Here is a 72,089-nt window from a genome sequence, read left to right on the forward strand (position 1 = left end):
AGAAAAGCATCTCTATAATAAAAAGGAAAAAGAGGAATCCCCTTTGTAGGTTTCATAGTTTATACTGATATTTCTGATGTCGTCTCAGAGAATTAGTCACAATTATAGGAACTCAGAAGGCATTCCGTGGAGATGAAATAGAGACTAAACTAGCAGAGATTACTTAGTGAAATATTGTGATACCATTTATTTCAATTAGAAAATAGTTATAATTCATTTTAGAAGATATTATGGCTTACACTTAGTAGATGTGATGACTGAATAACAGGATTGTTGAACGATGGCACCTTGGTAGCCATTAGCCATTGCCACCATGATTCTGCATTAAAAAATCTATGCAAAACGCCCGGGCATGGTGGCTCACGCCTGTAATCCCAGCACTTTGGGAGGCCGAGGCGGGCGGATCACGAGGTTGGGAGATTGAGACCATCCTGGCTAACACGGTGAGACCCCGTAACTACTAAAAATACAAAAAATTAGCTGGGCATGCTGGCACGCGCCTGTAGTCCCAGCTACTCGGGAGGCTGAGGCAGGAGAATCGCTTGAACCTGGCAGGCGGAGGTTGCAGTAAGCTGAGATCGCGCCACTGCACTCCGGCCTGGGAGACAGAGTGAGACTCCGTCTCAAAAAAAAAAAAAGAAAAACTTTGGAGTATATTAATAAACATTGTGTTTTTTTAAAAAAAAATTTAAATCTTTAATTTCCGTTTTCACGATTTTTCTTCTTGCTTCCAAAAGGAAAGGAGTGCGTAGCTCTGTTGCCTTTACATCGTCCACGGCCCCTGGGTTGGGGCGGGGTCCCCCGGGCCGCCCGGGGGTCCACATGCAGTCCCTGGGGGGGCCGGCGCGGGGTGAGGTCCGGGGGCTGCCTTATTGCTGAGGTCCGGCCGGTTGGGGCCCTGGCGGCCGCTAGGCGCTCTGGCTGCGCAGCTCCTGGGAGATGAAGCGGGCAGGCGCTCCAGGTACTGGCTGTAGAGCTGGATGTCTTTGTGCCCGGCGCCCTCCACCCACAGCGGCTCCACGGCGTTGGGGCAGCGCTGGGAGAGCGCCAGCCCGTGCGAGAAGTCCATCACCTCGTCTTTCGTGTCCTGGATGATGAGCACGGGCGGCGTGATCTTGGACACCTTCTGGATTCTGCGGGAGGGGCGTGGGGCGGGTGAGACCTCGCCCGGCCCGGGCCCCGCCCCGCTCCGCCCCCGCCCCCGTCCCCGCCCCAGCCTGCTCACTTGGGGAAGGCATCGAAGCAGTAGGTCTTGGTGTCCGGAAGGCGACGCTCAGGTCCAAGGTGAGCGGCGAGTGCAGCACCACCGTGGCGGACTCGTAGCGCGAGGCCAGGTCCACGGTGGGCACCGTGCCGATGCTCTGCCGGTACAGGATGATGCCGTCCGGGCTGATGCGGTACCTGGCGGCACCTGAGCAGGGTCAGCCTAGGCCTCCAACGCGCGCGCACCCCTCCTGCCAGCGGGCGTCCCCGGGCCCAGCTCCGGATGCGACTCTCCAGTCTCCCCGCTCAGCCAAGTCAGTTGGTCAGGCCCAGGCTCCACACCAGTCTCAAGGGCCACCCCCAAGCCCCCCAACACCGCAGCGGTGGGCGAAGCCGGCGGCCTGGTCCTGTTCCCTGCCACTATGGTTCACTGGCGTTTCCTAGCCAGGATCTGCTGGATCCTGGCTAGGGAGTCCCCCTCAGGCTAGGGTAGGGGAAGCCCTGGCACCTCTCCTCCTCTTGGTCACCCCTAGGCGCACACTGGGAACTGTGTGGCCTCCCACATCCTGAATGCTTCACGCCTTCCTGCCCAGGTTAGAAAGCTCTTCCTGGTGCACTGGCCGGGACAGGGTACACTCTTCCTCCCTGCAGCCCTTGCCTACCCCCTTGGCCATGAGGAATTCAGGCAGCTGTGTCCCCAGATGTCTCCACCCAATTTTGGACTCTCAGAGTCCCATGCCCAATGAGCTGCCAGCCCAACCCAGGTCAACATCGAGGGTGGTGGCTGCGGGGGCAGCATCTCCTCCCACCAGTGCCTTCCCTTGGGAGTGGACAAGTCCTCCGCCACCTCAGCACCACCAGCTCCCACCCAGGGCCACCCCCACTCCCAGGTCACTGGTGTGCGGCCCCTGGCCCAGCTGACCCAGCACCAGTCCCAAGGCCTCCTCATGCCCAGTCCCAACCACGCGGGACCCACCTGCCACCCTGTCGATGCCGAGACCCCAGAACTCTCCTCCCACAAGCTCCAGGCTCTGATGCCAGGCAGATGCCCTCCTGCAAGGCAGGAGCATGGGCAGGTGTGCGTCCCGTCTGGCTGGCATTCGGACTCCACCAGCAGGGCTGTCTCCCTCCCTGGCCTGGAATCCCAGCCTCCTGGCAGCACTCCACAGCTCACTGCTCACCCATGCCCCAAAGGATGCTGCCTGGCTTGTGCCTGTGGCTGCAGCTCTGCCTCAGCCTCCCTGGCCTGCTCCCTGGCAGCCAAGGCCAGTAGTGTGCTGAGCCAGCCCAGCCCTGTCACCTGCTCCAGGCAGGAGCCCCCAGCTGCCACCTAGATGTCACCACTCAGACAATCAAACAAGACACATCCTCCATAGAGGCCCTGAGCGCTATCTGGCCTCCCCCTCACGGCTCTGGGCTGAGGATCCTGCAGGACAAAGCGACAGCAGGACAGACGGCAGAGTAGACAGAGCTCAGAGCTGGCCATGGGGGGTGTGACTCTGCCAGTGCCCCGGGCAGTAGAGACAGGAGGGGGTCCAGGAAGCTGCATGAAGTGGTGCTTGGTTTCGGCGCCCCACACTGCCGGGAGGCCCCCAGAGCCAGGGTGGTGCCAGGGGACCCAGCTCCCACGCCCACAGCAGGGACTGCCTGGGATATCTCCAAGGCAACGAGGACCCCACCTCCCAGGGCCTCTGACTTCTCAGAGCTGCGCCTGGCCCCTGCAGGAGCGGGTCAGACCACTGGGCTGGGCAGGGCAGGGCCAGGACGAGACAGCCCCAGCGGGTGGTGAGCAGGAAAGGCCCCCAGAGGCCCACGCGGGTCTTCTAGTCCAGAGCAGCACTGGCCCGGGTGGTGCTCAAACACCAGTGAAGGGCCCAGGCAAGCGCAGGGCTGGGGACCTGGATGATTAGGAGGGCTGGATCTGGAATCGAAGCTGGCCGAGACCTCAGGTGTGTGCTGGGGGTCTGCACCTGACCCTGCAGGCCCTGCCCCGGGATGGCTGAGCTCCACAGCCACGGGGCCTCATGGGCCAGGCCTTGGGACCTCGATGCAGCAGCCTCGCCTCACCTGGCCCCAAGTGCGGCCTCAGCCCGTGGGCTCCCAGCCACACATGCACAGACCCCCTGACACCACCCACCCCCTCCCGCCAGGTGGTGTCCACGCCCCTGTGACAAGCTCAGCCCCTTCCTGTCCTCAGGCCAGGGGATCCCAGGGAGCCTGGCTCCACAGGCCAGGGTGTGGGGGGACCTCCTGGCCACACCTCAGCCATGTGGAGGCAGCACCCGCATGCCTGAGCTCACCTGTCCGGCTCTCTGGCAGCATGCGTCCACTGTGGCTCCTCTCCTGCAGGGCCGCCCACCTTCCTCCCAGGGAAGCCCGCCCCTCCCCCCGGCCCCTGGCCCCCGGCCTGGTCCCCTCTCGGGTGTGCCCAGGCTGAGCTGCGCCCGGGGTCGCCCTCACCTGGTGCGCAGGGCCTGCCAGGCGGCGTTGATGTCGGCGTAGAGGTTCGTCTCGGAGGGCCTGCCCGAGCTGGCACCGTAGCCAGAGTAGTGGTAGGAGAAAATGTTGCAGTGGAGGCGGGAACACAGGCCAATGTAGAAGCTGCTCATCTGGCCCAGGTCCACCGCGTTGCCTTCCTTGTTCATGCACCTCTGGTCAGACGCAGTTCAGCTGATCTAGGCTGGGCTTGGCTAGCATTGGCTTGAAGCTGCAGCTGGTGTCCAGATCTGTTCTACGTATTTGTGATTCTCCTCAGCCCTCCCGGGTACTTGAAGCATGTTATTGTTATGGCAAAAGTCAGGAGTGCAACCTGCCTGTGCAAAAACATGCCAGGCTTCTGTTGCCTGAAATCCTCTAAGATACCCCTTTGGCTTAAGCAAAATCACACAGCAAGGATCAAAGTCAAGGAGTGGGGAATTATATCTGTCCCTTAGAGATGGAGATAGGAGAGAGTGTGAACAAATGCAGGAAAATGATCTCATCTACCAGAGTGTCCTTAAATATTTTAACATAATAAATTCAGTATTGTTTTTGTTTGATTGAATGAAGCTTTGCATGGACACAGTACAGTACAAAAGTACTATTTGAACTCTTTCTCCACATTCATAAAATTGCTAGTTTCTACCATGATTATATTTTTATGATCCATTTTTGTGTACAGATCTGAAAACTTTATACTAGAATTTATTAGCTGAGGAAAGGAACATCCACTGACATCATCATATACAAATATTTCTCAACATTTTAATGCTTGTGGTATTGTTAATGTTTCTGTGGAAAAAAAATCACAGAAGTGATTTCTAAGTCAGTTATTGATTTATTCTAATGAATTATAAAAATCAGACTAAATTACTAATAGAGAAATTACATTTGAAATACTAGTCTGAGCTACAGATGAGATGGATTTTTGTGCTCATCATTTGTACTCTAGCTATGTTTGTTGAGATTGGGTTATTAAAACATAATTATAACATTATCAGCAGAAAAGCCTGTTGTGCTATAATTAAATCATCTAAACAATCATTTTTGTGGTCTTAATATCCTGGATTTCTCAATTCATTGTAGTAGATAAGATTTCTCTTTAAATACTACTTACTATCAGTAGCTTGCTTTTCTGTGAATGCTAGAAAATTTAGAATTCTGCATTAACATTTAACAAAATATATGCTATCCTAATATTGATGCATTATATTTATCTATACAACATGCAACAAGAGAGAAATACTGGATGAATCAGAATATTTGCAGCCTATGGCAATTATCTGTAGCAACATTTTTTTTGTCTTCAGAAAAATATAGATGATTTTGGAAATGGATTAGTTCTAGTTTCAATCTAGGAAGAACTACTTATGGAAGTTTTGTGTACAGGATACTGATGTTTTCAAATATAATGCATTATTATTTTAGTTTAGTTTCTTTTACCACATACTTAGAAATTGTTCAAGTGAACAGGCTATTAAAACTAATGGTATAGATAAATGGTATAGATAGGCCTTGTAAACATCCCACTTTTCCCAAGCCATGAATTTTAACACCTGATTAAGGAGATGAAAATGGAGCCATTGGGAATGTGAATTCTTTGCTAATAATTATTTTTCTTCCTTTAAAAAGATTCTTCAAAAGGCAAGAATATGGAAGTATTTCAGGAGATACTCTTGAGGTATCTAAAATACATACTCTTCCTATCAAAATCAGTAAATAGATTGATGTAAGTAAGATAAAGTCAGGGCAACTGGTTTTGCATGTGAGTGTACACACAGACACATATCCATGTATTCTCCATCTGTTCTCAGTTACTGAATTATTAGACCCAACTGACCACTTGACTGTGTTTAACCTGATAAACAGACTCTTAACAAGAACAATATTTTAAAAGCTGGATTGTTCCTCCTACTTCTCAGCATGCATCAGCCACTCTCTTTCCCCATCCTATCTCCTGCCAAATGGTCTCTAAATATCTGTTCCACTTGGAGACACTATTGGATGTTGTTGTAAATGACTTTAATGAATATTCACTCTACCTGCTTTCATATTAATTCAGTTTTCCTAGGATGGTCTCTATGGGATCAAGCAAAAGGACTTAGTGGAATATCTCTATCTGACTCCATAAAGTAAAGAATGTGGTGAGTTTAACAGAGTGCCCCTTCCTTTACTAAATGTGAATGATGTTTCAGTATAGGAGGCCAGAGTGAAAAGTCCTAACGTATGTTTGTTTGGGCAGCCAACAATTGGTCACATTGTACATTTCATGTTACAAAGGAGCCTCATGGTAGTATAAATGAGGGTCGGGAAAAGACACTTAACTGCTCAGGGCTTTAAAATGGAGCCAGAGCAAGAATTGTAGAAGTTGACAATATCAGGAAGGAAACCTCTGTAAGCAGGCACGCAGGGGAACTCCAGAAATCTCTTCTTTGCCCCTACAACTCTGGACTTTCAGAAATACACACCCCATCCTCCTGTATTAATACAAAATTCATGTTCACAACAACATCAAAAATCAATTTTAAAATAGTAAACCTAAGGTAGACGGAAAGACATTATAGCCTCAGCATGCCTGAGATGTGAGGAGCAAATCAGAAAGATGTTGAGTGTGAAGAGAAAGGGACATCGTGATAACCAATCATTTAAAATTTTTACTCCAGAGAAATGGCAATATTTCACAGATTGTTTCTCATCACCAATCTCACAAGTATAAGTATTTTCTGAAAATTTTCCTCTCAATTTTTTTCCTTGACAGTGAAGTCCAGAATAGGTTGGTTTAGATCTTGCTCTTTTCAGCCTCAATACTCCATAATCACCTTGGCTTTTTTGATTATGACTGGATGGCATGTACTATTATTTTAATATTAAAGATTTAGTAAATAATTTTAAATGTTATCCTTAAATAACTGTGGGCTTTATTCATTTACTGTACATATTTTGAAAACATTCATAAGAACTTAAGGATTTTAATTCAAATGGTCTCTAAAGTAGAAAATGCACTCACAGATTATGCGTATGTCTTTTAAGAAACAGAAACGTGCCATTTGTTTTTAAATTGAGTAGACTTTGTATCCTTTAGAATTTGGGCAGAGTTTTCTTGCTATATTGTAGAGAACCTATCAACCATATCTTAATTTTCTTCTTCTTGAGGTTTTCAAAATTAACATTGGCATTGGTCCACTAATTCCTTGTTTTCTATTTTTGGATGAGTGTGCATAATTACCTCCATCTTAATTTTCAACATAAATGTTTAGCAGAATCTTTCATGTTTCATTGCCATGTAAGCAGATGTGGTTTTTATTCTTTTTCCTTTTCATTGAACAGTTACTTCATTTGAAATTTTTCACTTGATTTAACTTTTTTTTTTTGGTGGTAGATACATCTGTTGCCACCTGTGTCTGGTTGGCATTTTAATGTGTTGCCTCAAAGCTGTAACCACAATAGTGGCACATTTTCCTGCTGTTCCTTTATTCTTTGTTTCATGTGTATCTGTTTTCAAGAAATTGCATTGGTATACTATCATAGCTTTTTTTGTCTCTCAGATTTTCTATTGTAATTGTTTATATTTATGCATTTGGAAATATTTCATGATTGTTACATAAAACAGCAGAGCTCTTTTAGAAAGTTTTCATGGTTTCCCAAATGTACAATCATATAGATTATTTAGTAGTTATTACATAATGATCTTTGGAGCAATAAATGCTGTTATATAAGAACAATTCCCAAATGTAATTTGAAAGTTATAAGCTAGGCTTTGACGGCCTAGAATTAATGTACCTTTATAATTCTAATCTGCATGCAAATTTAAGAAGACCACGGATTGAGGACTGGGTGCATAATTTTCAGGGCCCAGTAAAAAGTGAAAATGTAGAACCCTTTGATAAAAAATTACAAAGAATTTCAAGATGACCATAATAGGCCATGCACAAGGCCTTTCTAAATGGGTAGAGTGATCATGAAGCCATGGGCATTGTTTTGTTTTGTTTAATCTTACTGTTTGGTTGTAAAGCAGATCTTTAAATCAAGAGAAAAAAGAATGCCAAAGAACATCTCAATCAAAATGTTTTAAACATTATAGAAGATTAGATCCATATAAATGAAAGGGATAAAGAAAAAGCACATATCCAACCTCAAATATAAAGCATGGAATTCTTATGTGAACTCCATTATAGCACTTGATATTTCAGCTCTATTTTCATTTTTGAACAACTCTAGATATATCTATATATTTTAGTCTAAAATTTAATTTTTATAAGTTCTAAGTTCTTCCCCAAATTCTACCTTAGATAAACAATTCAGAGATACCTGTGTTTCCTATTCTATTAGGTGGAACCATATGAAATTGTCAGTATTCAGCCTTTTCTGTCCTACAAAAAAATGACAGCTTTGTGTTTCCACCTAACACATGGCAGCCCAATAAATATGTGACAGTCAGGACCATAGAGCTACCACACTAAACAATACTAAATGCATACACATACCCTTTCCAAAACCCTGGCAGGTCTTCTTTTCCCCAAAAGAATCATTCTTTGACTCTTCACCCATTATTCATGTGAGAAATTTTCCAGGCCCGTCAACATGTCAGTTGAGTGACTGTAACAATTAGATCTATCGATTCTCCTCTCACAATTTGACATTCTTTATTGAAAAGCATGATCTAAATGTTGACTAATAGTCTGCAGAGTGAAACATGTTTACTAGTTCCCATGACCTAAAACAGTGTAAAACCATGATTCAAAAATTTCTTTTCTTAAAAACTTCTAAACAATATGTCTGCCGGGATAAACTGGTGCAATTTCTATGTGGAACCTAAAGAATTTCAATGACACATTTTCATCCTTATTGCTGTTAAATAATCCCTTCAATAGTGCCCCATCTTCTGTACTCCTTCATACGATTTTCTATCTTATTATTTTCCATCATTCTTTCTGTTACAACTATAATAGTTTCTTTGGAGAAACTATAGATTTTCCCACTTCAGAGGCATTTCTGCATTGAGCTCTCATAAACCTCTCTAACATGGTGGGAAATAGACTCAATAACATTTGTGTATGAATTCAGTTGTGAATTACTTAAGGCTCATCTATAACATCAAAAAGCAACTTGGTAAAAACAATTCTATTGAAGATTATATGATCTAAGTATATATAACTTTAGGATGGCTTCGACTGAGACAAAAATAGTATCGATACAGTGTGGAGCAATGAATTTCTAAAATTTTTATCTGCTTAACATTTTTCAACAGCACAATTTATACAGAAGCCCAACATGAGACATTCTTGTTCACATGGAATTTCTCTGCCCGCTTGAGCCCTGTAGAAATACCACAGTGTTGGTAAACAGCAACAGCAACAAGAAGATACTAAGCTTGAATTCTCAGTGGCTCAACCACACCAAAGTTTGTGGGTTGCTCCCATAAAGTTCAATGTCAGTCAGAATAAACTCCTCTATCATTAACCTATGACACACATTGCACGTAACCTTCAAAGTACTGGAAGTGGAAAAGGAGAGAACCTGGGAAGGAGGCAGGGGCTTTTTACTGCCTCAGCCCCAGAGTGATTCATGGCACTTCACCTCAGAGTCTCTTAGATCTTTCCACGTGATCCCAACATAACTGGATGTCTCTGAAATATCTGGGAGGGCATGAAGATTCATTACATGTCTTAGTATTCATTACATGTCTGTTTACAGACTCCATTTTGCTTTCTAAGATGCTCCCTGACTCTTCTCAGAAGCTTTACATAACATGCTATATAAAACACTGATCTAATCAAAATATCACCCTATACCCTATAAATATGTACAATGATGTGTCAATTTAAAAATTAAAGCAAAAAATCCACTGATCTAAAGGGATGATTTCCTCATGCTTCAGGTAATTCTTCATGGAATATTAGTCTCCAATACCAAACTTTTCTTAAGAATTTGGCTGCAAAGAATCCAATAATGTATTTTCAGAAAGAGATTGGAATGCCACAATCTTGTGCATCAACAAAAGAGTGTGTCCCTTTTTGACATTTGGGTCTCTGCGTGACTTCTGACAGAAAGGACAGGCTCAGAGGACACATGGGCATGTCCAAAATTTAATTTCTAAAAGGCTTCTCGATCTGCCCTAATGAAGACATGAGTCTAGAAAGTTTCTGACCTCCAGAGCACAGACAGTGCTTCTTCGGAGAAATTATAGATTTTCCCACTTCAGAGGCATTTCTGCATTGAGCTCTCATAAACCTAACATGGTGGGCAAGTTGGTATTTCAGTCCTTCACATTTAGCTCTGAGTTTAGTACTTGATGGATTTTAAATTAAGTTTCTTTGACATGAAATGAAATCTTCAGCTGCCTGTTAGTTCCAAAGCAGGCCCTCAAGCTCAACACATTAAAAAATTAGTCGTTTCCTCAGAATCTTGTTCTTCCTTCAGAGTTTCCAATTTTTGTTACAGATACCACCTGTCAGACAGTCATTTGGGCTTAACATTTTAAAGTCTGTTCTGGGTCTTCCACATTCATTATTCTCTACAGTCAATCACATTCCAAGGATTGTTGCCTCCAATGCATGCCTTTTTCTCAGTTTTATTTTCTCCCATCAGAGTCATGCACAGATTAGCTCTCAAGTGAGCTATTATAATGGCCTCCTAGCATCTAAACTCTCTTTTTCCAATTGATAGTTCTGCCAGAGTTGTCTTCTTAAAGCAGAGGTTAGACCGCATTTCTCTAAGTAAATTCCAACGACACCAAAATAGTGATTCTTAATAAGTATTACAAGTAGGGAAATACAGATGGGAGAGTTTCCTTGGTAAATAAGTTCATAAAATCTAGGTTAAACAATGTTAAATGGGGTTTGCTTTTTGCTGTTGCTTTGTTAATGTGCATTTGAAATTTCTAAAGTGGCATTACATATCCATAATTTCCCTTATCTGTTTGACAAAGGAATCTGGTTTGTTTAGAAGCATTTTTTCAGAACTTCTATAGGTCAACCTTTCAGAAATTCCTCATTATCAACAGTCAAATACAGATGTATTTTCTTTGGCTCTCGCAACAGGCTTAGAGGAATTTCTAGTCTGTTCTTGTGACGTTTCATTATATGCATCTTTTGCTCAGGCCTGTTAAACCTACTCAACGTGTGTATCTTCTACTCCATGTCTTTATTCTTACTGTTGTCTTAACATGAAATCCTTGCAACCCAATTCATAGTTTTTGTACTTTGGAAAAATCCAGATTATGTATCATCAATACATATTTTTTCTCTATTGAGATTTTCCTGTTTTTATGTATCACAGCCAGAAGTAATCACTGCATAGAGTATTTCTGCAGAAAGATGGAAGAGTTCTATTTTAACACAATATTTACTATACACCCAGCAAAGGTCTAGGTATTTATAGATACTATTTTATATATTCATCCCATCAATGCTATGAAGAAATATTAATAAACCCATTATATATGCTAAAAGGTAGCGACACATATATGCCACATGTGCAGGTTTTCTCAGGTATTATTAGCTAGGGAAGCTGTGTTGTAACAGTCTTCAAAAACTTCCTTCTATTGTTTACATGCTATTCCACATCATTTTGTTTTCATTTCTTTTGTAGTATCTAATGTATTCTACTAAAAAAAAAAGTACAGAAGTTGGAAAACTCTTGTGAAAAAACATATATTACATATATACTATTCTTCATGATGCTCAAAATTTTCATCATTATTAACATTTTGTATATATGTGTGTGTGTGTGTGTGTATGTATGCGTGTTAGATATATAATTTAAAAGAAAACAATAAGTTGGTGGCTTATGGCATATTGTTCCTTAAGTCCTGCATTTGAAACACACTGAGTGAATCAGCACATTTGATCATCTTTTAACTACAGTAGATGATTATACATTAAAAATGCATTAACCATCCAAATACATCTTTTTTATTTATTTATTTATTTATTTATTTATTTTTATTTATTTTGAGACGGAGTCTTGTTCTGTTTGTTGCCCAGGCTGGAGTGCAGTGGCGTGATCTTGGCTCATTGCAAGCTCCGCCGTGACCTTGGACATATCCCTAATATTTTCAAGCCTCAGTTTCTCGTCTTTAAAATTAGAATAAAGATACCAAACTCCTGGGGTTTTGTGAGAGTAAAATGAGACGATGTTTGTAAGAGACTCAGCGCAGTGTCAGTATCTACCATGTGCTATGTACTCTGCGTTTTCTTTTTTTCTTTTTTTTTTTTGAGACGAAGTCTCGCTCTGTCACCCAGGCTGGAGTGCAGTGGCGCTATCTCCGCTCACTGTAAGCTCCGCTTCCCGGGTTCAAGCCATTCTCCTGCTTCAGCCTCCTGAGTAGCTGGGACTACAGGCACCGTCCACCACGCCCGGCTAATTTTTTTTTTTTTTTTTTTTTTTTTTTTGTATTTTTAGTAGGGACGGGGTTTCGCCGCGTTAGCCAGGATGGTCTCGATCTCCTGACCTCATGATCCGCCCGTCTCGGCCTCCCAAAGTGCTAGGATTACAGGCGTGTGCCACCGCGCCCGGCCCTGCGTTTTCTACTGTGGATGCTACTGAATGTTTTTAGTATTTGCTGTATGTCAAGAGCTCTTCTAATTAAACTCTATGCGTAATGACTCACTTAAAGGTTACTATTATTATCCCTATTGTAAGAAATGGACATTGGGGCACAAAGAGGCTTAGAAACTTGCTCAAGATCACATACCTGGCTGAGCGCGGTGGCTCACACCTGTAATCCCAGGACTTTGGGAGGCCGAGGCAGGCGGATCATGAGGTCAGGAGATCGACACCATCCTGGCTAACACGGTGAAACCCCGTCTCTGTCTGTCTGTCTTTCTCTCATCTCACTCTGTCACCCAGGCTGGAATGCAGTGGCACAATCTCAGCTCACTGTAATGTCTGCCTCCTGGGTTCAAGCGATTCTTCTGCCTCAGCCTCCGGAGTAGCTGGGAGTAGAGGCATGTGCCACCATGCCTGGCTAATTTTTGTATTTTTAGTAGAGATGGGGTTTCACCATGTTGGCCCAGCTGGTCTCAATCCCCTGACCTCTGGTGATCTGCCAGCGTTGGCCTCCCAAATTGCTAGGATTGCCGGTGTGAGCCACCACACCTGGCCTTTATTTCTTTATTTTCTATTGTTTGTTTGCAGTGATAGGATCCCCAATTCAGAAATCAAGTAAAGGAAGTATGCCTCCAAGAGGTATTGGAGTAGATAAACTAGATATTACAAAGCCTACAGATTCAGTCTATTAATTTTTAAAAATAAATTATTAATTTATTTATAAACAGTGTGTGTGTGTGTGTGTGTATGTGTGTGTGTGTGTGTGTGTGTGATGGAGTCTCGCTCTGTCGCCCAGGCTTGAGGGCAGTGGTGCAGTGGCCCGATCTTGGTTCACTGCAACCTCCCCCTACCGGGTTCAAGTGATTCCCCTGCCTCAGCTTCCTAAGTAGCTGGGATTACAGGCACCCGACACCAGGCCCGGTTAATTTTGTATGTTTAGTGGAGAGGGTTTCACCATATTAGCCAGGATGGTCTCGATCGCCTGACCTCATGATTCGTCCACCTCAGCCTCCCAAAGTGCTGGGATTATAGGTGTGAGCCACCGTGCCCGGCCTATTTAAACAAGTTTTTAAAATAAATTATTTTATTTTAACTTATCATATTCCTTTATTCAGGGAGATAAGTTACTGAGATAACTGGTAGTAGGCAAAGAGAAGAAACAGGGTGAAGTCAGGTTTGTTGGTGGAGGAAAAATGATACTAAAGACTGCCCAACAAATATTCAGAATCCAGAAATGTTCATATTTCTCCATGGTTCAATTTCTCATGGGTCACTTTTCATTACAAGGATTCTGGAGAGCAAATAAGACAGGATTCTCTCAGGTATCAACCCAGTCTTTTTTTTTTTTTTTTTTTTTGAGACAGAGTCTCGCTCTGTGGCCCAGGCTGGAGTGCAGTGGCGCCATCTTGGCTTACTGCAACCTCTGCCTCCCGGGTTCAAGAGATTGTCCTGCTTCAGCCTCCCGAGTAGCTGGGATTACAGGCCCACGCCACCATGCCTGGCTAATTTTTGTATTTTTGGTAAAGACAGCGTTTCACCATATTGGTCAGGCTGGTCTCGAACTCCTGACCTCAGGTGATCCACCCGCCTCGGCCTCCCAGAGTGCTGGGATTACAGACGTGAGCTACCGTGCCCGGGCCAACCCATAGTCTTTCAGTCTTCTCTCAGCCAAGGCATCCAGTGAAAATACAATTTATTTTTCAGATTCCTCTGGAGAATTAAAAAGTCTCTTTTGCGGCTGGACACGGTGGCTCACACCTGTAATCTCAGCACTTTGGGAGGCTGAGGTGGGCAGATCACAAGGTCAGGAGATCGAGACCATCCTGGCCATAGCCAACACGGTGAAATCCTGTCTCTACTAAAAATACAAAAATTAGCTGGGTATGGTGGCACACACCTGTAGTCCCAGCTATGTGGGAGGCTGAGGCAGAAGAATTGCTTGAACCCAGGAGGCGGAGGTTGCAATAAGCCAAGATTGAGCCACTGCACTTGCTCTGGTGACAGAGCAAGACTCCGTCTCAAAAAAAAAAAAAAAAAAGTCTCTTGCATCAAATTGCCATAGTCTCTGCTCTTGGTCCTCTTTTCCATGTACTCATTCTTCAAGGATTTATTTTCTCATTGCCTGATCAAGATCATTGCAATGACCAAAAAATTTTCGGATGCTGTGATTTTTGTAATATTCCTTTAAAAAGTTAATCATGATGTTGCGTTCTTCAGTGTGCAAGTGTGGAGATGTCAGGATGCCTCTTTAAGACAAGATGATGGGTCACAGCAGTGCCATACCACTCACAGCCACACCAGGAGAGCTGAAGGGGCAGTCACCAACGAAGATGCCCGACCCAGAAGTTGGCTGCCAGGGAGCCAAAAGCCAGGTCACTCCACAGGTGGCCAATGCCTGGGGGAGCCCTCCACCGCCCAAGCTTATTATTATTATTATTATTTTGAGACGGAGTCTGGCTCTGTCTCCCAGGCTGGAGTGCAGTAGCACGATCTTGGTTCACTGCAACCTCCACCTCGTGGGTTCAAGCAATTCTCCTGCCTCAGCTTCCCGAGTAGCTGGGACCACAGGCACGTGCCACCTCACCTGGCTAATTTTATTTTTTGAACAGACAGGGTATTGTTATGTTGTCCAGGCTGGTCTTGAACTCCTAGGCTCAAACGATCCTCCCACTTCAGCCTCCCAAAGTGCTGGGACTACAGGTGTGAGCCACACCTGGCCAGGTTCTACTTTTTAATATTTAAAATATCTGAAATAGGCCGGGCACGGCGGCTCACACCTGTAATCCCAGAACTTTGGTAGGCTGAGGCGGGCGGATCACCAGAGGTCAGCAGTTTGTGATGAAACTCCGTTCCTACTGAAAATACAAAAATTAGCCGGGTGGGTGGCAGATGCCTGTAATCCCAGCTACTCGGAAAGCTGAGGCACCTAAACCCGGGAGGTGGAGGTTGCAGTGAGCTGATATCATGCCACTGCAGTCCAGCCTCCGCGACGCAATGAGACTGTCTCAAAAAAAAAAAAAAAAAAAAAGATGGTGTCAGTGATTTCTGCTACATCAGCTCTGGAGGCACTCCGTACCTGATTGCTCCACTTTTAGTGGTGCTAAATTCAAATAATTCAGCTGGTGAGAAACTGACTCCCGTGGGAGTGCGGGCGTGCGTGCGTGCCGCGGAAATCCCGCCTTCCGGCGCCGGCGGTTGGCCCTGGCTGCAGTGGGTGAGCTCCAAGTAGGAAGATAAACGGGATTGCGGGAAGCGGGAGAGTCAGGAGGAGCAGGGAAGGGCTCCTCTTCCCCATTGGCTGCGCCCGCAGAGCCGCCTTGCGATTGGCGGTAAGCGCGGGTCGGTGGAGGGGGCGGCAGTCCCGCGCGGGCACGCCCCTCGGGTAGCGAGAGGCGTCGGGATCGCGGGCGCCGGCTGAGCCAGCGGCTGCTGGGAGGCTGTGTGCGCACGCCTGCGGGGCGAGGAGGCCGGGCCCTGCGCCTCAGGTCCTGGCCTGGGGCACCGGGGCGTCCGGCGTCGGAGGCGGTGCGGGGTTGGCGGGAGGCACAAGGGGTGGGGGGGCGGGGGGGGGGTTGCTGCGCGGACCGCCCGCGGCGCAGCCCCCTGCCTCTCTCTATCTCTAAGTGGTGGTGGCTGTGGGTTTTTCTGCAGGTGAGCCTTTTGAGTAATTTGTTTCATGCAGGCGCCCTGCTGTTGGGTAAAGCGGCAGATTCACGCTGCTGTCATTTGTCGTTCAAACGATGGGCTTCCTGGCAGGGCGCGGTGGCTCAAGCCTGTAATCCCAGCACTTTGGGAGGCCGAGGCGGGAGGATCATGAAGTCAGGAGATCGAGATCATCCTGGCTAACATGGTGAAACCCCGTCTCTACTGAAAATACAAAAAAAAAAATTAGTCGGGCTGGTGGCGGGCGCTGGTACTCCAGGCTACTCGGGAGGCTGAGGCAGGAGAATGGCATGAACCCGGGAGGCGGAGCTTGCAGTGAACTGAGATCCCGCCACTGCACTCCAGCCTGGGCGACAGAGGGAGACTCCATCTCAAACAAAACAAAACAAAAAATGATGGGCTTCCTGTCATGTGTGTGTGTACCTTTTGGATTTGAGGGCAGGGGTATGACATTGTGATTTGGCCTCCTGTGACAGTCCATTCTCAAGGTCTCGCCAGCGTGGTGCAGAAACCCGGCATACCTTGCCTATCTAGGAAGGAGGCTTTCCCTTCCCCACCTCCCTCTCCCTCCATCTCTTCCCTCTATCTCTCTTTCCTCTTCATTCCCTTCCCCGAGCTCTTCTCTCCCATCTTTCTGTTCTTTTTTTTCTGCATTAAACTTTTCGGGAGTGTCTTTGTAAAATATTAAAAAGCGTTAGGTCTTCAACATGTATGTTTACTTGCAGGCCTGAGAACTGGGAGGAAGCTGGAGAAAAGATGCCCTCTGAATATTTGTGTTTGGCTGCCCAGGCTCGCCTTGACTCCAAATGGTTGAAAACAGATATACAGGTGGGGTTTGACATGTCTCTTTCTTGGTGTATTTCTGCTTCCATGTTTAAATTTCTCGTGTAAGTCTTTTTTTTTTTAGGGTATGTAAGGGGAAGTCAGTTGTTTCTTGCTATAGTAGAGGAGCAGGTTTGTTTCCTGTAACTTAAAATGTAACAGTCTTTATGGCTGTTTTTGTAGATCGTGCACGGCTGCCTTTTAATTAGTTTCTTGCAAGTGCACGAAACTTGAGATCTATGAATAGGCAAAATTTTTTTCCTATTTTTTTATTACTGGTTAAGAAATCTGCCACACTCCTAACCATATGATGGTGACTGTTATTTGTTACTGATAGTTTTTGAGCTGTTTAGTTAACTGTGCAGGGGAAAGTTGGAGAAGTAAGTTGCAGTAATTATGGCCAATAGAAACGCACTCATTTTATGAGGTCTTGTGTTTGTGTTTTTGGAGAGACAAGAGTTAGTTCAGTCGAGGTGTTTGTTTTGTATTTGTATGCAATACAAGGTCTAAGGACAATTGTGTTGAAACTGAGGTCATGATGTTGGAATCTTAAGGGCTGAAGGTTCCAAATAAATGGTATATATAGAATTCTCTCTGACTCGAAATTGTCCCTTTCTGGACCTCCGGATGCTGAGGCTAAGAATGTCCATATGATAGGGCCTTCCATGACAGGAGTCAGCAATCTTTTTTTTTTTTTTTCTTTCACGTATCTGTAATTCATTCTGTATATTTTAAAAAGTTTTAAGCTCTCTTCCTAGCCCTAGTATTTGTTAATAAATTAAAACATTTCCCAAAGTGTTTTTTTGTGAAACAATAATTCTAAAAGATGCTCTAAGAAAAGCTAAGCACATGGAAAAATCCAAAGTATATGTTTTATTTATTACATTTGATGAATTTGTTGTTTGCTTCTTTTTCCTCTCAAGAGGGAGCCTTGCTGTGTTGCTCAGGCTGGAGTGCAGTGGCATGATCTTGGCTCACTGCAACCTCCGCCTCCCGGGTTCAAGCAGTTCTCTGCCTTAGCCTCCTGAGTAGCTAGGATTACATGCACCCTCCACCACGCCCAGCTAATTTTTGTATTTTTAGTAGAGACGGAGTTTCGCCATATTGGCCAGGCTGGTCTTGAACTCCTGACCTCATGATCCACCTGCCACGGCCTCCCAAAGTGTTAGGATTATAGGCGTGAGCCTCCGCACCCGGCCCACGTTTGATGGATATTTTTGTCCTTTGTTCTTTTAAAAATTGTGGTTAGAAAGCAGAGCATAATTGTTCTTTATGTAGATCCCAACTGATTGGGGTTTTTAGGGAGATTTTTTGGCATTCAGTAAATGTTTTTATTTTCCATTATTAAGACTATGAATATTTTATTTTATTTTCTGAGACAGGGTCTTGCTCTGTTGCCCAGGCTGGAGTACTGTGGCATTATCTTGGCTCACTGCAACCTTTGCCTCCTGGGTTCAAGCAATTCTCCTGCCTCAGCCTCTCAAGCTGCTGGGATTACAGGTGGCTGCCACCATGCTGGGCCAATTTTTGTATTTTTAGTAGAGTTGGAGTTTCACCATGTTGGCCAAGCTTGTCTGAAACTCCTGACCTCAAGTGATCCGCCCGCCTCAGCCTCCCAGCGTGCTGGGATTGTAGGTGTGAGCCACTGCCCTGGCCCATTTTCACTTTTCATTAGCTGCTATTTTCCCCCATTTATTTCCTACCTTTCTGTGTATGATTTCTGAATGAAATGTATTTCATGTCTTAACCTTCTGAATTGTTTGTTCTCTCATTTTCCATGTTGTTAAGGAAAATAAGAGGCTAAGTGAGATGTATTAAATTTGCATATAGTTTCTCAGATCAGGATAAAGGCTCATCTGTTGCAGAACGGGACTCTGCTCTTGCTTCACCCAGGATGCGTTTCCTAGTTCCTTCCTAGAGTGGGGCCACGCCCTGCTCCAGCCTTCCAGACCCAGCTCCCTGCTCTGACATGATTCCACTGGACTGTATTCCAACTGTCCTACCTGGACCTAGATATTTTCTTTGTTTTTTTGTTTGTTTGTTTGTTTTTTGTTTTTGAGATGACGTTTTACTTGGCGGTCCAGGCTGGAGTGCAGTGGCGATCTTGGCTCACTGCAACCTCCGCCTTCCAGGTTTAAGCAATTCTCCTGCCTCAGGCTCCCAAGTAGCTGGGATTACAGGTGCATGCCACCACACCTGGCTAATTTTTGCATTTTTAGTAGAGACGGTGTTTCACCATGTTGGCCAGGCTGGTCTCGAAATCCTGACCTTGTGATCTGCTCGCCTCGGCCTCCCAAAATGCTGGGATTATAGGTGTGAGCCACCGCACCCAGCCAACTTTTTTTTTATTAAAAAACTTACATGAAATTTATTTTATTGTGGTATCTAGTTCAGTAAATTTTGACCCTATAGATTCATTTAACCCCCGCCATCATCAGGATGGAGAAGTTTCATCACCCCAAAAGCTCCCTTAAGGTGCTGCTTTTTATCACATATCCCCTGGCCTCATACCCTGGCAACCACTGATCTGTTCTCCATCAGTATAGGGTATTCTTTTTGAGAATGTCATGTGAGTGGAACCATATTTTAAGTAACGTTTTGAAACCATCTTCATTTACTCCTAGTTATATGTTTGAGATATATTGTTGTTCTGTGTATTAATAGTTCTTTTTATTGATGAATGGTGTTTCATCATTTGGATGTACCACATTGTGTTTATCCATTCTGCTATTGTAGGACCTTGTGGTTGTTTCCGTTTTTCTTTCACAATTGTAATCCTGCTGTGAGCATTTCTGTACAGATTTTGTGTGAATATAGTTTCCATTTCCCTAGGATAAAGACCTAGTAGTGTGAAAATTGGGTCATGTGCTGAACTGTTTTCCGAAGTGGCTGTTTTAGTTTGCATTCCTGCTGGTAATCTGTCACGTTTCTGTTGCTCTGTGTCTTTGTTAGCACTTGGTGTTATCAGTGTTTTTTAGTTGAGCCATTCTAACACGTCTAGTGGGATCTCATTGTGGTTTAAATTTGCATTTCCATAATGGCTAACAATGCTGAATATCATGTTCTTCTTTGCCACTCTTGTATCCTTTGTGAAGTTTCTGTTCAGATCTTTTGCACAGAAAAAGCTGTATCATGGAACCAGTAAAATAACCAAGGAGAGGTTGATTAAAGTTCTGTTTATAATCCTAAAAGATTCCTGCCTTAGGGATATGGGATGGCTGAACATAAGACACCAACACTGGACAGATGAAATAGCAGTTTATTAGTCACGCATGCTCACAGCCCTGGGGGTGGGGGACACCGCATGTCACACGGGGGCTGCACTTGGGAACAGAGTGAACCACGAGGGGCTGTGGGAGGCACATTTTGTAGTAAGAAGAGGGTGAAATGACCTTGCTTCCGTGGGAAGATGTGATTGGCTTGTTGGAATAACTCTGGACCAGCAGGGATGAGCAGGCTGGGGTCGGGTCTCCGCGATAAGGAGGGTTGTTTGGCTCTGGGATCTTATCCGTGGGAGCAGAGCTTGGAGGAGACCTTGTGGTTAGGCTATTTGAGGCCTTCTTGATTTTACTGACGTCAAGGCAGCACATAATATTTAGTCTTAATTTCAGGCCACACAAGACATTCCTCTGTATCTACTTTCTGTGGCACTTTTCAAAAGGTTTTGTCCTTAGTGTTTAGCAGTTGATTATGATGTGCCTCATCATGGCTTCCTTTGGATTTATCTTGTTTGGGCTTTGCACAGATTCTTCAATCTGCCTAGGTTTCTGTCATTTGCTGAACCTAGGAAGTTTTCAGCTATTAGTTCTTTAGATTTTTTTTCCAGCATTGTACCTTTTCTCTCCTGTTATTAACCTGTGGGGTCTGTGCTAATTCTAGGTAGTTAGTTTCAGAATTGAATTGCATTGTGGGACACATAGCTGGGTGTCGCAAAGAACTGGAGAATTGCTTGGTGCAAAAGTCCATACATTTGGCGTCAGAAGTGTTGTAAACAGAGGAACTGTTTCCTTAGGGATTTTTAGATACTCATTATTTATAATCTGGATGGGATATCATGTCCTTCACCGATTGAGGTACATTTTTCTAATTATGTTGTTTAGACGTTTAGTCACAGCCTTCTGTGATGGACCGTGTTTACACTTCAAGGTTAAGGTTAGTTCTCTCTTCTCTTCGCTTACTATGTCAGGAGTTTTATGACAGTTGTTTTTGACTGAAACGTTACATTGTCAGTGGCCTAAAGTCATTTTTCCCAGCTTTTCCTTTGTGTCCCAGTGCTCTTGAATTATGCTATCAGTGACAGCGCCCCTGCATAGCAGTGCTTGCCAGTTGGCAGTGGAGTAGGGCCTTGGAAAGGGTTAAAAGATTTTTGAATCATACTCCTTTTCTACACCCTCCCTTTTCCCATGGGTACGCAAGCATTGGGACTCAATGGATGGAAGCAATTCGTGTGAAATTGAAGTAGGTAAATATCAAATACTAAGTTTCTCAGTTGTGAAATCTACTAGGAAGTTAATGAAATATCATTTTGGAAGACATGCTTTAAATAATTTGATATATTGGTTTCTTTTCTTTTCTTTTCTTTTCTTTTTTTTTTTCAGATGGAGTCTTGCTCTGTTGCCCAGGCTAGAGTGCAGTGGTGCCATCTCGGCTTACCGCAAGCTCCGCCTCCCGGGTTCACGCCATTGTCCTGCCTCAGCGTCCCGAGTACCTGGAACTATAGGTGTCCACCATCATACCTGGCCAATTTTTTGTATTTTCAGTAGAGACGGGGTTTCACTGTGTCAGCCAAGATGGTCTCCATCTTCTGACCTCGTGATCCACCGGCCTTGGCCTCTTAGAGTGCTGGGATTACAGGCATAAGCCACCACTCCCGGCCGATATATTGGTTTGTTTATGAAAATTATACTGGATCTGTTACAGGTATGATTGATATATTTTATTTTTGAGTTGTCAAACATTCAGTTAATGATGTGTGTTGTAACTTTTCAGGGAGGGACATTTGCAGAGACTGACTAATGGTATGGCATTCTGAAAAGCGGTTACAGATTAAAAAAATTTTAATTCTGCAGATGATAGTGTCAAACCAAGTGGAACAAAGAAAGAAGATCTGGATGACAAAGAGAAAAAAGATGAAACTCCTGCACCTGTATATAGGGCCAAGTCAATTCTGGAGAGCTGGGTATGGGAGTAAGCAACCAGGTAATCTTTGATCAGAGATAGAAATTAGTATAGACATTTTGCCTCCAGATCCTCAGGTGGTTTTAGAAATTGGTTCTCTAATTCTGTAGGAGAAGGTTGATACTGGTATAGGCTTACACGTCATTGAAACTGGAAAAGGTAGCTAGATATTCTTCTACTCATGTTTTGGATAATGAGATATTTTATGCTTCACACACTTGGAGTATGTCATCTACTGTAATACGGTATCTGAATGAATACTTTAAATAAAATACATTTCTGTAAGTTAATTGTATACTTTAAAAATCTCTGAAAAATTTGAGTAGCAAGTCTCAGAAACTTGGTTCTAAATATTAAGAATATATCCTTCCTTGGGAGGGAGCATGTAGTAAACATGTTAGTGTGATTGTAAGCATACTGTCTTTCTGGAGGTCGCTGTGTTCCTGCATCCACTGTTTTCATTTCAGGGATGTTCACAGAACGCCAGGCACCAAAAGGCCAGAAGCATGCCCCTGCAGGACCAGCACTTGGCTCTGGCCATCCTGCTGGAGCTGGCTGTGCAGAGAGGCACGCTGAGGTGAGGGCTTGTGCAGAATGGGAACGCTTTGGGGAAGCGCCTCTGTATCCAAATACCTGTTGCATTGTGTGCATTTCACTGAATCGTGTTTGACTGCAGCAGAGAGCACCATGTCCCAGAGCTCGCTCTCTCTTTACCTTTTCTTCACTTCCTTTTTTATGCTCAGTTTTCTAGCCTGGGAACTGTTCTTTTTTTTTTTTTTCTTTCAGTTTTCCTCATTTAATTATTTTTATTCCATGAATTTAAGATCCTAGAACTTCCATGTGAATGTGCTCTTTGAGCTTCTTAACTGGTCTTTCCTATCAGCAGAAGGCGATGACTTGTGCTAAAATCTTAGTGTCAATTCAGTGATTTAATTACCACGGCTTTACTTTCATTTCCTTTCATATCCCAAGTATTGCTTCACTTCTATCTAGCTGTTTGCTTTTATTTTTGATCAACCATGAAAAAAAAAGTTAATCTGTTTTTACTAGGAATAAATGTGTTTTCTCCTTTAGCCAAATGTTGTCTGCCATCCTGTTGTTGCTTCAGCTGTGGGACAGCAGGGCACAGGAAACTGACAATGAGCGTTCTGCCCAGGGCACCAGCACCTTGCTTTTGCCCTTGCTGCAAACGTTCCAGAGCATCATTTGTGGTAAGGATACGCCCCCCTCCGAGGGCAACATGCACGTGAGTGTCATGATGGAACGTTGTGTTTAGGTGGTACTCAAGTCTAGTTATTTTTTACGCAAGACCAGTGTGTGTGTCCACGGCAGTGTTTTTCTCTGGCGTGTGTGTATTTGGTGGTAACAGCAGCGAGTCAGATGAGACAGGTGTGGGAGGCCACTTGTTTGTGGAGAAGACTTGGATCAGTGAGCACCGACTTCCTTGTCAGCACAGAACCAAGCTTGAAACACGCACTTTTAAATCAATACTAGAAAAGAACAACGAAAATAGTGGCTTTCTTTGTTGGCCCTTCCTATGTACTGGGCTCTGTGCAGGGCATGTCATCTGAGCTGTCACTCTGTTTAGTACCAGCTCCCCCCTTAACAGGTGTGGACGCCGAGCTGGGGGAGGAGCAGGCATGTGGGGCCCTGGGTGTAAACCTCCAGGAGTGCTGGTCTTTACAGGTCAAGTACAAGTTGAATTTTGCATCTTTTTGGGAAAGTCTTAGGCATTTCAATATCATGCTTTGGTTTAATTTTTCTATTATTTGTTAGTCTTTAAACTAATGATAATAGGGCTCTTCTGCCTTTAGAAGAATTAGAACTATGATTTAATTTGCAAATGAAAGTAGGTGTTCTCCAGAGTGGGCAATGTTTAGATTAAAATAAAGGTTTTGGTTTTAGATTTCAAGGCCAGCTTGAGATGCTGTTCTGGGTTCCCACAGAGGTGGTTCTGCCTTTCTCCAGGGGTCCTAGGCCTGTAGGGTGGTTTGGTCATGTTAGTAATCTGTGTGGATTCAACTTACCTGTGGTGTCATAAATGTATACATGCACAGTCAATGTTGTGTACATGTGTACAGCACATTTAGACATTTATACAGTCAGTTTGTATGCTACATAAATATATAGATGTATAGTATAACTGTATCATCGACATTGTCATTTGATGGGTCAAATGAGTCAATACCAAAATATAAAGAGTGGGTAAAGGCTAACTGTATTACTTTAATTTTTCCCACCATTTCTGAATGTTTGTTTACCTTTCCTTTCTAGCTTTTGTCTGGCCCTCTGAGCCCCAGTGAGTTTCCTGAGGTACCTCACCCTCCACAAGACAACGAGCTTGCCATTGATCTGCAACAAACGGCGGTTGTTGTCATGGCCCATTTAGAAGATCTGGCTACACCCTGTAGATGCCTCTGCCGTGTAGCTGTCCGACGTCTCATAAGGTGTGTGTGCAAGAACCGTGTTCTCCATGGGTTTTGTAGCTAGTACCACTTGTAGGTTCTCATCCTGGGCCCGTGTGGAGACTTGCTTTTTCTGGTATTGGTAGGGGGAGCTGGCCTGTGGTTTTTAAACGTGTTTGCAGTTGAAGGTGTTATCCGTGTTGAGAGTGAATGATGAGCAAGCTGAGGCGCACAGGCCTGGGGACCCAACCTGGGGGCCCAGGTTCCAGGTTCAGGTGGCACAGCCCCAGAGAGCTCCCCTTTACCCACAGCCCCAGGCCCTCCCACCTTCTACAGAGGGTTCCACAGCCTTCTTTATACTCTGAACGTGGGCTGTCTTAGTATGTAATGCTGGTTATAGTAGTGACAGTATAATTATATATTATATCTGTTATGTAATAGTAATGGTAATAGTAGTGATTTGCATGTGTGGAGCACCTGTAGGGTGCAGGCCCACTGAGGACCTCATACACGCTGTTGTATCTCATTATGTCAATGAGAAAACTGCCTTTGGGAATGTTAGTGAACTTTGCCAGTGTATAACAGTAATCCTAGTTTTGAATCCAGATTTTTCTAACATTTTATTTCTAGTATGAAGAGTGTTTATTTTGTTTTACAGTCGTTAAAAAAAAAAGAGGAATACAGTCACATGGTTCAAAAATCAAACCTAGGCAGAGACACACTGTCACTTCCCCTGCCCACCCCTTCCACCCATTTTCCTACCTGCTCTCTCTGGCTTTTCAGTCTCCTCTGTAACCTCCTTGTTCTCTGGAATGAGTATGCTAGTGGTAGCATGTTGCATTACTTGTGTTGCTTGTTTTTTTTTTTACTAGCCATATATACTGGAGTACTTTATCAGAGTGTCGCTCTTTGTTTTTATAAAGCAGCTTAGTCTTCAGTGTGTAGATATGTCTTTTATGTATCATTCTTCAGTGAGTCTCTTATTGGTGGACACTTGGGCTTATTGCCACAGTGTTGCTACACAAATAGTGCTGAGGGTCGGTTGTGGTGGCTCATGCCTGTAATCCCAGCACTTTGGGAGGCCAGGGTAGGTGGATCACCTGAGGTTTGGAGTTTGAGATGATCAGCCTGGCCAACTTGGAGAAACCCCGTCTCTACTAAAAAATACAAAAGTTAGTGGGGCATGGTGGCACATGCCTGTAATCCCAGCTACTCGGGAGGCTGAGGCAGGAGAATCGCTTGAACCTGGGAGGCAGATGTTGCAGTGAGCCGAGATTGCGCCACTGCACCTTAGCCTGGGCAACAAGAGTGAAACTGTCTCAAAAAACAACAACAACAATAACAAAAAACACAAATAGTGCTGCAAGGCCTGACCTGGAACATGTGTCCTCCATGTGTGCACGCGTGTGTGCCTGTGCACATGCACAGGTGGGGATGCACCTAGTGTGGGCTGGTTGTCACCAGATCGCTCCTGTACATCTTGATTTCTCTCACCACCAATAGGGATGCTGGTCTCCCAGCCTTGTGTGTGGGCTTTTGGGATTTTGCCTGCTAAAGCACAAAATGGTGACCCTGATATAGTTTGAGCATTTTAAAATATATTAGTATTTAAGGGCCATTTATACTACTTTTTAATGGGTTCTGTTGAAATGCAATGGAAATGGAAAAATAGCCTGTTCAGTTGCTTCATCATACCTGTTAAATGCGGTAATACGGCGTGGTAGGAGATGGGGTTTCACCATGTTAGCCAGGATGGTCTCGATCTCCTGACTTCGTGATCTGCCTGCCTCGGCCTCCAAAAGTGCTGGGATTACAGGCATGAGCCACTGTGCCCGGCCAATTGGATTATTTTAAAGCATAACTCTGTCTTTAAAACATTTTAAGGCATTTTACCTCTTAATGATAAGGATTTAAGAAAAACCCTACAATATCATTATCCTGTCTATAAGATTAACAGTGATTCCTTAATCTAACATGTAGTCCATGTTACATTTTCCTGGACTATCTCAAAAATGCCTTTTTTAGGTGGTAATTTTGAATTAGGACCTGAATATGTTCTGTGTATTGGCATTGGTTGACATATGCTTCTAGTCTCTTTCCCCAAACAACATGGCTCCAGGCCCTCCTCTCCCTGTCTCTGATCATACCATTTTCTTTTTCAAAGAAGCAAGTTGGTTATTTTGGAGAACTTCACATTTTCTGAACTTGGTTGATTGCATTCTCTTATTCTAGACCAACATATTCTTCTGTTAGTTACATTAATCTGCTGGTTAGATCTAGAGGTTTGGTTGGATTTGAATTCAGTCTCGTTGGGGTGGTGTTATGTCTGGAGTCATGCTGCATGCTTTCTGTTGGCTCAGGAGGCCTGTAATGCTCAGTGGCTCCCCGCTTTAGTTCTGTGAAGCTAGACCAGGGAATTCATGTGTTGCGTGTCCTCTATAAAATCCCCTACCAACCTTGCCCTCTGCTGTCTGGTTAGCAGGAGGTACAATTTGTACAGGAAGGACATAATCTAAGCTTGACTTCTTGAACTGCCACCTCCCTTTAACTATTTTTCATAATATTGAGTTGGTATCCTAGCACTTGCATAGGTGACCACCACTCAGGTTTTCTTTTTTTTTGAGTATTTTTATGAACTAATAGACTTCTATTGATTTGGTGTTTCTTTTCTTTTTTAGCTTTTTCCCCCTAATATACACATTTAAAGGCGTAAATGCCCTCAAGCATGCATTTAGTTGTATGTCACCAATTTTGATCTGCAATATTTTGATTATTAATTGAACTCATTTTCTAATTTTCATAGTCATTTTTTCTTAGAATTTTGGGTTACTTATAAGTGTATTTTGTAATTTTCAAATATGTGGATGAATATTTTCATTTTCTGTATATACAGAGTCATTTTTATTTTATTTTGAATGAACTTTTGAAAACCTATTTCTAATTTAACTGCATTGTAGTCAGCACACATGCTGTGTAACTTTATTTCTTTGAAATCTGTTGAGATTTGTTCTATGGCCTGGCATGGCCTGATTTGATATTCATGCTGCCTAGATTTTTTTTAAAGCATTCTATATTTAATAGAATTTGTATGTGTGGTATTAGTTTCAGAGCTAGGTATGTATTTCTCCCATTGTGATTGTGGATTTGTTTATTTCTGCTTGTAGTTCTTTCACACAGTTTGTTCTTTTCATTTTACCTGTTGATTGATCAATGGACTGATTCTGGTTTCTGTATACAGAGAGTCATTTTTTTACAGGTCAGAACTGTAGAAATAATGAGGAAGTGACACTTATATGCAAAGCTGATTTGGAGAACCATAATAAAGATGGAGGCTTCTGGATTGTGATTGATGAGAAAGTGTATGATATAAAGGACTTCCAGACACAGTCGTTAACAGGAAATAGTATTCTTGGTAAGATTACCCTTCTTATTTCCTGGTTAAAAGTTACAGCCTGTATCATTTTAAGCAGAGTATTTGGCTTATAAATGATTTCTTTAGTTTTGTGCCAGCCCCCGCATATTTTAATGTATCTGTGGCTTTGGTGTCTGTCTTATCAACAAATTCAGCACATTTGAAGAATTTCCTTTCATTATGCATTTTTTGTTTTAATACTTGGAACTCATTTCAAGTTCTGAGTTGGCCCAGGCAACCCTGGGAGACAGTGGGAGGTCATTATACTCTGGTAACCCTCACTTTTGAGTTAAGCGCCTAACTTATTTCCTACTCACTGTTTCTCCTATAGCTCTTCAGGCAAGCTGAATTGAACTCCTGTTGCTTTTTCCCTTTTTCTTTCAGCTCAGTTTGCAGGGGAAAACCCAGTGGTAGCTTTGGAAGCTGCTTTCGAGTTTGAAGTCACCCGGGAATCCATGCACGCATTTTGTGTTGGCCAATATTTGGAGGTGAGGCTGTATGCCTTGAGTGATGCAGAGGATGGCAGGGGACACCCTCTGTGTGTTTGTGATAGGAATATTTGGATCTAGAAGTACTGATATCTGGGTCTTTTGGGGGGCATTAGGGATAATATAAAGATCCTTTAGAAGTTTTGTCATAAATGAATTTACATTTATTCGTGTTAGGATCTGTGATGTACTGGTCTTGAAAGATTGTTTTTTAAATGATCAATTTGTGAGAAATATAGACAGTGTTCCACAAGAAAAGAGGTTAAACTTTGGTCTTATGTAGAAATTTGGAATGGCTTATTATATTGAGGTATGTATTTTTTGGGAAGAACTATGTAGAAGTGTAATTCTTTACAATAGAAATATGTCCTTCCTATGTATTCACGAACACATAGAATTTATATACTGGGATTAGCTTTCCAGCTATCCACAAGTAATAAAATGTATTAAATGCCATTAGGGCAGGGCTTAAAGCATTTTATGAAGGGGAGAATTAACTTTGCTGTAAATATCTTCTGTGACTGGAAAAGTTGAACTCTTGCTTTTTTCAGAGTTTGATTTTTGTTAGAATAAATTTCATTTCCTCTACCTGTGTGGTCACAGTCCACTAATACTTGTCATCGAATACTTGTCATAGTTTTGTTGCCCAGTGGGTTCTTTATGCATGTAACAATTCATTATACTTTCTGAAGCATGGTGTACAGTCACTTTGGAAACTGATTCCTAAGGAATATTCTAGCCAAATCATGTATCTGTGCTTTAGTTTTTCTGCGTGTACGGTTGCTGCCAGCTTTATAGGGCATGTGGGTTTATGTGGTATCTGCTGTTACTTGGGCACAGCAGCATCAACTCATTACAGGATGGAGGGGCAGAACACCCAGGGCACCCCTGGGCTCACATGGCGGTACAGCTGCAGGACAGAGCTGTCCTTTTGGTTTTATGTTTTTAATTAATTCTGTTTCCTCAGATTGATGATGAAGTTTATTTTTCCAGCCTGACCAAGAAGTTGTCACCATACCAGATCCGGGAAGTCTCTCTTCACCTCTGATAGACACAGAGAGGAATCTGGGCCTGCTTCTCGGATTACACACTTCCTATTTAGCAATGAGCACACCGCTGTCTCCTGTCGAGATTGAATGTGCCAGTAAGAAAATCTTTGCTTTTTGCTGATTAGCAGATTATTTTTTTTGAACTGTAAGTGCCATTAAGAGTGGGAGAGGGCCAGGCACAGTGGTTCATGCCTGTAATCCCAGCACTTTGGGAGGTTGAGGCATGTGGATTGCTTGAGGTCAAGAGTTTGAGACCAGCCTGGGCAACACGGCAAAACCCCATCTCTACAAAAAACACAAAAATTAGCCAGGCATGGTGGCATGTACTTGTAGTCCCAGATACTCAGGAGCCTGAGGTAGGAGGATCGCTTAAGCCTGGGAGGTTGAGGTTGCAGTGAGTCATGATCATACCACGGCACTCCAGCCGGGGTGACAGAGCAAGACTCTCTCTTTAAAAAAGTAGGAGATGGCCAGGCGGTGGCTCATGCCTGTAATCCCAGCACTTTGGGAGGCTGAGGCGGGTGGATCACCTGAGGTCAGGAGTTCGAGACCAGCCTGGCCAATGTGGTGAAACCCCATGTCTACTAAAAATGCAAAAATTAGCTGGGCGTGGTGACGGGTGCTTGTAATCCCGGTTACTCGGGAGGCTGAGGTAGGAGAATTGCTTGAACCCAGGAGACAGAGGTTGCAGTGAGCCAAGATCGCACCACTGCGCTCCAGTCTGGGTGACAAGAGCGAGACTCCGTCTCAAAAAAAAAGAGGAGGATTCAACACAGTTGATGATGCTACAAAAAATAATAATAAGGATAGTGAGACTCAATCAGGTAGAAACAGCTGTGAGTGGCTGTCATTTGCCCTCATGGTCTGTTGCTGCAGAGGAAGCTAAAAAGTGTGCAGGAGTGTCTACCCGTCTACCCTGTGGTGGTCTCACGTATTGCAGCCTCTGCCTGATGGGCCCAGCATGGCTTTTGTCTCCCTGCATGCCCAGAAATTGCACAGAATGTGGATCAGCTGTTCTCTCAGGGAACAGCGTTCTATTTGAGGACTGCGTTTTTACCAGACCAGGCTCAAGTCAGTTATATTTCAGGATGGCAGCCTTTGTAACCACCTAAAATAATAAGCTTTTTCCTGTCTCCTAAGATGGGTTTACATTTTCCTTCATGTAGTCGTGCATTTCCCATCTGTCTATCTGTCCGTCCGTGTGAGCAGCTTCTGTTGAGCAGTTGCCTGGTGCCGTTACCATGCGAGGTGTTCAGGATGCAGTGATGGATAGGACACGCCTCTGCTTTCAGTTGCTGCTTGTTGATGAGCCAGCATTCTAAGCAGGTCACGTTACAAGGTGGTGAATGGTGAAATGGAGACGTTCATACGTGGTTCTGGGAGAAGAAAGGCTTCACACCGGCAGCAGTCCTGAAATTGCATGAGGGAGCATTCTGGGCAGAAAACACAGGAGTGTCAAGGGCAATGCTGAGAGGAGCAGGGCTTTCCTGCTGCTTGCGAGAGTGGTTGTGGGAGAGGCTTGCGGGAAAGGAGGATCTTGGTGTCCACACAGCCCCCCGTTGGGTGGACCTTTGTGCAGTGCTGGGTGCTGGACTGCCTGTGGTGCCCTCTGAGGTGTCTGCTTCCCTCCCTCCTCCTCAAGGCTCATTGCTTGCCAGAAGATGGGCTTTGTTTAAATTGACAAGGAGGGCAGGGCTGGCGAGCTCCAGAGCAGAGGGTGCCATGAGCCCTGGCAGGTGGGTCCGAGCCACAGGAGGATCAGAGGCTTATCTTGGAGCAGTAAGGAGGGGCTGTCCTGTGCTTAAAGAAAGGGGGCCAGAGAGAGTTGGCATTGGATTAGTGTTTCAGAAGAACGAATGTGGTGGGTTGGGGAATGCTCCTGAGTGCTCTAAAAATCTAAATGTCCAGTAAAAGAACAGTAAGTGCATCCCCGCTTTGATTGCTTGGATTTGGAGCAGTATTTGATAACACAGATCGTTAATAGAGATCTGTAGTGGTGCACATCCTAATTTTGTGTGTATGTGCCGCTCCCTCAAGTGACCATAAGCAGTTGTAATTAACATTTGCACTGGCTGATCCCATGCCTTGCACCATGCACAGGTCTCCTTTCCAGTCCATCGGCCCTCCCGTCTCCAAGGATCTATCCTTCATTAAAGATTGTGTGTTTGTTAAATATTTTCTCCTTTTCATTCCTTTATAAGTGCTCTAGGAATACATAGCCTACCCTGAGGATGTAATTCTTTGTAGAAACCCTTCAGATATGCTGTTCCCTGCCTGGATACTCAGCGTCTGGGTCTTATTCCTCATCTTAGCTCAGTTGTTGCTTCCACAAGTCCCTTACTGACCCTCAGAATAGCGGTGGTCTGTCCTCCGGTCTCCCTGGTACCCCCATAGTCATCCGTTGCACAGTTTTGGACTTGAAATCCTGTGATTAGTTGTGTCAGCGGTGCCCTTTGCTGCCTTCCTTGTTAGAGTGTGCAACTCAGTCTTCACACGGTATCTGTGGAACCAGGCAGCTGCAGGCAGAGCACAGGTATCCAGAGAATTTTGGACTGGAACTACAATCCTGAGTTCTGATGCCGTGCCTGAGGTGTGTGGAATCACCAGAAAGTGTATTCACGTAGATAGAGGAATTACAAGTCAACCTGTGTAAACATGTTAGGTGGAGCTCTTTCATATGAATGATGCTGAATTTTACCTTCTAAATTGAGTGTTCAGTTGAGCATCTTTTTTTTTTTTTAGTATTTATTTTGAGTTGTGCACTTGAGTTTCTCTTTCATGTTTGCGTGTGCATTTTCTAGAATGGCTTCAGTCATCCATCTTCTCTGGAGGCTGCAGACCAGCCAGATCCACTACAGCTACAACGAGGAGAAAGATGAGGACCACTGCAGCTCCCAGTGGGCACACCTGCCAGCAAATCACCACTGCTCCCACAGATGGGCCCTGGGGGACCATTCTCAGGCATTTCTGTAAGTCATTGCAGACAATAACATTCAGGATCACAACGTGAAGGTGAGCTAGGCCTGTCCCCACTGTCACCTCAGTGCTCTGTTTATCTGAGGACTTTGACATAGGAATACTTAGGTGCTCTTTGGTTAACATAGCACAGACTTTGTTTCATGTATTATTTGGAGGGTTTTGAGGTGAGAACCTGATTGTGTTAACATGCTAGCAAGGCTTCGGAAGCATTACTGATTGCAAGTGCATCAGAAGCTGTGGCATGTTTAAGATTTGTGAAGACTCACTGGCCGGCCCTGAAGTTACCTCCAGCTGTTTCTGTTGCAGGGCTTTTTGTGTCAAATAGAAAGGTACTGTAGGCAGTGCCATTTGACCACACCGATCATGTTTCCCCCCGAGCACCCCGTGGAAGAGGTCGGTCGCTTGCTGTTATGTTGCTTCTTAAAACATGAAGATTTAGGTAAGGAGCTCAATATCTGTGTACTTTAGCTAGACTGCAGATTCCTCGACTAACCTGTGGTACATATTCATTCCTTCCCTGTCCTTCTTTTAAATGTCTTTTTGCAGGTCATGTGGCATTATCTTTAGTTCATGCAGGTGCACTTGATATTGAGCAAATAAAGCACAGAACGTTGCCTAAGTCAGTGGTGGATGTTTGTAGAGTTGTCTACCAAGCAAAATGTTCGCTCATTAAGGTGATATATTTTAATTCTTTTTATTCTGTGCTTTGCAGACAGTTGCAGAAATATTTGTTGTTAAAGTTGTCTTTTCCTGGTTAACTTTGCAGACTCATCAAGAACAGGGCCGTTCTTACAAGGAGGTCTGCACTCCTGTCATCGAACGTTTGAGATTCCTCTCTAATGAATTGAGACCTGCTGTTGGTAATGACCTCTCTATAATCTCTGAGTTTAAATTGTTAAGTTCTTTGCCCCGTTGGAGGAGGATAGCTCAGAAGATAATTCGGGAACGGAGGAAAAAGAGAAGTAAGAATGTAAAAGGACAGAAGATACTATTAAAGCATGTGCTTCACCCTGCCTCGCTGGACCTGTGATTTCAGAGTGAAGTTTCTCTACTGTTGATTCCATGTGACATTTCTACCTGCTGCCATCATTTTTATGTATAGTTATGATTAAATACGGAAATCTCTCCTATTTTTTCAACCGATCAGACAATGAGGCAGTTTAGGAATTGAGTGTGGTATGATTTGATTACTAGTAAATTGATGTTGAAAATGTAAATAATCTTTGCTAAATTGATGGGAACAAGGACGTATTTTTATTTTATTAGTTATCCTGGTAATGAGATATAATGGGAACATTTAAACTTATTGCCATTCTTCTAAAGAAATGTTTTTTGTTTGGAAATATTGAGTATTCTGATACATGGAGAATTATAAAGGGAAGCTGAAAGAGTTACTGACATTTTCCTGGAAGTAGCTGTGTAAGAGTACAGAAAATTGTAGCACCATAAAGTTTTACGGGAGCACAGCCACACCTGTTGCTTTATCTGTGGTTACTTTTTGTGCTACAGCAGCAGAGTTGAGTATTTCCAACAGACTGCGTGGCCTGAAAGACTCAAATGTTCACTCTCTGGCACTTGAGGAAGAGCTTGCTGGCTGCTGGGCTTCCCCTGCTTCGGGGCTTCTCCCCTTGTCACACTCTCACTTTGTCATTTTGTTCTGCCATGGTGATCATTTCACTCTTGTTGTTTGAGCCTTGCAATTTATAATGTTGTTCAGATGTTTATTTGAATGAAATATTTGTCTTTCATGTAAATCTAAGTATTTCCTAATTTAAAATTAATATTTAAGTGTATGATTTTTTATAGTGAATGATGTTTTAAAACACAGTTCCTAAGAAGCCAGAATCTACGGCTGATGAAGAAAAAATTGGAAACGAAGAGAGTGATTTAGAAGAAGCCTGCATTTTGCCTCATAGTCCAATAAATGTGGACAAGAGACCCATTGCAATTAAATCACCCAAGGTGCAGTGTTTTCTGTGATTCTGAGGTTAGCTGAATAGAATCATAGCATGTAGCAAAGGAATCCACAGTCTTGTACCTCTGTACCTGAGCATCCGGAGGGAGGGACGGGCGGTTGTTAGAAATACGGCCCCAGTGATGGTTCATGAACTTGACTTATGATGTCCTGGTCAGAGCTGTAGCTGGAGAAGGGTTTCCTTTTATTTTTGGTACTAGATTGTATCATTAATTATTCACCATTCATTCCTTAAATATATTCTTTGTTCCAGAAACAGTGCTGGGCCCTGTGGCTATTAATATGAACCACAACTTAACTTCGTATGCCAAGCTAGCCTGTTCCAACATATATTAGTATAGAGATAAGTTCACTTATATTTATAGCATAGTTTTAAAACCATGTATTAATTACTAAATTTAACATATTTTAACCAATTTAAACCTATGAGCATTATTTATATTTTACTTGAATAACTTTTAGAGCACAGTTTAATATTAAATAGGGTAGACTAATGATGAAAATTGTTTTCCTTTGTTAGGACAAATGGCAGCCACTGTTGAGTACTGTTACAGGGGTTCACAGATACAAGTGGTTGAAGCAGAATGTTCAGGATCTTTATCCGCAGTCTCCACTCCTCAGTACAATTGCTGAATTTGCCCTTAAAGAAGAGCCAGTGGATGTGGAAAAAATGAGATAGTGCCTACTAAAACAGATAACATTTGATGAGAAATGCTTCTCTGCAGTGGGTAATATACATAACACTTAACTGTATATGCATTGATATTTTGCAGTTCGAGAGAGCAGAGGTTCGCCTGGAAGGGATAGATACAATTTTGAAATTGTATCTGGCGAGCAAGAATTTCTTACTTCCATCTGTGCAGTAAGCGATGTTTTGTGGATGGCAAAGACTTATTCCTGAAGGAATCGATATAGGGTAAAACGTTAGCATATTTTTTTCTTAACTAAGGAAGCTGTGGCAACAGAATGTTGTTCTGTAACAGTTAGAAGTCTGGCAGTGTCCCGAGTCAAATTCTTTATCTTTATTTGAAAGGGAACCTCTTACTGATTGTTTAAAGGATGTTGATTTGATCCCACCTTTTAATCGGATGCTGCTGGAAGTCACCTTTGGCAAGCTGTATGCTTGGACTGTTCAGAACATTCTAAATGTTCTGATGGATGCCAGTGCCAAATTTAAAGAGCTTGGTGAGTCAACAATTGCATCAATGTTATTTTATAGTTTGCCTTTAATTATGTGTTGTGGAAACTTGCAAATGCCAATTTTTGCTTTTGAGAAGACTGTAATAAGTTTGTACTTTGTACTTGTATAATCTATGCTGCTGTCAGCTTTCTCAGATTTTAAACAAAACTTTAAAATTTAGCAGGAGATACAATGTTGAAGTACTCTAGTATAACATTTTTACATTTTGACATTTATATGTGTATCACCACATATCCTAAGTGTCTGTGTCTTATATTAATATTTATTTCCTGGATAGTCTGAGCATCTACAGAGAGTTGATTGGATTGGTTTTGTGGAGGAAAAGTGAGACATAACTTTTATATTTGAAATGGAAGGAATGGAATAGGGCACCAGTGTATTCAGAGAGCAACATGCTAAGTCCTGTAGACAGATGGAACGACCTGTGCATAGAATACAGGGGTTAGGCCCATCGTGCAGCATGACAGAGCTGCCCACTCTGTGGAAACCACTGAAAAATAGTCAGATGTTTAGAGTAATTGCCCGTGCTTTCTGTGTTACTTTTATTCTTGTATCCACGCACAAGAAATGTCAGTGGGTGTCAATGCTTATTAGTCAGATGTTTAAAGTAATAGCCCGTGCTTTCTGCGTTATGTTTATTCTTGTATCCATCACAAGAAATGTAAGTGGGTGTCAATGCTTATTAGGTATCCAGCCGGTTCCCCTGCAGACCATCACCAGTGAGAACCCATTGGGACCGAGCCTGGGGAGCATCCCGCAAGCCCGCTTCCTCCTGATGATGCTCAGCATGCTCACCCTGCAGCACAGCGCAAACAACCTCGACCTCCTGCTCAATTCCGGCACGCTGGCCCTCACTCAGACGGCACTGCGCCTGATTGGTAGGTCTGCACTGGCTTGAGAGCCTTTGGGAAAACGTCAAGATTTTGCTTTGATTTCTTTTTTTTTTTTAAGCTTTTTGTAAATTATGGTAAGACACAAATAGCAGAAAGTGTAGCATTTTAACGTCGCAATTCAGCAGTATTAAATACATTCACAATTTTCTAGAGTCATCACCACTGTCTGGTTGTAGAACTTTTTCATCACTATAAATGCACCCCATTTAGCCATCAGTCCTGACTCACCTGCTCTCCAGCCCCTGGTAGTCACAAATCTGCTTTCTCTGTCTATGGATTTGCATATCCTGGATATTTCATATAAATGGAATCATACCATTTGTGGCCTTTGTGTCTGGGTTATTTCATTTGGTATATATCAGTACTTTATTTTTATGGCTGAAAAAGATTTCCATTGTATGAATATATAACATTTTGTTTATTCATTTATCTGTTGATGGACATTTGGGTTGGTTTTGCCTTTTGACTTTTGTGAATAGTGTTGCTAGCAACATTTATATACAAATACTTGTTTGAACACTTGTTTCTAGTTCTTTTGATTATACACCTAGGACTGGAATTACAGGGTCATATGGTACAACTATGTGTAACTTACTAAGAGACTACCAAACTTTTCCACAGTGCCATATCATTTTTACATTCCCACCACCAGGGGGCAGGATTCCAGGGTCCAAGTTTCTCTACTTCCCTGCCAACACTATTTTTTGTGGTTTTCTTTTTTTTTTTGGATTAAGGCCATCCTAGTGGGTGTGAAGTGCTATCTCATTGTGATTTTGATTTGCATTTCACTAATGATGAATGACATTGAGCTTCTTTACATGTTTGTGCTTGTTGGCCATTTGTATATCTTCTTCGGAGAAGTGTCTATTCAAGTCCCTTTCTCTTTATTTTTTATTTTATTTTTTTGAGACGGAATCTCACTCTGTCACTCAGGCTGGAGCGCAGTGGCACAATCTCGGCTCACTGCAACCTCCACCTCCCGGGTTCAAGCGCTTCTCGTGCCTCAGCCTCCCGAGTAGCTGGGATTACAGTCACACACCACCACACCTGGCTAATTTTTGTATTTTTAGTAGAGATGGGGCTTCGCCATGTTGGCCAGGCTGGTCTGGAACTCGTGACCTCAGGTGATCTGCCTGCCTTGGCCTCTCAAAGTGCTGGGATAACAGGCATGAGCCACTGCGCCCAGCCCCTTTCTCCTTTTTAAATAGGGTTATTTGTCGTCATCTTGTTGTTGTACCGGTAAATGCACTATGTAAGTGTACCAAACATTTAAAGAAGAATTAACACCAGTCCTCAGACTCTTTAAAAATTTCATGTATACTAGACCTTCACAGATCTGTAGACCTTTATCAGATATATCATTTGTGGGTATTTTCTCCTGTTCTCTGGATTGTATTTCCTTTCATAGAGAAGTTTTTTATTTTGATGAAGTTTAGTTTATCTGTTTCTCTTTTGTCGTCTATGCTTTTGATATCATACCCAAAAAGCCATTTCCAAATACAAGACTGATGAAGATTATCCTCATCTCATGTTTTCTTCCGTAAGTTTTATAGTTTTAGCTCTTATAGTTAGATCTTTGGTCCATTTTTAGGTAATTTCTTTTACACAGTGTGTGGTAAGAGTCCAGCCTTTTCCTTTTGATTATCTGATTGTTTCAATACCACTTGTTGAGGACTATTCTTTCCCTGAAGTTCTCGGTACCCTTGGCAAAGATCAGTTGGCTGTAGATATTTAGGTTTATTTCTGGACTCTCAATTACATTATTACATTCTATATGTTGATAATTATGCAGGTACCACACTGTTTTGAACATTGTAGTTTTGTACTGTTTTAAAATTGAGAAGTGTGTCTTCTTTCTCAAGATTATTTTGGCTGCTTTGGTTCCGTTGAATTTTCATATGAACTTCAAGGCTGGCTTTTCCATATCTGCAAAAAAGACCATTGGGATTTTTGCTAGGGATTGAATCTGTAGATTGTTCTGGGGAATAGTGCCATCTTAACAATGTTAACATCCATTCTCTGAATGTGGAATGTCTTTCCATTTATTTCCGTCCTCTTTAATTTCTTTCAGCAATATTTTATTGTTTTACAGTTATCAGGGTAATAATGGCCTCATAGAATGAACTAGGTAGTGTTCCCATATATTCTATTTTTAGAAGAGTTTGAGGATTGGTGTCAATTCTGCTTTAAATGTTTGGTAGAGTTAACCAGCTAAGCTTTTCTTTGTTGAAAGATTTTTTTTTTTTTTTTTTGAGGCGGAGTATCACTCTGTTGCCCAGGCTGGACTGCAGTGGCACGATCTCGGCTCACTACAAGCTCCGCCTCGTAGGTTCACGCCTTTCTCCTGCCTCAGCCTCCCGAGTAGCTGGGACTACAGGCGCCTGCCACCACGCCTGGCTAATTTTTTGTATTTTTAGTAGAGACAGGGTTTCACCATGTTGGCCAGGATGGTCTCGATCTCCTGACCTCGTGATCCACCCGCCTTGGCCTCCCAAAGTGCTGGGATTACAGGCGTGAGCCACCGCTCCCGGCCTGAAAGATTTTTAATTACCGATTCAATCTCTTTACTTGTTATGGGTCTATTCAGATTTTCTATTTCTTCTTGAGTCAGGTTGGGTAATTTATATTTCTAGGAATGTGTCCATTTTATCTAGGCTATTTTATTTGTTGGCATACAGTTGTTCACAGTGTTCTTTTATAATCTTTTTTATTTTTATGTTGCTAGTACTGTCTCCACTTACATTTCTGATGTTAGTTATTTGCATCTTTTCTCTTTTTTTCTTTTTTTTTTTTTTTGAGACGGAGTCTCACTCTGTTGCCAGGCCGGAGTGCAGTGGCACAGTCTCGGCTTACTGCAACCTCCGCCTCGCAGGTTCAAGTGATTCTCCTGCCTCAGCCTCCCAAGTAGCTGGAACTACAGGCGCCCGCCACCATGCCCGGCTAATTTTTTTGTATTTTTAGTGGAGATAGGGTTTCACCATGTTGACCAGGATGGTCTCGATCTCTTGACCTCGTGATCCGCCCACCTCAGCTTCCCAAAGTGCTGGGATTGCAGGCGTGAGCCACCTTGCCTGGCCTCTTTTTTTCTTAATTTGCGGAAAGTTTATCAGATTTTTTGTTCTTGCCAGAAACCAAACTTTTGGTTTTGTAGATTATTTTTCCATTCCCTATTTAATTTATGGCTGCTCTAATCTCTGTCGTTTCCTTCCTTCTGCTTTGTATTTTTTTGTTTTTGTTTTTTTTTTTGTCTTTGTTTTGAGACAGGGTCTTACTTTGTCCCTCAGGCCGAAGTACAGTGGCGCAGTCATGGCTCACTGCAGCCTCAACCTCCTTGGCTCAAGTTATCCACCTGCCTCAACCTCCCAAAGTGCTGGGATTACAGGTGTGAGGCACCACACCTGGCCTAACTTTGGTTTTTATTGTGTTCTTATTTTTTTAGTTCTTCCAGATGTAGAGTTATTGATTTGAGATCATCTTCTGTGAATGCAGACTTCTATAGTATAATTGCCCGTCTTAGCCCTGCTTTTGGCGCAGCACAGAAGTTTTGGTATGTTGTGTTTTCATTCATCTCATAGTATTTTCTAATCTCCCTTGTGATTTCTTCTTTGACCCACTGATTGTTTACCGTGTGTTGTTTAATTTTCATATACTTGTGAATTTTCCACTTTTCCTTTTGTTATTAATTTCTCATCATTTCATTTTGGTTGGAGAAGGTAATTTGTATGATTTTAGTCTGTTTAAATTTGAGACTTTGTGGCCTAACATATGGTCTGGTCAGTCTAAGAGAGTGTTCTGTGGTATACTTGAGAATAATGTTTATTCTGCTCTTTTTGGTGAAATGTTCTGTATATGTCTATTAGATCTGATTGGTTTATGGTGGTGTTCTTTGGCTAAAACTGAGATGCTGCAGGGCCCGTTGTCAAAGTCACAGTGAAAAAGCAAGGTTTTCCCAAGCTCTTTTAATCACATCAGTCTTAGAGTTCAAATTAATCCATTCAAAAATACGTATCAGGCCAGGCTGTAATCCTAGCACTTTGGGAGGCTGAGGCGGGTGGATTGCTTGAGCTCAGGAGTTTGAGACCAACTTGGGCAACATAGCAAAACCCTGTCTCTATAAAAAATATGAAAATTAGCTTGGCATAGTGGTGTGTGCCTGTGGTCCCAGCTACCTGGGAGGCTGAGGTGGGAGGATTGCTTGAGCCAGGGAGGCAGAGGTTGCAGTGAGCGGAGATCAAGCCACTGCACTCCAGCCTGGGCGACAGAGTGAAATCCTGTCTTGGGGGTGGGGGGAATCTTTCTGTCTGTCTGTCTGTCAGTTTGTCTCTCTCTCTCTCTCTCTATATATATATATGTATATAATTATTTTTTAATTTATATATTATATTTATATGTTGTATTATGTTAAATATATATTTTAATATGTGTATTACAGCTGAAAAGAATCATCTAGTAAGAGTTATATCTGATTTCTTGAGGCCTCATTAGCAACCAAAAGTTACATTTAAAAATTACAGAAGCATATCTCCATCGAGAAATGGCCTTTTTATGTTGTCTGCTTTTTCCCCAGAGGTTCCAATAAGTAAAAATCACAGCACAAATCATTAAGTATGGGGACTTGTTCTGTTGATAGTATTCATGTGTTTAAATTTCATCTGGCCCACTGGCTGCAAAAAGCAAGGAAGTTGTGTCTCATGAATATCCGTCTATATTTGCAGCTTGCCCTGATCAGGGTATCCTTCTTATCATTTAAGAAATTATAAGCATATAATATTTTATACCAGCTTAATGTGTACATCCACATGTAACAGCCACAAAACATAAAGCTATGTAAAATAAAAAATTTCCCCCAGTTTTGGTTGCAAATTTATTCAAGCCCTTAGCAATAAATTCAGTCTTTACAGAGTTAACAGTATAGCTGCCCAGGGGATCCTGGGAGATCCACCTGGAATGCAACTCCTGTCCCTTCCTTGGGGCCCCTTCCTGGGAGCCCTAAAGTAGCGGCTAGGCTAAAGGAAAGGCTGTTTCCCCCGCTAGTTTATCTAAAGTTTTGCTCCAGCCCTGGGGATTGAATATCCTTTTTTGTTCTCTTGGAAGAGAGAGAAACACAAACTTTTTACATTTTTTGGCTCACCCAAGCCCACCTTTGGGACCGTTTGGATCTTTTTCCCTCCCACCTGGAGGAGAAAACTAAAATCAAGGGAGTTACCAGAACCGCACTCCTACCCGCTCTCAGTTTAGCAAGTGAGAAAAGGGGGGTTAAAAATCTAGCCTACTCTCCTAGGGTTAGCTCTCCTATTTTCAAATCCATTGGTAAGTTTTACTTCTCTCAGGTGACAGCAGCTCAGCTTCTGTTTCATGCTATGGATGACTCTGTAGCCACCCAGGGCACCAATTGTCAGGGGTCTCCAGGTTTGATGGTTGGCCAGGAGGACTCACAAGACTCAGCATGTAGTTGTACTCAGGGCTATAGTTTATTACAGTGAAGGGACACAGAGCAAAATCATGAAAAAGGACGTGTGTAAAGTCCAGAGGAAAGCAGGTACAAGCTTCCACAGGATCCACACAGGACGAGCATAACTGCCCCGGCACCGAGCCATGTCAAGTGCTGTCTGCCGGGAAGCTGGGTAGAGACTCCAGGCCCAGGGTTTCCATCAGGGCTGACCACATGGGCACCCCGTGCCTGGTGCATACCAAGTTCCAGAACAAGGAAAGCAGGTTTCAGCACAGACCATGTTGTTTGTACAGTCAATTCAGGCACAGCGAACCACAACTACCACCTAGGGAATTGGGGAGCCCTCCTGAAATCCAGACTCCAGCCGAGGGCTAGCCTGCAGCAATCCTGTCTGAGGTTGTATCTCGGGCCAGCTGTTAGCTGTCTTCTGCACAGAACCATGATTAAAGTTTGTCAGTTTCCCACTGTTAGATATTTAGGTAGTTATCTTTGTTTTTCTATTAATAAAAAATGTGATGATTATCTTTCTAACTCAGTTATTTTGCTTTTTACAGGGGAGTAATTCCTAGAAGTAGAGAAAGTAGCTTTACTGAGCATTTTAATATCTTTTATATCTTCCTAGGATATTTATGTATTTTGTCCTTCCGTTTATCTTCTTTTTATCGTATATCAGTAAAATATTCATAGTATTATATTGATAAACATATAGTATGGATTCTTCAAAACATTATGATCTTCATTAGTATTTTTTAAATGTTTTGTGTGTATTAAAGGGACATTGTAGCTACTTGTTGGCTCAGCTATTGTTTTTGATGCTCTGTCAGGCCCCAGTTGTGACAATGTTGAGGAAGATATGAATGCTTCTGCTCAAGGTGCTTCTGCCACAGTTTTGGAAGCAACAAGGAAGGAAACGGCTCCTGTGCATCTCCCTGTTTCAGGGCCAGAACTGGCTGCCACGATGAAGATTGGAACGAGGGTCATGAGAGGTGTGGACTGGAAATGGGGCGATCAGGTACTCAGAGATTTGATGTGAACACATTAGCCACACATTAGTTATCTTCTGCACAGGTCTGTACGATATTGGTGGGTGGAAATTGGAATAATCCAGGATGTGTCGGTTGATAGATGACACAGGTGTTGGTTCCCGAGCTGCTGAAGGGAGTGAACACAAATAGGGAATCATAAGTAGGGCATCTGAGCAGAATCAAGTCTGGAAAGAGAGGCAGCTCTTTTCAGGAAACTCACTGGCATGAGGCTCAGTTTGATGGGTCACTGGAACAAGAGTGAGAGTGAGCAAGAGAGTAAATCTCATTCTGAAAGTTGGTGTAGTGAAGGCTCTGAGGCAGGAAGCCCAGATTCTGCCCCTGTGAGCTGATGGCCACGTGCTGCGAAGTGCCCTGAACCCAGTAGTTAGGGATATACTTCATGGGCCTGTGGCCATGTCTCCATTTTCCCTCATCGCAGGTGTCTTCTAAATCGCTGCCAGGTGCCCCCAGGTGGAAGTCACTTACCACAGCCCTAGCTAAGTTAGGGCAGCGTTCACCTTCCCATGGTCTGTCTAGCTTTTCTCAGCCACGCTAGTAAGCCCCGGCTTTGTCACAGTCATCTTAGAAATAGCAGTGTCTGGAGACAGCAGCATCCATCCTAGAAACAGCTTTCTCCTACAGAAGTGAGAGACAGAGCTTCCCCCTGGGGCCCGGAGGAAACTGAAGAAAAGGGAATGTGCAGGTGCTGGTACTTGTTTCAGGTTTCTGCTCTTGCAAGGCCGGTGAGGGATTGAGGGGTCAGGACTTGCTGCAAAGCCCTGTCTGTGCATTAACTCAGAGGATCCTCATTGAGATGAGATTTCCCCTACTTCCTTGGTAAAGCAGCATGAGCACGTTATTTTATGCCATTTAATTTAAAATGATGCAAGCACACATTTTGTAGGAGAGGTGAAATCTGTGTCTGGGGACAGCCCCTGACAGACAGGGTGGCATATGGCGACATCTGTGTGGCAGGTCTGGTGTGAGCCATGGAAGGACCAGGACAGAGCACGCACCCTCCTAACTGAGGTCTGGTGGGAGCCATGGAAGGACCAGGGCAGGGCACGCACCCTCCTAACTGAGGTCTGCTGGGAGCCATGGAAGGACCAGGGCAGGGCACGCACCCGCCTAACTGAGGTCTGCTGGGAGCCATGGAAGGACCAGGGCAAGGCACGCACCCTCCTAACTGATCTCTACTTGGGCTTTGTCAGGATGGGCCTCCTCCAGGCCTAGGCCAAGTGATTGGTGAGCTGGGAGAGGACGGGTGGATAAGAGTCCAGTGGGGCACGGGCAGCACCAACTCCTACAGGATGGGGAAAGAAGGAAAATACGACCTCAAGCTGGCAGAGCTGCCGGCCGCTGCACAGCCCTCAGCAGAGGATTTGGACACAGAGGACGACTCTGGTGGGTGACTCAGGAAGGCCTTTAGTCCAAGACAGCCCACAAACTGTCCAGGTGCTGGCTGCCACCACTGCCATCTGGGCCTTAGAATGGGATGTCAGGACGCACCTGCAGCTGGCACTCTGTCCTCGGAACCTGCCATTTAAATAAGCTCCCAGGCACCTCCGATGCAGGTGCATGGAGTGGCTGTGGGATCCGGCGATCTGTCTGGAACTGACTTTCTGCATTTTCCTCTCACGTGTGCACCTGCCCCTCTTTGAGAATGTGGTGGCCAGGTCGGGGCAGCTGCACCACCAGTGAGTCTCATGTGGTTGGTGCTGAGCCTGCATCTGAGCGAGTGAGCCGAGGCCTGGTGGAATTGCCCTGCGGTCTCGGTCCATTGCCTCCTCCTCCAGTGAGAGCCCCCGCCTGAGCACACCCAACCTGCCACCTGTCTTTACCTTTCCTCTGCGGTCCCTGACTCTGAACTCTTCAAGTAATGTGGAGTTAGTCAGCACTTTATTGCTTCTAGGGAAGCAGAGGTGAGAATTTAGGGGTGGACCAAGAAAGCTAGATCCTATCTGTGGAGATCCAGGTTGTGGGAGGAGGTTTCATGACATTTCTTAGCTGTTCCTAAAAGACATGCGAAGCTTCACATGGCTGGGCTTGGTAAGACCATCCAAGAGGCTGGGGCTGCCAATATAATTTGTTATTTTGATTATTTTTTTTAGAAGCTGAACAAACTGAAAGGAACATTCACCCCACTACAATGATGTTTACCAGCACTATTAACTTACTGCAGACTCTTTGTCTGCCTGCCAGAGTTCATGCTGAGATCATGCAGAGCGAAGCCACCAAGACTTTATGCGGACTGCTGCAAATATTAGTGGAAAGCGGAACGACGGACAAGACACGCATGGAATGAGAGATTGAGGGCCCAGGGAGTCAGCGCTGGGGGCCGCACGCTTGTCGTGTCCGGGTGTGCATGTGGGTGGGTGTGGATGTGTGTGGATTCATTTCCTGTGGCTGCTGTAACAAAGTACTACAAACTTGGGGGCTTACGCAGTAGAAATTCTCATGATTCTGGTGGTTGGAAGACTGAGATCAAGGGTGGTTCCTTCTGGGGCTGTGAGGGAGAAGCTGCTTCAGGGCTCTGCCCCAGCTTCTGGAGTTTGCTGGCCTCTTTAGCGTTCCTCGGCTTGTAGAGGGGTCACCCTGATCTCTGCCATCATCTTCACATGGCATTCTCCCTGTGTGTGAGTCACCTCCAAATCTCCCCTTTTCATAAGGACATCATTCAACCTCATCAAACTGATTACATCTGCAGCGGCCCTATTTCCAAACAAGGTCACCTGCCGAGGTATGGTAGGGGTTAGGGCTTCAACATACAAATTTTGCAATTCTGAATTCAACCCATAACACTGGCTTCAAACAACAAATTTGTTCTCTCAGAGTTCTGGAGACCAGAAGTCCCAAATCCAGGTGCGGGCAGGGCCATGCTCCCTCCACAGGCTCTAGGGGAAGGTCCTTCCTTACCTTATCCAGCTTCTGGGAGCTCCAGGCTTCCCTGGTGTGGGGACGCATTGTGCCAGTCTCAGAGGCCTGCATCTTCACATGGCCCCTGCCCCTGTGTTCTGCATGTCTTTTTCTGTCTCTGAAAGGACTCTTTCATTGAGCTTCTTTGACTCTAATCCAACATGATGTCACCTAAATTCTTACCTTAAGGACGTCTACAGAGACCTCATTAAATAAGATCATATTCTGAGTTCCGAATGTATGTGAAGTTGGGGGACAGGCACAGTTTAATCCATAAAGTGTTTGTGTGTGTGGAGAGTAAGTATGAGAAATGTGAGCTGAGGGAGTGGGGTGAGTGTGCATGCGACTGAGAGTGAGCACATGTGAGTGTGGGTGGGTATGTGGGTGTGCTCCAGTGTGTGTGAGAACATGCATGTATTAGTGGTGTGCTGGAGCATCTGCACATATTGGTGAGAGTGTGTTAGCGGTTGATGGGCAAGTGGCTGAGCGTTTGTGTTGCAAGTGTGACAGTGTGTTTGTAGCATGTGGTTGTGTGGGTGTATGTATGCATGCATTTATGTGAGTGGTGTGTATGTCCGTGACAGCATGTGAGTGGGCAGGTGACTACAGTCAGGTGAAGTGGGAGTGAAAGCGTCAGTGCATTGAGCCAGTGTGTGTGTGAGGGTGAGCACGAGGGAGGCATGAGTGTGAGTGTGAGGGGATTACTGGGTGTGCCAATGAGATGAAGTGTAAGTCAGTGAGGCTTGATGAGTGTGAGGAAGTATGGGTGGCAGCACAAGTGTAAGTGTGCGATTGTGAGCATTTGTGTAAATGTGTATGAGTGCCTTGAATCAGTGTGAGCACGAGTGACGTTATTGTGAAGGCGTGTGAGCGAATGTGAGCATTTTGCTTGTGTCAGTGGGAGGTAACAGTGTAGGTGTGAGTGTAAAGTGAGAAAGTGGGTGTAGGTGTGAGTGTAAAGTGAGAAAGTGGGTAAAGGTGTGAGTGGGTGAGGAATCGGTTGTGACTAGTGTTGAGTGTGAGTGCATATGTGAGTTTTTGTATGCAGTGGGAGGGGTAAGTGTATGTGAGAGTGCATAGGAGTGTGTGTCAGATTGCATCTTAGGTTGTGTGTGCATACGTGTGACTGGGATTGTGTGTGTGTTAGTGATTGCGACGGTGTGAGTGCACCTGTGTGAGGGTGGGTGTGTGAGTGCCCATGAGTGTGTCTGAATAACTTAGTATGGGTGTGGGTGTGAGGATGCATGTGAGGGTGTGAGAGTGTGTGTGTGTGAGCGCATGTGAGTATGCTGAAGGAAGGCAGGTGTCCTCAAAAGCTTGGATAGCTGAGGGCGGGGGAGGTGGGCGGGGGGGAGGTGGGAGGCGAGAGCAGGTCCTGTGGGGCTGTGGGCGGGGTCCCTTAGGGGGGCCCAGCCTCCAAGCCTCAGCCTCCATTCAGGGAGTAATGGAGTCCTGGAGCCAGGCGGAGCAGAGGTGGGCCCACTGGTGCCAGAATCCAATGGTGTAAACCTAGTGAAAAACTCATTTTGTTAATGCAGATGTATTAAACTTGGATTGGAAACTGTCTCTACTAAAAATGCAAAAAAAGTATTTAAGTGGTGCAGATTAAATATAAGCAAGATTGTGGAGATATTTAAAACACAAAATTAAAAATGCAGTTGCAAATTACTGCTATTTGAATTATAGATCATTTTCTTATTGCCTAGAAACAATACATAGCTAAAATTCCCTAACTACTTTTACTACACATACTTAGAAGGTTTTAAAAATACCTGTAGTCTCAGCTATTCAGCAGGGCAAGGCAGGAGAATCACTTGAAGGAGTTTTAGACCAGCCTGGGCAACGTAGTGAGGGCAGGGCCCATCTCTTAAAAAAAAAAAAAAAAAAATGCGGAAATGTTTCTTGAACTACCTTAAAAGCCTTCTTGCACTTCTCACTTTGAATTAGTTTGAATTAATTTACAAACTGCAATATATTTTAAAGGAGCTTATTGTAGAAAATAAAATAAGTTGATAAAAAAATAAGGATTTATCTTTAGGGATTTGTCTTTAGGGACTTGTTACCAAGCATGTCTATTTTCCCTTCCGCAGCTTCTCCAAACAGGCTGGTGTACAGGGAGCAACACCGGAGCTGGTGCATGCTGGGGTTTGTGCGGAGCATCGCTCTCACGCCGCAGGTGTGCAGCGCCCTCAGCTCCCCGCAGTGGATCACGCTGCTCATGAAGGTCATGAAAGGGCACACACCCTTCACTGCCGCCTCGCTGCAGAGGCAGGTAACGTGCTGCCAGGCAAAACCAGTTCCCTGAGAGAGGCATCCATGTACTGAAGTTCCCTGCCCTTAGAGTCGGGCCTTTATTCAGTAAGGAGTGCAGAAAGGGTCTAGAAGTAACAGGGTAGATTTTCTGGAGGCAAGGGGCAGTGGTCCTTGATAATTGGTAAGTTGCTAACCTTTAGTTTACCTGCTTTTAAGTGGTAAATCCTGCAACTACTTGCTCATCTGCTTCACAGAATTTGTAGCATAATTGTCTTAAGAATTAAACTAAAAATAATTCTTTTTTAATTAAACACATGCATCTGTAATGTTGCTTTTTTCTAAAGTCCCTGACAATCCTAATCACTAATCAACTTGAGTGTAATTACCTGGCTGTAAAATAACGAATCTCAAAATTTTCACATGATTATTTGCATTATGAGAACAGAAAATAAAGAGAGGCTGGGCGCAGTGGCTCATGCCTGTAATCCCAGCACTTTGGGAGGCCGAGGCAGGTGGATCATGAGGTCAGGAGTTTGAAACCAGCCTGGCCAACATAGTGAAATCCTGTCTCTACTAAAAATCCAAGAAAAATGAGCCGGGCTTGGTGGTGGGTGCCTGTAATCCCAGCTACTCAGGAAGCTAAGGCAAGGAGAATCGCTTGAACCTGGGAGGTGGAGGTTGTAGTGAGCCGAGACCGTGCCACTGCACTCCAGCCCGGGTGACAGTGTGAGACTCTGTCTCAAAAAAAAAAAAAAAAAAAAAAGAAAGAAAGAAAAGAGAAAGTAACAGTCTGTAGTTTCTTAATCAGATTTTTAATGCTTGTCATTTTAAATTTTCTTTTATCAGATCTTAGCTGTGCATTTGTTGCAAGCAGTCCTTCCGTCATGGGACAAGACCAAAAGGGCGAGGGACATGAAATGCCCGGTGGAGAAGCTGTTTGACTTCTTGGGGAGCTTGCTCAGTACCTGCTCCTCTGACGTGCCATTACTCAGAGGTGGGTGGCCGTCTCCCTTCCCCATGCCCTGGTGAAGAGCGGCACAGTGCCATCACTCAGAGGTGGGTGGCTGTCTCCCTTCCTTGTGCCCTGGTGAATTGTGGCACAGTGCCATCACTCAGAGGTCGGTGGCCGTCTCCCTTCCCTGTGTCCTGGTGAAGAGCAGTGCAGCAGCTTCTCCCCTTGTTTCCTCCTCAGAGTCCATGCCGAGGTGGCGCAGGGTGCGCCCGCAGGCCTTGCTGACTGCCACCCATAGCAGCACACTGGTGGAGGTGGTGGTGGCACTGCTGTGCACGCTGCACTCCCTGACTCAGTGGAATGGGCTCATCAACAAGTACATCAACTCCCAGCTCCGCTCCATCACCCACAGCTTTGTGGGAAGGCCTTCTGAAGGGGTGAGTTTGTGTTCTCAGAATTAATTTAGTTGAACAGTAAACTTGTAGGGATTGGGCAGCTCCGTGAGTGTCCCTGGTCGAGCTCACTGTTTGGTCTGCACTAGGCCCAGTTAGAGGACTACTTCCCCGACTCCGAGAACCCTGAAGTGGGGGGCCTCATGGCGGTCCTGGCTGTGATTGGAGGCATCGATGGTCGCCTGTGCCTGGGCGGCCAAATTGTGCACGATGAGTTTGGAGAAGACACCGTGACTGGCATCACCCCGAAGGGCAAAATCACCGTGCAGTTCTCTGACATGCGGACGTGTCACATTTGCCCATTGAATCAGCTGAAACCAGTAGGTGAACTTGTGCTCAGTTACTGTATGATAAGGGAAATTGGCTTTACACTAGGACCCAGCACCAACATTAGCACTTGAAAGAACTTGATTCTGGTACTTCAAGTTTGCCTTCTAGGAAGCTGTGTGAGCTTGCGCTTCTGTGGTGAGCAGGGCCTGTCTCACAGGGCACCTAAAGCAGTGGTTCCTGTGTTTTTCAGCCTCAGAGACATGAAGAGGGCTTTAGCAACCTAGAAGGTACCGTGCGTCTATGAGGTAGTTCTAATTATTTTAAAATGTGAATTTATGAAGTTTACTTTTTATTGAACAACTCAAGTATTAAAAAAACTTTTTTTTTAAGTTTTTTTTTTTCTTTTATTATTATACTTTAAGTTTTAGGGTAAATGTGCACATTGTGCAGGTTAGTTACATATGTATACATGTGCCATGCTGGTGCGCTGCACCCACTAACTTGTCATCTAGCATTAGGTATATCTCCCAGTGCTATCCCTCCCCACTCCCCCCACCCCACAACAGTCCCCAGAGTGTGATGTACCCCTTCCTGTGTCCATGTGATCTCATTGTTCAATTCCCACCTATGAGTGAGAATATGCGGCGTTTGGTTTTTTGTTCTTGCGATAGTTTACTGAGAATGATGATTTCCAATTTCATCCATGTCCCTACAAAGGACATGAACTCATCGTTTTTTATGGCTGCATAGTATTCCATGGTGTATATGTGCCACATTTTCTTAATCCAGTCTATCATTGTTGGACATTTGGGTTGGTTCCAAGTCTTTGCTATTGTGAATAATGCCGCAATAAACATACGTGTGCATGTGTCTTTATAGCAGCATGATTTATAGTCCTTTGGGTATATACCCAGTAATGGGATGGCTGGGTCAAATGGTATTTCTAGTTCTAGATCCCTGAGGAATCGCCACACTGACTTCCACAATGGTTGAACTAGTTTACAGTCCCACCAACAGTGTAAAAGTGTTGCTATTTCTCCACATCCTCTCCAGCACCTGTTGTTTCCTGACTTTTTAATGATTGCCATTCTAACTGGTGTGAGATGGTATCTCATTGTGGTTTTGATTTGCATTTCTGTGATGGCCAGTGATGGTGAGCATTTTTTCATGTGTGTTTTGGCTGCATAAATGTCTTCTTTTGAGAAGTGTCTGTTCATGTCCTTTGCCCACTTTTTGATGGGGTTGTTTGTTTTTTTCTTGTACATTTGTTTGAGTTCATTGTAGATTCTGGATATTAGCCCTTTGTCAGATGAGTAGGTTGTGAAAATTTTCTCCCATTTTGTAGGTTGCCTGTTCACTCTGATGGTAGTTTCTTTTGCTGTGCAGAAGCTCTTTAGTTTAATTAGATCCCATTTGTCAATTTTGTCTTTTGTTGCCATTGCTTTTGGTGTTTTAGACATGAAGTCCTTGCCCATGCCTATGTCCTGAATGGTAATGCCTAGGTTTTCTTCTAGGGTTTTTATGGTTTTAGGTCTAACATTTAAGTCTTTAATCCATCTTGAATTGATTTCTGTATAAGGTGTAAGGAAGGGATCCAGTTTCAGCTTTCTACATATGGCTAGCCAATTTTCCCACCACCATCTATTAAATAGGGAATCCTTTCCCCATTGCTTGTTTTTCTCAGGTTTGTCAAAGATCAGATAGTTGTAGATATGCAGCGTTATTTCTGAGGGCTCTGTTCTGTTCCATTGATCTATATCTCTGTTTTGGTACCAGTACCATGCTGTTTTGGTTACTGTAGCCTTGTAGTATAGTTTGAAGTCAGGTAGTGTGATGCCTCCAGCTTTGTTCTTTTGGCTTAGGATTGACTTGGTGATGCGGGCTCTTTTTTGGTTCCATATGAACTTTAAAGTAGTTTTTTCCAATTCTGTGAAGAAAGGCATTGGTAGCTTGATGGGGATGGCATTGAATCTGTAAATTACCTTGGGCAGTATGGCCATTTTCACGATACTGATTCTTCCTACCCATGAGCAGGGAATGTTCTTCCATTTGTTTGCATCCTCTTTTATTTCCTTGAGCAGTGGTTTGTAGTTCTCCTTGAAGAGGTCCTTCACATCCCTTGTAAGTTGGATTCCTAGGTATTTTATTCTCTTAGAAGCGATTGTGAGTGGGAGTTCACTCATGATTTGGCTCTCTGTTTGTCTGTTGTTGGTGTATAAGAATGCTTGTGATTTTTGTACATTGATTTTGTATCCTGAGACTTTGCTGAAGTTGCTTACCAGCTTAAGGAGATTTTGGGCTGAGACAATGGGGTTTTCTAGATATACAATCATGTCATCTGCAAAGAGGGACAATTTGACTTCCTCTTTTCCTAATTGATTACCCTTTATTTCCTTCTCCTGCCTAATTGCCCTGGCCAGAACTTCCAACACTTTGTTGAATAGGAGTGGTGAGAGAGGGCATCCCTGTCTTGTGCCAGTTTTCAAAGGGAATGCTTCCAGTTTTTGCCCATTCAGTGTGATATTGGCTGTGGGTTTGTCATAGATAGCTCTTATTATTTTGAAATACGTCCCATCAATACCTAATTTATTGAGAGTTTTTAGCATGAAGGGTTGTTGAATTTTGTCAAAGGCCTTTTCTGCATCTATTGAGATAATCATGTGGTTTTTGTCTTTGGCTCTGTTTATATGCTGGATTACATTTATTGATTTGTGTAGCGATTGCACCACTGCACTCCAGCCTAGGCAACAAAGGAAGACCCCATCTCAAAAAATATATATAATAAAAATAAAAATCAACTCTCATTGATTTCTATGTAAATATGCACAGGTGATGTCCATATAGACATAAAAAATAATATTTCTGACAGTGGGTCCATATGATCTTCAAAATGTAAAATGCCTGTCTGTGTAATTGACTGGTTAGACTCATTAATGAATATAGATTCAATTCTACTTTCTTGTTGTAGATAAATTATATAATCTAGCTTTTCATTTCACTTTTTTACTGATAACAACAGGAAGAATGACAAGATCTGTATTTTGGAAAATTACTCTGGTAGGAGTAAAGATGAAACAATGATAGAATTGCACGGACAACTAGAAAAAAGTATGGTCTTCTGATATTCTATCACATCACATACTAAAGGCCTCATAAAACTCAGATATTTTATCTAAAAATGTTATTTTCATCATAGGAATGATAAAAGCATGAGAGTACAGTTGTATTAAAATGTGCTTGTATCACAAGCACAGGTGCTAAAAAGGAGGGGAAAACATCCTTACTGATATTTTCAATGTATGTTTTACTTTTCATCAACATGAACCTCAACTTGATATGATGCAGATTGAAGGAAATCACCCATAATTCCATATGAAAAAGGCCTGTGATATTTTATGGGAAAATAAATAGAGAAAATGCTAACGGAAACTCTGTTAAGCATGAAGCTTTATGGAGCAAACACAAATCCAGTGGTGAAAGATACACACTCGAGTTCTGTTTGTTGTCTTGGAACAATACGGTTTAGAGGTGACTGGCGGGTGAGGAGAACATATGCGAGTTCACCAAAGAGAAAAGCTGAATGAGGCAATGCCTCTTCCTGACCATATCTCTTACTCAGATAACTATAGAATTTATTGTCCAGTAAAGGGTATATTAAAAAATCATATTAAAAGTCATGCAGTGAAGTTGTCCAGGGAAATCAAGACTTAACAGTCTCACTCTGACAATAATGAACAGGGGGATTCCCTCAAGATAGACTAGGACATGACCCCACACTGGCAGGTAGTAGTACGAGAAAAGAACGCATGGAAAATCTTTACCTTATGCTTGAGGTAGGGACCAGGCTAAAGTGAAAGCCAGACCTAAAATTCTATCTAAAATAAATCCACAATTGAAGAAAATATGTGGTGTACAGGCATAGAATGTCTTTACTGGATCATTAAAATAGTAAGATAAATTGAACTTTTTACATTGTTTTCTTTTCCTCCAGTTAGGGCTTGAGGTTTGTCTCTGGAGAGTGACTGTCAATTGGAGCCCTGCCTTTCTGGGGTTCTGGTCAGGGGGTTGTGGATGCTTAACATGTGCCTTTCACAGGACACTTCCTTACCCCAGCAGTGGCCAGGTGTGCATCCCACGGCCAGGCCTCCCTCTCACAGAACATCTGTTGAGACTAGGAGATGCCTAGTGACTGTTGCCTGACTTGTGTCCTGTGTATTTCTGACAAGAGGCACTCTCAGAGACCCTGGCCAGGAGGAGAGTTAGGTTCCAGTGTAGGTCAGCTCAGACACATGGAGGCCACAGAACCAAACATGGGAAATCACAGAAGTAGGTTTATTACTCACAGATCCAGAGAGAAGAGGGTAGCTGAGAAGAGGGTTTAGCTGTGTCCCCAGCCAAATCTCATCTTGATTTCCCACATGTTGTGGGAGGGAACAGGTGGGAGGTAATTGAATCACGGGGGCAGGTCTTTCCCATGCTGTTCTTCTGATAGTGAATAAGTCTCACAAGATCTGATGGTTTTATAAAGGGGTGTTTCCCTGCACAATCTCTCTTGTCTTGTCTGCTGCCATGTGAGATGTGCCTTTCAGCTTGCGGCATGATTGTGAGGCCTACCCAGCCATGTGGAATCGTGCATCTATTAAACCTCTTTCTTCTGGAAATTACCCAGTCTTGGGCATGTCTTTACCGGCAGTGTGAAAATGGACTGATACAGTAGCACACCTCATAGGGCTGAACAAAATGGGGAAGATGAGTGGGGAGCAGGAGACAGAAAAGGGGTCTGTGGGACTCCAGCCATTATTTGGTCCAGAACATTACCCAAATAAGTTTTCCACGGGGTACTAGTCAGTGGGGTGAGTGCCAGCAGGCACATTTCTTGACTCCCGCTGCAACCGAGCTGGTTACTGTGGCATGTGGGTGCTGTCCATGTGTGCTGTGAAGTCTGTGGGGTGAGTCAGGTAGGTTGTATCCAACGATTCCATAGCTGGTAGTCACCACGAGGAGACAACTGTGTAGGGTCAATATCTGGGCCAACCACACTGAGGAACTGTGAAGGTTAGAACTGGAAATTGTCAAGAGAATCCGAACCCAGCTACCATATGAGAGAGTTCAACTTATGTTCAATGTGAATGCCATGGCAATATTAAAAGGTAAGAATTCGATCCATATGTGCTTGAGGTAAAGAGGAGAAACCTAGAATTTACGTAAACAGTGAGAAGATTGGATGCGTTTTCCGTCTCATATTTTAATACTAGCAGCTTATTATATATGTCAATCCATCAGGCATTCAGAAATACATGCTTATGAAAATTTTTTGCACCATCAGACAAAAGACAAGTGTAGAAGACATTTGTAACCCTATAAACACTAGTAAATTAAAAACAGAAGGACCTTTATGTCCTAACATATCTGTGTTGTGAAAGGCTGCCCTGTGAAATACGGGATTTCTTAAACATATTTTAAAAATCATAGGTGTCAATATTTTTTAGAAATCCATTTAAATTTTCTCTTGTTATTTTACAATGCCTATTTATTTATATAGTGGCTCTGCTGATTTTGATGTATATCCTAAAGTTTATATTTTCTTTAAAAGATGTTTTATACAACTTTATGTAAAATGTTTCAGTATCTTCACATTCTCTCCCTGTCCTTTTGTTTTGCTCTTATATGGTGGTCTTGAGTCTTTTCTCTGGCTTTTCAAACCTAGTAAGACTAAGACACTAAAGTAACTTTGCCCGAGGTTTGGTAATGCCTTCTAAAGCACATCCTAAGCTCTCGTGCATACAGGGGCTTCCTTTGAGCTCTGTGCTTTTGAGATCCCATACACCTAAATTCCAGTACTCCAAATCAGTACTGCTCAGTTTTAGTGACTAAGTTTAAAAATGTATTTTAATAGCAAGTTAGTTTAGTGCCCTCTTGCTTCTTTCTCGACTGCTTGTATACATGTATATTCCTTTAAATGAATCTTGGAATTTATTTAGAAATATTAAATTATACTAATGAAACTGTATATTGTTGTGAATTCATAAGTGAATTTGGAAAGAATTTGTCTTTATGATACTAAATCCTTTTTATTCAAGAATCATATGTGTCTTTATATTTATTCCAGTCTACATTTATATCACTGAGTAAATATATAGAAATGTGGATACATACAGCTGTAGTTACAGATACAAATATAGATATAACCTGTTAAATCTATATCTATCCCATATAACATATATACATGTAATATGTGTGTGTTTATATATATATGTTTATGTCATTAAAGAGCTCCCTTAATATTTTTCTTTTATTTCCCTTATAATTTGAGGTTGAGCTTGAATTTTCCTTGTATAAACAAGCAAATATTTATACTAGTTTTAATACTGATGTTTAGACATTGTATCTTATTTTAGCGCTGAAGATTTTCACAATTATTATAAATATTATCTAATACTAATAATGTACCTGTTAAAAATATTTAAAATTTTACCTTTGAATTATTTTATTGTTGAATTAAAATTCCTTTAATATGATAGTAAATTCTATTTTATGCTTTCTCTATGCATATGCAAATTAATCTATCCACTTCTCTATCTCTATGTAGTAACATATGAAAATCAGGCCTCTCTTCTTCTAATGGACATACACGTTTGCATATAGAATATCAGACTCTTTGTAGCATTTAAAATCTTTAAAGACATGAATATTGCCTTTTAACAAATATATTTTAGCAAGTACTGAGAATCGCCTATTTATTTTTAATTTGGGCTAATCAATATGATTATTAATATTACTGGCTTACCAAATTTGGAAACACACTTTCATCCCAAATGTGGATATTTGGTTTTTTTTTTTGCCAATTTCTTGTCTTACTGTTTCAAATATTGTTGGATATTATTTGTATTTTATTTGGCATTTTAGTATCAACATTTGTAATTGAGGTACTCTACATATTTTTTCATCAATATCTGGTGGGTTTCATAGTTACTGCTATATTGGATTTGTAGTAGACATTGACAAAAATTATTCCTGTATGTTTTACAGCTGTATGAAGGAAACTAATATATTTTACCCCTAAATATATTTCCTTGATATATTTCAAAATGGCTATTGAGAAGGGCTGCAAATGCAATGTTAGCTGCAAAGCTGTCTTGGGGAGATTTGCATCGGTAGAGAATCTGCCATGATGCAGCCAGGTTTTCTCTGAGGTCTGCCCCCTTGTCTGGATCTAGGAAAGTTTAACTGAGAGGCTGAGGTCTCTAAAGGTCTGAAAGAAACATTTTCTGTCTATTCTCTCTGAGGACTACTCCCAGTGAGGTTCCACCAATGTAATAAGTCCACTGTTGCTAGCCAGGGTCGTTTTCTCACATAACCTTTTTCTTTCTTTTCCCTGTGATCCAAGACCCCATTTTTCTGTAAACTTCATGTGGTAGATAAGCTTCTGCTCGCATCGTGTGACTGGGTCTTCGTTCTAAGGGTTCCAGTGTACACACATTGCAGAAACCTGTATGCCTTTTCTACTATTTATCTGCCTCCTATTCGTGATTTTCAGGGAAACTTCAGAAGGCAAAAGCGACATTCTCTTTAGCCCATTCTCAGACAAATTCCCCCAACATTTAACTGATTCCTAATAGCTTAAAATCACATTGAAAAAATCCATGTATTTATATCCTTTTCTTCCCTCAATGATTTCTGGTCAGCTTGGGTTTTGTTTTTCATTCCATTTACCTCATCCTCGAAAAGATGTATCTTACGTCTATTTATTCTCATTTATGGACATTGAGAAAAGAAAATAACTTTCATGTGAGAAATGCAAGTCCTTTTATATAATCAGGCCCAGAGAGTTATTCAAATGAGACAGCAGTTCTGTCCTGCTCCTCTTTGAGCTGTGTGTTCATCTAGGCTGCTTGCTGTTGCCACAGTAGCTATAAATTAACCAATAACGCCACACCAGACACTATAATCCACACCCCAAAATAGTGTAACAGTGTATAGCCAGTCACTAATAAATGTTATTTCCATAAGCCAATGAGAATTTGTGACAAACCTCTTTGCATCATCCCACTTCTGGACCCTTTTTTGCCTTTAAGAAACTGCTTGTTGCAAAGCTCCAAAGGGAGTTCATATCCAAGGATACTTGGGTCTGTTTCTTCCAGGCAGCTGTCCTCATTGTGGCTCAAGTAAACTCTTTGAATTATGTTTTGTGCTTCAGCCCCTTCCACTTAGATTAACAACATGGATTTGTGTCACCATGTACAGCAATTAAAATGTTTACACTTTTCCCCTCGAGGGCACTGATGTGTTTTCCTGCGCACTTGGAATAGCTACGTAGTGTTTCCTGTCTAGATTATGGTTTCTCAATCTTGGTGCTACTTACCTTTAGGACCAGAGGATTCTTTGTTGTGGGAGGCTGCCCTAGCAATGTTAGGTGTTTCGTTTGACCTCTAAATTTCACACCTCCACCAGTCTTGACATCCCCACAATAACCCTAGACATTGACAAATGTCTCCTGGGGAAAACTCTCTACCAGTTGACAGGCAAAGTTCTGGAAATATTGGAATTGTCAATTGAGATTTTATGTTATCCAAAACAAATATTTTTCTTTGTTTTTAAACATCTACTTCCATCTACTTATCTACTTATTTTTACTTTTATTTATAACTTAATTCCATCAAGGAGAGAGAGTGCATTTTCTGTTATGCTAAATTTTTGAAGAATGTATTGATTTTTTATGACCTGATATATGGATGATATGTAGATATTACATGTTTGTATTATCAAATTTCATGGTGATAATAAAATAAATACTTATAATATTTATATTGTCACTGTATATTAGTTATTTTTTTTCTTCACTACAGGAGGTTTTCAACCTATAGGCTATTTTTCAATTCTAGGTTATCCAGTAGATTTTGAAATGTTATGATTAAATATCTACTTCTCAAGCATTCATCTTTGCAAATGAAACAATCCCAAGCTCTTATAATACACATCTTATAAAGGGCAGATTAGTCAATATATGGTTCAGAAATAATTATGTAATATTTATAAGAAAATTAAAAATTTAGATCTTTAACTCACATAATAATCCAAATTAAAATGTGATTTCATTACATAATTTAAAATGACACCAGAATACTAGTAAAAATTATATTAAAAAGTTTATGTAATCTTTTTTAGCTGTAGGACTTTATTAGCATAAATTCAAATACAGGAACCAAAGTAGGATTGAGACCTGTAGTCAAAGGTTAAAATGTACACATTATAGGGGCATGATTAAACTAATTTAAAGCATAATAACATGGAGAAATGTTGCAAAACATACATTTTACTGAATTAATTGTTAGTATCTAATCATTTTGTGAGAACCAAATTAAAAAGTAGCTACACATGCACACACCCACACAGAAGTGCAATATTGTCAAATAAACGATGTTCAGCTACACTAGAAATCACAACTGTGTTTTCTCCACAGAAAAGATTAAAAATCGCAATAATTTTTATTGTACATATGGAGGTAAAGATACTCAAAATATTACCCTAAAATACATTATTTTTTTGAGACGGAGTTTTGTTTTTATTGCCCAGGCTAGAGTGCAATGGCACAATCTTGGCTCACTGCAACCTCAGCCTCCCAGGGTCAAGTAATTCTCCTAGCTCAGCCTCCCAAGTAGCTGAGATTACAGGCATGCACCACCACACTCGGCTAATTTTTTGTATTTAGTAGAGACGGGGTTTCACCATGTAGGTCAGGCTGGTCTGCAACTCCTGACTTCTGGCGATCTACCCACTTCAGCCTCCCAAAGTGCTGGGATTACAGGCGTGCGACTGGCCAGCTTTTTGACATATTTCAAGATGGCTACTTGGAAGACTGGAGATAGCTTCTTCTACAAGAATAGCTGAAAAGCTGTGTTTGTTGGGGAGATTTGCATTTGTAGAGAAAATCTGCATTGATATATACAGGCTTTCCCTGAGATACTCCCTTGTCTGGGTTTTGGAATGATTAACTGAGCCTGGCACGTTTACATTTCTAAAAACCATTTCCTATCTATACTTCCCAAGAGGAGGGCTGCTCCCTGTGAGGTTTCATCCATGTAACAAGACCACCTCTGCTGCCAGGCTCCTCTTTCTTCCTTGTCGTCACCTGTCTTCCGCAAAGCCTGATTTACCAACCTACAGCTCTGTGTTTTCTGTAACCTCAAGACAGCATAGGCGTGTTGACTACCTTGCCTTTCCTGGAGTTTTTATATAAAGAATATATATTTGTATATCTCTTTATAATATACAAATATTTGTATAGATATATTTATATATATTATGTAAACTCCAAGTGCATACTTGTGCACATATCTGTAAACCTTTTTTTCCTGTTAATTTGTACATTATCAGTTTGTTTTATAGACTCAAATAATTAAAGCTTCAAGGGAAGAATTTAAACTTTCCTATAGAGAAAAGACAAATATACAGGTGACAAATAATATTTAGAGTGTAAGACGCTTTTTAAAGGTATATTTGCAATTTGTGTCACAACATTTAAATATACATTTGTTATTTTAACTATAAAATTTCAAATAATTTAAGCCAAATTCATAGTATATGCAGAAAATTTAGCAATATATCTATGTAGCACCTTACTGTGCATTACTGTAACCAGCCGTCTAATATAAAGAATTAATTAAGGTAGCAGCTACTTTTCAAATAGCGCATTTTTTTTCACAGACCTATTAAATAAGACAAATAACATTTAAACTTTATTTTTAAATTTGCAGGATAGCAGTTTTCAGCAGATGGTTTCTTTTAGCAAATTCCATCTTCACATTGTGCTATGCTTTTATGAGTTCCAGCTGTTAACGGATCATATTTTACTGCTGAAACCATCATGTGTGATATAATTGCTCATTATGTGCCTTAAAACACAAGCAATATAATTATTTTCAACTTGGAGCAAATTAAAATCTTATCAGCAATTTAAAATCTCTAGAGTCGTCTTCTTCTGGTTAATTATTTTAAACTTGTATTTTTCTCTTTATGTTTTTAGTGAGTTCTCTTATCAAGGAGAAGAACTCAAGGTGATTATTCTTTTTTTCTCTTCCATGCACCTCACAGGTGTGTTAATAATTTCATTTCTCAGAAAATGTTCTTTCATATCTATCTTACATGATGAGAGACCTTTTAACATCTTCCATTCGGATGTGATACCAGTAATGGAAAATATTCCAGCTTCATGAATATGGTGATACAAATAGTTATCCGTCTAACCTCTTTCAGTGCCAAATGTTTACTATACTCAGTGAGTTACTCAGTCGACTGGTAATTTCTTCTGAAATCACTAATGAGAGGATCAGAAGTCTGGCTGTTGTCTGTACCTCATATGACTCCCAGTGCAGACAATTGTTTCTATGGAGCACAGACAGTTGAAAGGATTGACTTCCTGCCTAGAATAGTTTCTGCTGTGCTTCTTATCCTTCTTGTGGAGATTTCAGATTATCTGAATTGCTTTTCTATCTTAAGAAAAAACGCAACAATTCTCCCACCTGAGAGGCATGTAAACTGTAGTAAGTTAGCAGAACCAATCCGTAAAGTTTTTACATTGTTTGTTGCAAAATGCAGCGCTGGTGTCTCCATCACTAACCTTTTCTATCCCTCATTGCTCTTTCTTTGACTGCAATAGGATACCTGTAGGCAAATCTGTATTCCCGAGACAGAGTGCCCTTTTGGTGAGCTATAAGCACACTCAATGGTAGGCTGAAATACTAGTTTTTATCTATGGTGAAGTGGAATCATATCAGTGATTTTCTTAAAAAGGAAATTTAACTCTTGCTATGGTTTGAATGCTTGCCCCTTCCAAACTCATGTTAAAATTTGATCCCCAATGTTGCAGGTGGGGCTCACTGGGAGGTGTTTGGTCATGGGGTTGGACCTTCATGAATGGATAATACCCTCCCTTAGAAATCTAAAGCTATCCTCTCTCCTCGGTGCCCTCAGGAATGAGTGTACCATTCTTTATTCACCTATAATTACCCCACCCATCCTTTTTGAGATATTGATTACATGTATGTTACACTGATGCATATTGTCTGACGTATCAGTGAGTTTCTGGTTTTCTTATTTTAGTTTACCATTTGTCCTTTAGTTTGTAATGCTTCTAATTTGTTCTATAAATTTTCTGATGTTAGGGTAAAATCCATTACTTATTCTATGTCATGGAATTTTTATTTCAAATATTTATTTTTCATCTATATATGTCACATTTTTCATTTTATAACTTCTATTTTTCTCCTATGTTTAATTTTCATTTAAGTACCTTGACATATATATGTATTTATCTATATGTATTTATAAAATATATTTACTTTAAGAACCTTGAAATTTCCTTCTTTTTTGTCATTTATAAATGACTTATTTTTATCCTGTTAATATATATCTTAATTATATATATCTTACGGCTTCTTTGCATGTCAGAGTTTTTTTTGGGTATTTTGATGTTATGCTATTGAATATCTAGATTTGATTGGCTACCTTTGAACAATGTTGTGGCAGGCAGTTCAGTAACTTCAGGATGAGTATTTGTCTGTTGTTGTTTTAAATCTTCTCTTTAAGCTTTGTTGAGTTAGTCTAGAGCCATCTGTAATTTGGAGCTAAATGAGCACTGTCACTAGGGCATGAACCTCCAGTGGTCTTTACTGAATATCCTGGAGGTACAGAGGGGATTCCCTTCTCTGATTAGAATTAGGAATGTAAAGGGAAAAGAGAAAAATAGAAAGCTATGCATAAACACGTGCATTAAAATGAATTTTATGTGGGCTTTTTCATGAAAATGTTCCTAAGGTATTTTATTTTTTTATTGTGGTAAAATACACATAACATAAAATGTACTCGGTTAACCATTTTAAGTGTACAGTTCAGTGGTACTAAATATAGTCATAACATTGTGCAGCCGTCCCTACCATCCATCTCCATAATTCGTTTCATCTTGTAAAACTGAAACTCTATACCCATTAAACAATACTTCCCCATTTCTTCCTCCCCCCAGCTTCTGGCAACAATCATTGTACCATCCCTATAATGCTAATCAAGCATAGTGGCTGTGTTTCTTGCTTCCTCTAGTCCGCAGGTAGCATACAAATGTAATAAACTACTTATTCATGTCACATCAATTTATTTTCTGCCTTATACCAAGCTTGTGGGATTCTCTTCAATACAACATTTTTATACTTACACCTATGCAATACCCATTAGCATCGCCTTCCTAAATCAGGGGAAATTGAGCCTCTGTAAGGTGGAGTAACTCCCTAAGATATAAAACTCAGCATTGAAGTCTGTATACTTCAATATCCTGCCCTCTTCTCATGTGTCTTTACTGCCTTTTATGTATGTGTTAGATGTTCAACAAATTCTCTTTCTTAAACTGAATTTAAGCCGTGGAGCAGTGTTTTGTTGAACAATAACTATGATATAGGACACTCTTCCTCCTTTTCATGTATGATCCTGTTCATGAAAAAGAGAAATTCTTTCATTGTGCTAGAAGCTTAAAATAATGAAAATGCCACTTTCTACATTAAACAGAAACTGAAGGGAATCAAGGTGAATTGCATGAGACATAGAAAACAAGTGGGAAAGAAATCTAGTATAATTTGCCCTTTGTGTACCTTTATTATTTAGCGTTTGAGTAAATGATTCCCCCAAATATCTTCCCATCTTAATTCATGTCTATAACGTAGACATTTATGTCTCACCTTGTCAAGAAGGGCCAACTCTAACATAAACATTTCCCAAAAATGCTTCCTGCTAAAACGTAAGCTCAGTCTGGCTAGAAATGCAGCTCACTTCCTAAAGATTAATTGGTAGCTAATTTTGCATGCTGTTCTCTGAACTTGAGTGAAACCTGTCCATCAGGCATACAGGGAATGACAGGAAAGGTGACAACAGAAGATGAATGTTATGTCACTAACCTTCAAAGATGACCTGCCTTTTCTTTCAAATTCTTGATATCTTAAGACTTCATTAATTCATGTCTCTTTTCCCTTGGTTCAACATTTTGCTATACCAAAACTCATGTGAAACAATGACCTAATGTAATAAAAATGGCATTTTTCTTTCATGTAGTTGCAAGCTAACTGGCATTTTTACAATCCACATATTTCCTTTGTCAATTTTTCATTCTGTATTGGAAGTAATTGATAGGTATTTCTGAAGGGATGAAGGTGTTTCTGTGTTCATTGTGATCCAAACTACTTTTAGACCTAGGGGGCGTTTGTAAAACAATTTGTGCCCGCTGACCAAGGATCACTGTGGCAGAAAGCAGCAAACTTGCATAAGATGTCACTGCTTCATAGGTTGGCTTTGAAAACTACGGGCTTACTCTATACTCTTATGTATAAAAGACATTGATAGATGTAGTATAAGATTACAATCATATTTTCCTTTTGGCAGTCACATTATAAAGCATGATGTATTGCAATTAATCTCAATTAGCTGATCACAATTAAAATTAATAATGTTTATTATTGCTGATAAAAATCATGTCTCTCCTGTTCTCAAATGTGCAAGTAATTCTTTTAATTTTAATACAAATTTGCATATTATTATTAATTGATTTGATCTCATTGGATTTGGTTCATGGATCCAATTTATTAAAATATTGATAATGGGATAATGATTTGTCTCCCCATTTCATGTACACTAAAAACAACATTTCTTTTTTTTTGTTTTGTTTTTTTTTTTTTTGAAACGGAGTCTTGCTCTGTCGCCCAGGCTGGAGTGCAGTGGCGCGATCTCGGCTCACTGCAAGCTCCGCCTCCCGGGTTCACGCCATTCTCCTGCCTCAGCCTCCCGAGTAGCTGGGACTACAGGCGCCCGCTACCACGCCCGGCTAATTTTTTGTATTTTTAGTAGAGACGGGGTTTCACCTTGTTAGCCAGGATGGTCTCGATCTCCTGACCTCGTGATCCACCCGCCTCGGCCTCCCAAAGTGCTGGGATTACAGGCGTGAGCCACCGCGCCCGGCCAAAACAACATTTCTTACAATGATCTGCAAGCCCATCATCATCTGCCACATGTTAACTGCCAAAATTCTTTTATATCTTCACCCTTGATCTTACCAGTGGTCCTGGCCACCTCACTGTCCTCTGGACATGCCAACATGCTGCTGCCTTATGGTCAAGACTCTAGTTAATTTCTTGGCTTGGAAAGATAGCCCTCCATATATCCATTGATCAGCTCATTCAACTTCCTCAAGTCTTTACTGAAACTTCACATTCTCGATGAGGCCTATTCAGTATTTCAAACTGCCTCCCAGCTGCAGCATTCCAAAACCCCTTACTCTTCTGTGTATTTTTGAAAGGATTTATTGAGATATAATTTACATAGTGTAGAGTGCACTCATTAATGTCTACAAGTCAGTGGCTTTTAGTATATGCACAGATAAGTGGAGCCATCATCACAATGAATTTTAGAGCATTTTCATCACTTCAAAAAGAAACCCCACCTTCCCTAGCTGTTAACCTCCTATGCACCCATCCCCTACTCAATTCTAAGCAACCACAAATCTGTTTTCTGTCTCTATAGATTTTCCTAGTCTGTTTTCATCTAAATAGAATCATACAATAGGTGGCCTTTTGTGCCTGGCTTCTTTCAGTTGGCATAATGCTATCAAGGTTCATGTACGTATTGGTACTTTCTTTCTTTTTATAACTGTATAACATTCAATTTCTTGGATATAACATTTTGTTTATCCAATAATATTTTTATTGACATTTGAGTTGTGTTCAGCCTTCGGCTATTTTAAATACTGCTGCTAAAAATACTTGTGTACAATTTGTGTTTGAACACCTCTTTCCAATAATCTGGGTGTATACCTAGGAATAAATTTCTGGGTCATATGACAATTCTATGTTTCATATATTTAGAAGCCATCAAATTATTTTCCAAGGTGGCCAGTTCTACCCATAGAGTATCTAACTGTGGTTTTGATTTGTAGTTGCCTGATGAGTGATGCTATTGAGTATATTTTTATGGGATTATTGACCGTTCGTGTATCTTCTTGGGAAACACATCTATTCCTATCATTTATCAGTTTTGAGTTGGGATATTTGTGACGGAGTTAAAACAATTTTTCTATATTCAAGATACATATATATATACAGACATATAGATACGTGTTTTTCAAATATCTTCTCACAATTTTTGAGCTGCCTTTTGACTTGCTTGTTTGTCCTTTGAAACACCAATGTCTTTAATTTTTAAGAAATTTTAAATATCTAATTTTTATTTTGTTGCTCATGTTTTTGGGGTTACAGCTATTTCTTTGCTAGATCCAAAATCATGAAGACTTTCCCATATGCTTTATTCTACCTCTTGCATGTGTGTCTTTAATTCATTTGAGTTAATATTTTTGTATGCTTTGGGGTAAGGGTTCGAATTTATTATTTTGCAAGTGGTGATCCATGTGTACGTTGTTGACCCAGTTTGTTCAAAGACTGTCTCTTCCTCATTGAATTGCACATGGTACCACTGTAAGAATCCATTGACTGTAGACACATAGTTTTATATATGGACTCTCAATTCTCTTCCATCAATCTATATATTTTTCCTTCATCAGTATTGTGTTGTCTTGATTACTGATACTTTGCAGTAAGGTTTGGAGCATGGGGGTGTGAATTATCCTAACATGTTTTCTTTTCTCAAGATTATTTTGGCTATTTTGAGTCCCTTACAATTCCATGTGTATTTTAGAATCAGCTTGTCAGTTTCTAGACAGAAGTCTGTTGGGATACTTGCAGGGATTTCATCAAATCTGTAGTTCAAATTGTAAAGTACTACAATATTAAATAGTCCAATTCATGGGTGTAAGGTGTTTGCTAATTATTTAAATATTCTTTAAACAATAATTTTTAATTTTCAGAGTAAAATCTTGTATCACATTTTCCAAATTAATTATTATTTCTTTTTTTGATGCTATTTTAAATTGAAGTGTTTTCTTAAATTCATTTTGGGGTTTTCATTGCAGATGTGTGCAATTGATTTTTGTACATTTACTTTGTTTGCTGTAATATTGCTGAAATAATTTACGAGTTCTATCGTTCGGTGGATTCCTTAAAATTTTCTATATACAAGAATGTTATTTTCAAATAAAGTTTTATTTCTTCCTGTTCAGTATGGGTGACTCTTATTTTTTTAGTTGCCGATTTGCCCTGCATAAAATCTTTAGTACAGTGTTGACTAGAAGAGGTCAAAGTATATATCCTATCAAAGTATATATCTCTGACCATAGCGGGAAAGCATCCTTTACCATTAAGTTGCATGCTTGCTGTTGGCTTTTCACAGGTGCCATGTATCAGGTGTAGAAAGTTCTCTATTCCTGGTTCATTGAGTTTTTATTTTTATTTTTAGTCATTAAAGCATTTGGATTCTGTTAAATGTCTTTTCCGAATCTATCGACATGATCATGCAATTCTCGTTTCTTATTCTATGGATAAGGTGTATTACCTTAATGGATTTTGGGCTGTTAAACCAACCTGGGATTACTTGTATAAATTTCACTTTGTCATAGTGTATAATTCTTTTATATGTTGCTAGATCTGATTTGTTAGTATTTTTAAAGGAAGTTTGCATTTATACTTATAGTAGTTTTATTTTTCTATGCTATTTGGACTAATTTTTGTATCAAGGTAACACTGGCCCCACAGAATAAATTGGGAAGTGAATATTTCTCTTTTTTAAAAAAGCTAGTCAAGAAGTAATATCAATTATTCAACACTAACAAATATTATTATTATAAATTATTAATTTCTCTAATTTTAATTTTCTTCCTTCTGCTTGCTTTAGGTTTAGTTTGCTAATCGTTCCAGTGCCTTAATGTGGAACGTCATCTTATCTCATCCTTTCATTTGTCTTTTCATTTTGTAAATAGTGTCTTGTTAGCATCAGGTGAGCTCCCCAGGTTGGTAGTACTCCATGTTTGTTGCTGTACAACAGTGACAGGTAATATGTCCTGAAGACAATGGAAACTTAACATTCAAAATCTCCTAGATTCCACCTTATATGATATGTCTCTTCTATTGGTCCTAATTTCTACCCTTTCTCTATTATAAACCATGAGTACAGTGGCATTCAATGAGTTCTGTGAGTCTTTCTAGTAAACTCTTGAAACTGAGGGTGTTCAGGGGAAACCCCTGAACTGGCAGTTGGTGTCAGAAGTGAGAATCTTCTTACATGGCCTCTTCCTTTGAACTGTGCAGCTGGACGCAAACTCTTCACAATTTGGGCCAGAAGTCTCGTGTTGACTTTGCAGCCTAAAGTATCTTGTAGTTTGTCTAACCCTCAATAAATTTGCTTTCATCAAATATTGTATTTGTTACCCCAAAATTACCATCACGTTTTTTTTTCTCCAAATAACTAACATTGGAGAAATAGCCAGCTGAGTTTGTAACTCAACAGAAACAAGTGATCCATATACCATATAAGTGGCCATCTCATTTTGCCTTCTTCCACCAAATCTTAGCAACCTCAACCATTGCCATGAGCCACTGTAGGCCTACCAGCTACAAACAAACAAGTATCTTGTAAAAACACTTCATACTCCCATTTGATAAATTTCCCAGCAAAGAGATGTCTACTTTAACTCTATGCAAGTGGCTCATATTCACGAAGTCTGTAGATATTATTCATGTAGTGTGAGAAAATCATCCCAGCGATGCCAGCACATTCTCCTTCCCATGATCTGCTTAGTTTGCAAACATATTCAGGCCATGGGTGAGAGATTTGTATTTCACAGTACAACAATTTTATGGAGGGCATTGAAACTTACATTGAGCATTTTAGTACAGTCACACATCACTGAATGATAGGGATACGTTTTAACAGATGTATTCATAGGCAATTTCATCATTTTGCAAACATCACAGAGAATATTACAAACACCTAGATTGTACAGCCTACCACGTTTAGGTTATATGGTATAGCCTCTTTCTCCTAGGCTACAAATCTGTGTACTACATTACTCTACTGAATACTGCAGGCAATAAGAGCACAGTGGTAAGAGGTTATGTATCTAAACATACTTAAACGTAGAAAAGTATGTAAAAATATATATTATAATCTCATGGGACCACTTTTGAATATGTAATCCATCTTTGACTAAAATGTTATTATGCATGACATGACTCTGTGACAAAAATAAAATAACACATTGTAAAAAATGTACACAGGTATCAAACATATTAATATTGTAAAAATAAAAATATTTATTCAGTGTAAGAATTTGTAATGATCACAAAATGTTCACAGCTTATATTTTAGTACAGTTTCAAATACCTAGTGCAATTGCTATTTATTTCTGTGTGTATTTTAAACATGTATATAATAAATATTTTTCAGGTTCAACAATATATATCAATCCAACTGGCTCTTATAAATATTAGTTAACATCAATTGGTAAATTCATATATATATATACACACGTGAATCAGTCTGTATGCATGTATGTGTGTGTAAATGTAACTGGATGCATCCTAATATTTACCCTTACCTACAAGATTTCCAAGATTCATTTATTATCGTTAAATGGTGTGCATTTAAAGATTTACCAAATAAAACCGCAATCATGGAATATATCAAGATGTTATTAAATTCATCTTGTGCACATAATTGTTTCTTTAAATTTATGTTTCTTGCAAAACTTGCGGTAATGCTCATGCACAAAATAATTTTCTAAGTAAAAAATAAAAACATTTTCTCAGTCATTAATTCTTAAAAATTATTTCTCCCCAATAACTGATGTGAATTAATTCTTAATTCTTAATTATAGAATAATGTTGCCCTTCAGAGTTCTGAATCTTTTGCACGTTGTATACATTTCACTCACTAGAACATCTTCTGGAATATTGGCATTAATTAATGTCACTCAGCAATTAATGATTTCAAAGAAATTAAATACCATTCATATTCTGAATCACAAGGGTACTTTGGCAGCTTATTTAATCAAGCTCTTTGTATCATCATCTACAGTTTAATTACTTAACAAACATTTCTCTGTGTGAGAAAGATTGAGCAGGTTATTGTGCTTTTCGTTGTATACATTTCATTAACTAGAACATCTTCTGGAAAATTGGCATTAATTAATGTCACTCAGCAATTAATGATTTCAAAGAAATTAAATACCATTCATATTCTGAATCACAAGGGTACTTTGTTATCTAATTTAATCAAGGTCTTTGTATCATCATCTACACTTTAATTACTTAACAAACATTTCTCTGTGTGAGAAAGATTGAGCAGGTTATTGTGCTTTTTTATGATGCAACTTTTGCTTAATCTAGAGATAGGCAATGCTCCCTATAAGGGACAAAGAGAAAAATGAAAAAGCAATAGAGATGTGACAGGCATGGAAAAAGACAATACATTTATAAAACAAATAGAGCCACAGATGATGATAATGGGGATCAAATCTTGAGATACTGACTCAGTTTATAACCGCACTGTAAAATAGAGCAAATCATTTGTTAATTATTTTACAAATGGAATCTAATTTAATTAAGATGAATACAGTGTTTTAAACAAGGCAGGTCATCTTAAAATAAAATAGTGGAAAAAGTGATAAAACCAATGTAAAAATCATAAACATTTTATAAAGAATTTTTGTCATGTAATTTAATATTTTTCTTTATTTAAAATCACCCAAATCAAAATAATTTTATCTTAATTAACAAATAATCATCAGAAGTTAACTAATTTTTACTTTATAATACTAGGTTTAAAAATTCTTCACTATATTTTTAATCATACATGCTTATACATAAAATAGACATAGGGTATATGTTTACATGTTCACAATATTATATTGTAATTGTTCCTATGGATGTGGTTTTTCAATAGAATTAAGTACTTTTAAAAAGTTTCAATTTCAATGATATATATGTTTGATTTTTCTTTGACAAAGCATACATATATTGATAGGTAATAATAAGAAAATCTTCTAAAGACATTACAGGAACATGAATAAGTAATTAAATCCTCAATAATTTGTAATGTTTTATGTAAGCAGAACACATTTAACTGAAAATTGCTTTTATATAATACTCGAACGAGACTAAAAACATATTAACTAGCGGAGTAAGTCTTCAAATTGATAATCTGAACCATAGAAGAGGAGAAACGTCAAGCACTCAAATATTTGAAATGCTACAAAATATTTATATAAACTTATTTAACAATTTCTGTTTGCAGAATGCTATACAGTAATCAATATAAATGACATCTCAGTCTTTCTATAGTTTTGACCACATTTACCTCCTAATTTTAATTATTAATATGTTGGAGCAGCGCATACAACTAGATTCCGATCTTCCTTTTTAATGAGTAAAAATATGTCCTTTGAGACAGCATTAAAGAAAGAGCACCTTGTATAAATTCAATGCCAAGAGACAAGATATTCTTGATTCTGAAGTCTTGTTCTTTTATACAGCAATGTAATTAATAAGAAGAAGAAAAGCAGGACATAGAGATGGAGTCTATTTTCATCAAAAATTGTCTATAGATTTTGATGATAAAATTTAAAACTCTACTATATTTAGTTACTCACAAAAAACTAGGTTGTGGGAACATATTTGGTCAATAAAACACCCCTACCAAATGCTGACAAGAAAAAAAGTTAGGTACCACCTTTCTTCTCTGCAGATGGCCTGAGATGGGTTAATTTGAAAGAATGCTTCCAAACATGAGGTGAGCCCTGAGAACAGCATAATCCACTGCTGTCTCCCACATTCAGTTTCTCAGTTTGTGCTCTTTTCATTTTGGGGGGAGGGAAGCCAGTCCTTTAAAGCGATCTTCAGCATGATGGCAGAGCCAAGGAGTGTGGACAGGTGGCACGATGTCTGACTTTGTTCCAGCAGCCACTTGGGCTTTCTCTGGGTCGTCTCTGCCCTAGGGATAGCACTACTATTGAAAACATGTCTTTGTGACATCTCTATGCCAGGAACTCCCAACATATTTTCCTTGAAACTGATGAAATGAATACAAATAAACCAAGAGGTGTGCTGTTTGTTTCTGTTTCCTCCTTTCTGCAGCCCTTCTTGATCATCTAATATTTTTAAATACATTGTCGATCACCAAAAGGAGCATAAGGGCTTTATTCGTTTGTAGCAGATGTATTAATAGCCCAGCCCCTATTCCTTACCTGTAGCTGCTGGGAAGAAAACCATTCTTAACACTCTACAAGGTCTCATCTCCAGAATTTGCACCAGTTTCTAGCTGAGGACTTTCTCTAGCAGCACGGGAACTTGTTACTGGGCATGAAGTGGAAAGAAAAGGTGAGGGTAACTAAGAAGAATCTCCCTGGATTCAGTGATGTAATTCTGAGGCATGCTCCACATAGCTTCCCATAAAATTAAACCCAGATATCTAACACAGGAACTTACCTCTTAACACGTGTGGTATTGGCTTTTCTATCTTTCCTGTTTTATTTTGTTCTCTTTTCCTTGTCTCACTTTC

General features: G+C 41.4%; 3 pseudogenes; 1 reads left to right on the forward strand and 2 right to left on the reverse strand.

Annotated features, from left to right (window-relative positions):
* Window positions 1-709: 709 nt before the first annotated feature.
* On the reverse strand, window positions 710-3,838 carry ABHD17AP7 (ABHD17A pseudogene 7; annotated as a pseudogene).
* On the reverse strand, window positions 13,925-15,526 carry LOC112268180 (COX assembly mitochondrial protein 2 homolog; annotated as a pseudogene).
* Window positions 15,612-49,666, forward strand: HERC2P5 (HERC2 pseudogene 5; annotated as a pseudogene).

This window comes from Homo sapiens, chromosome 16 (genome assembly GCF_000001405.40).
Source record: "Homo sapiens chromosome 16, GRCh38.p14 Primary Assembly".
Lineage (NCBI taxonomy): Eukaryota > Metazoa > Chordata > Mammalia > Primates > Hominidae > Homo > Homo sapiens.